General features: G+C 38.4%; 1 protein-coding gene across 3 annotated transcripts; it reads right to left on the bottom strand.

Annotated features, from left to right (window-relative positions):
* Window positions 1-6,286: 6,286 nt before the first annotated feature.
* LOC149302394 (filamin-A-interacting protein 1-like) lies at window positions 6,287-38,298 on the bottom strand. 3 transcript variants are annotated; one of them, XM_089482590.1, is made up of 6 exons: window positions 38,026-38,298; window positions 27,913-28,086; window positions 26,426-26,604; window positions 12,106-14,914; window positions 11,208-11,265; window positions 6,287-6,327 (listed from the first exon to the last, which is right to left on the bottom strand). In XM_089482590.1, exons 1-6 carry the CDS (start codon window positions 38,296-38,298, stop codon window positions 6,287-6,289), a joined length of 3,534 nt encoding a protein of 1,177 aa, XP_089338716.1. The 3 variants fall into 3 exon arrangements, with proteins under 3 accessions (XP_089338716.1, XP_089338715.1, XP_089338714.1); XM_089482589.1 differs by lacking the exon at window positions 6,287-6,327 and having other exon boundaries at window positions 11,059-11,265; window positions 12,121-14,914; XM_089482588.1 differs by lacking the exon at window positions 6,287-6,327 and having other exon boundaries at window positions 11,059-11,265.
* Between the last annotated feature and the right edge of the window lie 33,791 nt (window positions 38,299-72,089).

Consider the following 72,089-nt stretch of genomic DNA (forward strand, 5'->3'; position numbering starts at 1 on the left):
TTGGGGTCAGATAGGTATGAATACATTAGGAAAGGAGGTCGCTGCCCCTTGGAGCATGCAGTCTTAGCAGAAGTAGGGAGTGGGCAGACCTACAACCAGGGGGTTAACGTAAATTCTATTTAACCCCTTGATTACAATAGCACATCATGCAAAAACATACAGTTAACGACAATTGGCATGCCAGGACTGCCCATCTACGTTCTCTTTCTTCACCTGAACAGTGTTGCTGTAAAGCCTCGATGTCAAGATTTGGCAGACCGTACCTCACAAACAGTAGACTGCAAACTCATGTTCCTTCAACAGGGTCGGACTGGGAATGAAAAGCAGCCCTGGAAATATTTGGACACCAGCCCCATGTATTATATCGCATGGTCGAGCTCTTGTACCCACACGTGCCCCTTACACACGCCTATCTGAGCCATGCTATTTACCATCCAAATAGCTACAAATTATTCATTTTAAAACTATATTAAATTGTTCCTTTATGATAACAGAATACCACATTAATATTAAAAAAAAGTCCAAATAAGTACCTGGGAATGGACAGAATCTTAACTCCTCACCATCCATGTGTGCTGGATAAAGATGACATCAGAGCTCAGCAGATGCATGAGATAGAATCGTATGGGATGGGATTGGGAGTAATCAGTACACTAAAAAATGTCATGATACACGGCACGCCTGAAGTCACAATTTACTGCCACTAATCCTTTTCAATAAAATATGCAGATTGAAATAGAGTAAATAACACAAAACCTTGACTTCTCACCGATTTCTGGGCCTAGAACATTTTGTTCTCTTAAGTGACTACAAATCCAGGAGGGCGTTTAATCTCTGGATAAGTAAAAACTAAATAGTTAATAAGTAAAAATTAAATAGTTCAATTTATTCCTTGCCACGAGGAACACCTTCTGTGAGCCAGCCCCCTTGAATGTCACGTGTTCAAAGCGGCCGCAAAGTTCAAAGCAGCCGTCATGCGGCTTTAAAACCGCCTCTGCCGGCCGCCTAATGAAGTTAAAGGTTAAATGTGGTCTGTCAGTCCGGCCCTGTCCTGCAAAGATTTATTTCATTCAGGAGACAGTGGGACAGCATGGCAAGTGCTTTAAGTTTGCATTTCCCGCCACCAGGTGTTTGGCATGCTGCTTCCCTGCTGTCACCTGAACGAAATAAATCCTTTCCAGTGGTTTGAGTGCTATCCTCCTGTGTTGTGGTGGGCAATACTGGGTAGTGGTTACAGAGAGGGAACTCGTTTTATTACATATCTTTAGGACTGGGGTTTACCCAGGCGTGGCTATGGAACTCTGGCCCGGCTACTGCACAGACTATTCCCGGGAACGTTTTCAACGCTGTCACTCACTACAACAGATCACGTCGCTTTTTGGTCCATAACATCCTTGGACCCTGAGCTCTCCATTGGTAACCGGCATTGACACCGATCCCTCAGGATCATCCTGAAATAGTTACTCAGGTGGGCATAGCTGGCCATAGAACTGAATGGCGGCGCCGGGCTGTCTGGTAGTTGATGAGATTGTACCCCTAATCCTATAATGTTTTGTGTATAAATATCTGTGCTGTCCTCAATAAAGGGAGTTCTGTTTTACCCTTACACTAAGTCTCAACTTGTCACGGGCTGGGCTGGCAGGGCTGACGGGTACGGAGGCCCACTGGGTGGGCTGACGGCAGGAAGCCCACTGGCAGGCCTGACTGGTACGGAGGCCCACTGGGTGGGCTGACGGTAGGGAGCCCACTGGCAGGGCTGACTGGTACGGAGGCCCACTGGGTGGGCTGACGGCAGGAAGCCCACTGGCAGGGCTGACTGTTCAGGCAGGTAGCTCCCGATATAGGCAGGTAGCTCACGATATAGGCAGGTAGCTCAGGTACAGGACACGGGTTTAGGTACAAGGCCAAAGCAGAGCGGTCCATGCCCTTCAATGCAAAGGCCCTGACTACAGGGCAGGGCAGGGTAATAAAGGCAGGTACCACCCAGGTGATCAGACCCAGCTGACCTGGTAATCTGATCCTGAGCACTGCAGAGAGAGGGAGAGGGTGGCCACTAGTGGTAACAGCCGGACAGAACGCAAAAATCATCATGCATAGTCCAGGCTAGCAGGGTGGAATCCTGACACAACTAGTGCTTGGGGGGAGAATTATAGAGGATTAACCCTTGAGCAACTGAGCATTCATGGCAAGGAAGATTTCTACAGCGGAGCTACTCAGTCTGAGTACAGTAACATAATTGCAAAGGGGTTTCCTAATGATCAATTAGCCTTTTAAACTTAAACCTGGATTACCTAGCACAACATGCCACTGGAACACAGGAGATAGTTGCTGATAAAGGGCCTCAGTATGACTATGAAAATATTCCATTAAAAATTTGTCATTACCACCTACAATAGTCATTTGCAACATTAACATCTCTACACTGAATTTCTGATCCATATTTTAGTGGACAACATTTGCTCTTCTTTAAAGAAAAATAAACAAATAAACAAGGACATTTCTAAGTGAACCCAGACATTTAAACGGTAGTGTAAATATATATATATATATAAATATATAAACACATGACCAAAAATAAGCTAGACATCCCTCCTAATTACTGAATTTAGGTGTTTCAGCCACACTTATTGTCAACAGGTATATAAAATCAAGCACATTAGGTACAACATCTCCGTCAGTTTGTGAAATTTGGGCCCTGTTAGATCTTCCTGGGTCATTGTAAATGCTAGTATTGTGAAGCATCTAGAACTAACAACAGGTCAGACACAAAGCGATAGATGGCCACGCTCACAGAGTTGATATGTAACAGGTAAAAATAATCTGTCCTCTGTAGAGATGCACCGAAAGGAAAATTCTGGACCGAAACTGGAAATTCAGCATTCACTTGGCTGAAAATGACCCCCCACCTTTAATAACAAAAAACACACTTTCATTAAAAGTAACACACCAAAATTGGACAAAAAAAATCAATAACAATATTAATATATATATTATATACATAATTGTTAAAAGCAATCACACTCATATCATGCCCATGTTCCAGCATTTACTGGTTGGATGTGTAAGTTCTTAAACCTAAGCATGATGGGACTGTGATTTCATTTTTAATTATCCTGAATTTGTAATCACAAAACTTTCTAGGCCCAGAAATCAGTGAGAGGAAAAGTAAAGGTTTTGTGTAATTTACTTTATTTTAATCTGCATATTTTATTAAAGGCCATATTTTCTCACAGTGAAAAATGAGTGCGGCCCTCGCACGTATACAATTCTGAAGAAGTGGCCCACTGCAGAAAAAACTTGGAACCCCTGCTATATAGCAGAGGAAAAGGAAAAGTAGAACTTAGAAATAAAATGACGGGTCACTTGTGTTCGGAATGTTAGAGAATAACCTTGGTTGACCTGATGTGGCTTAATCTTCTTAAAATAGCTTTCCATGTGGGCATGATAGGAGTGCGATTGCTGTTAATCATATATATATATTAATATTGTTATTGAATTTTTCTGGCCAATTTTGGTGTGTTACTTACTTTTAACAACTTTTCTTGTCCCACCCCAGAGGAAGAAGGAACAGAGTCATGTGACGTGCATTCACGTGACTCCACGTTCCTGCTTCCTCTGGCCGGTGCGAGAGACGCTTTGCACACTGTGCGAGCAATGCACAGGTAAGCAGCAGGGCCCCTGCGGAAAATTATTTTCATCCGCTTTTCTTTATATCGGCATTTTGCTGATAATGGCCCTTTTGGATGATATATATCAGCCACTGATATATCAGCGCATTCCTAGTCCGCTGTAGCTTTACTGAGTTCCAAACTGCCTTTGGAAGCCACATCAGCACTAACACTATGTAGTTGTTTCCCTCTTTGCAGCTGTAACAGCTTCCACTGTTCCGGGAAGAGTTTCCACAAGATTTTGGAGTGTTTCTGTTGGATTTTTTGTCCATTCATCCAGTAGAGCATTTGTGAGGCCAGGCACTGATGTCGGACGAGAAGGTCTGGCTCGCAATCTCTGTTCCAGTTCATTCCAAAGGTGTTCAATAAGTTTGAGGTCAGGACTGTATGCGACCCAGTCAAGTTCTAACTAACTGGATCCAAACTAATCCAACCATGTGTTTATGAGTGCACAATCATGCTCGGATAGAAAAGTGCCTTCCCCAAACTGTTCCTAAAAAAAATGGAAGTATACAAGTGTCCAAAATGTTTTGGTATTTCCCATTCAGCATACCAAGACATCTTGGACAGTTTTATGCTTCCAATTTTGTGGATCATTTGTGTGCGTACACTAAACATGATAAAGAGGGGTAAAATTGACAGAAACAATTATACTTTATAGTCCAGTTTCTTAGCTAGATGCAGTCCTATAAAAGATTCAAAATGTTTCTCTGGTTTCAGTGCACAGGGCAGTGACCTCCTCTCCTAATGTATTCATACCTATTGGACCCCAATAAATAACACAGAACATGCTTGCTGGTGGTGATATATCTTGTATTTAAAAAAGGGATACACTGAAATTTATACAGCATTTTTGGATCATTAATCTCTTTTGAGGGCTTACATTGTTTTTATTTTTACAAAACCAAGACAATGTTTTTAGAAAAAAAAAATACTCAATACATGTTTTTAACACCCAATACATAGCAACCAAAAGAATAGTCTAAACCTGCAGGAACATACAGTTTACAAACTTTCCACCGAAAATCACTTTTTATGCATGCCCCGATGAAGTACAAAAATGACAGGTCCTTTCCCTTTTGTAAATTCATGGAAATGTAATGATTTACCGTTATATTTGTAAACTTAAAAGAATGTCTTTAAAACATCCTATAGGTATAGTTTTCCTCAAGGCTTTAAACATGATCCATAATCTGTGGGTATTAGTATTTTGCAAGTTTCAGAAAATGTACAGCTCTGTGGTTTAAGGTCGTTCAAACTTATTTGAGATGTATTTCTTGTATTCTGCTTTTAGACATTTTACCTTTTGGTGAACAAAATAAAAAAAAAATATATATGTTTGTTTTTTAATTAAAGCTGTGATCCAAACGACACCAATCGCTGACATACTCCATGTTCTACTTGTACATGATAAATCAATAAGTATATTACAACCAAACACACCACACACATCTAGAAATGCATTAACCTGAATCAAATGCATCTTACATGCTGCTGTTTCCGTTACACCTCACCTTAGCATATGGAAGCCCAAGATGGCAAAGATTCTGATGAAGGCATATGTCCCAGCTGAATTCGGAAAGCTGGGGCACAAAAACACTGTTAACATTAAATACTTTCCAAATCAAGGATGCCCAACATACAAAACACCCAGGTCCAGCAGTACTCACTTCACCAAGTCACTGCCCGCGCACTTGCAGGCAATTCATGAGAATCATTAAGCACCAGTGGCCAGTTTAAGCACCTATCATGATTAAAAGAGTCAATATTTCCAATACCGACTCGCACCCCAGCATGTTGTCAAATGGTTTTCTCATACCATGGAATAGCCCACTACCTCTCATTGACTTATACTTCTAGTATCAACTATTTTTGGAGCACATCCCTTTGTAATACAAGCATTTCCTTTGACGTTTCATTCTCTTTCTGGCAAACATATTTGATACTTTCCAATACAATTTTTAAAGAAAAATACACTAGTTTTTAACCTCCAAAAAGATCTGTATGGTTAAAATCAGAGAAGCAAATTCCTGCCATGTTATCTTGTCAGCTGCATAGTTTTGTAGTTCTTTAGTGAGGGCAGGTCATACTTGTGAAGACATTGCATGGGTTAGACCTCTCTCCATGTTAGCTCAGAATATTGCAGTGTCTAGGTTAGGGATGCCACAAGAATACGTTATAGTTACTGCGCGGATTCAACTTTAGGAAATCCAGTTCACAATTCAATAGCCTGCCAATTCACTTTAAATTCCCGTAAAAAGCAGTTGACATTTCCAAATCCGATCATCTTTGCCCCATTTACAAGCAAAAACACCATTCGGCGATATCTCATATCTTTAAAAAGAATAACATTCATAGTGTCTCTCAACATTATCATTCTAGATTGGAAGATAATCGCATCACTTTCAGTATAAAAATATAATAGTAGTGAATTTAATCCCACGTTAACCTAAATCTATCCCGTCTGAGAAGATACAAGAATATTTCAAAAAATAGATTTATTTTCTTTGATGTGTCAATAGCACAAAGGTGAGAGAAGGGGCTCCTTCAGTGAGGACATCAGACATTATTCACAGAACGTGGAGGTCAGTGCATCAATACAAGACTCTTTTTCCATGTCATCTGGTGTTCATTCGAAGCTGATGGATAACAATACTCTCTGGAATGAAAACAGAACAATGGTTATTCATTGTTTATTGTACATTACAGGAATATTTAAACTATATCAACTATACTATAAAGTTAATACAACTTGTTTTGGTTTTCTGTCGATCAGTTATTGCACTATACTGTATGTACATTATATTCAGAATAATCAGCCCACTAGGCTTTTTAACTAAATGACTGAGTTGTCTTTTCTTATTACCTATTCAAGGTCTTAGCAAATATTAAAGCAAATTAACCAAGGTTACAAAGTTCAAACAATTGTTTAGTTTTTCAGTTTGTAGATGGGTTTTAGATATGTATGATTTATCTTGGGGTTTTCCCCAGTATCATTGTCCCAAGAGTTTTATTGATCAAAAGTTGGACACAATTTTATCAGCTTGGACCAATGACTAGCTTGGCAAAGTCCCTGTTCCTTTTTTTGTTTTGCGTTCTCTAAATAAAGTAACCTAAGGATTGGAAGCTGTTTGGAGTGCTGGGATTCTTTTCAGTGTTCGTGGACCAATGACTAGGGCTGCATGAACAGGGTGAAGATTTTGGTAGCTCTTTATCATAACATAATGGGGGACGGATAGAGTGATCAGGCTCCCCGTGCTGCTTACTAAATGTGCTGGTTGGGCTTGTAACCAGCCAATTTACACTATGAAGGAATGTGTCTAGCTTGTATAGTCTCCATAACATGCTGTAGCCATGTCAGATACAGTCCTCAAGAGGTGGAACAGCAGTAAGATAAGGTGGCATAGAGATAAGCTAAGGAGATAGCTGGAATGCTGCCTTGTGTCAGGCCTAGGGTAGCCCCAACCCTAAATACATCACTGCATGCTACTCATGATAATGGGATAAACCAACAGTTCTGCAGAAGGTGGCATACAATGACACAAGCAAAATGTCATGAATTTCGACACAAAATGAGACATTATTGATCTTGAAATTTTTTTAAAATGTTTTTGCAGATGTGTAGAAACCTTGAGTTTCTAAACCGTGTATGTGGTAGTATATATGTATTTATACATGTGTTATAGCCCTATATCAAAAATTGCACCTCTAGAAAGCACAACCCACCAAGTTATACAGTAAAAGCTTCTTCAAGTTTAGCCCCTGAGTTGACAAGTACATACAACTCAAATATATTTGGCAAATACAGAATTCATTTAGAAAAAACAACTCCCAGAACTTCTTATAGTTCTATATAATTGGGCTACAAGGACAAGTAAAGAAGCAGGATGATGGGAAAATTTCAAGAGAAAGATGGAGATATCAGATAAGAAGGGCAAACTGGAAGACAAATAGGAGACAGTATGGCAAAGATCAGTACAAATTAATAATAGTAGGATTTATAAATTCTAAATTACAGTTTAGCAAAACTAAATTACAGTGATGGAAGTCAGTATGGGTAGGACGAATAAGATAGGAACGCTAGGATGGACAACAGTTTGAGGAGGGGAAAGGGCAGAGGATCTAAATACGTTTAAAAATTAAAGTATAGTAGAGAAGAGAGAGATAGACATCAATGACATTGCACAGATAAAAGAAGTAAATTAAAATAAGTTAACCCTTTAAGCATTAAACTATATCACATTAAACACAAATGAAATGTGTAGTGGGGCTAGAAGTTACCATTGGGGAAAGCACACAAAAGCTTATTTAGTAAAACTTAAAAAAAATCACTATTCAATGTACATCTTATTTTTATGTGAAATATGTTATTATACTAATACACTATGGACAAAAATATTGGGACAACCGACCATACTCAACTGTTGTCTCTGTAAGTCGTTATGTTATATACTACTTGTTATGTCCTGTCTACCCATTGTACAGCACTACGGAATTTGATGGCACTATATAAAACAATAAATAATAATAATAATTACACCAATAGGGACACATCCCCCTTTTGCAGCTGTAACAGCTTTTACTCTTCTGGGAAGGCCTTCCACAAGATTTGGAAGTGTTTCTGTGGGAATGTTTGCTCATTCATCCAGTAGACCATCTGTGAGGACACGCACTGATGTTGGACGAGAAGGCCAGGCTGGCAATCTCCGTTCCAGTACATCCCAAAGATTGTTATCTCGCAAGAGCAGGGCCCTCTTCTCCTTTGTACCAGTTTGTTATTGTACGTGTTTATAAATTGTTCTACTGACTGTAACAGCGCTGCGGAATCTGACGCCACTTTATAAATAAATGTAATGCAATGTAATCCCAAAGGTGTTAAATGGGGTTAAGATCAGGGCTCTGTGCAGGCCAGTCAAGTTCTTCCACACCAAACTCATCCAACCATATATTTATGGACCTTGCTTTGTGCAGTGGGTGCACAGTCATGCTGGAATAGAGAAGGGCCTTCCCCAAACTGTTCCAACAACATTTGAAGCATAGCATTGTCCAAATGTCTCTTCACTGGAAGTAAGAGGCCCAACACCTGAAAAACAGCCTTATACCATTATCCCTCCTCAAACTAAAATTTACAGTTGGCAAAATGCAGTCAAGCAGGTAATGTTCTCCTGACGTCTGCCAAACACAGACTTGCCCATCAGACTTGCCAGACAGAGAAGCACGATTCATCACTCCACAGAACGTTTCCACTGGTGCAGAGTCCGGTGGTGGCGTGCTTTACAGCACTCTATCCGATTTGTGGCATTGTGCTTGGTGATGCCAGGCTTTCTTGCAGCTGCTCTGCCATGGTAACTTAGCCATGAAGCTCCTACCACACAGTTTTTAGCAAATATTAATGCCAGTGGAAGTTTGGAACTCTGCAGCTATGGCGACTTTTACGCACCCTGCGCCTCAACACTTAATGACCTCACTCTGTGACTTTACGTGGTCTTCAGTTCTTGGTTGATGCTGTTCCTAAATGCTCCCACTTTCCAACAATACCATTTACAGTTGACCGTGGAATATCTAGCAGGGATAGGTGGCATCCTGTCACGGTACCACACGTAAATCCACTGAACTCTTCAGTGATTGATTTTATACACATATGGCAATGGGTCTGCTTGAAACACCTAAATTCAATAACTAAGAGGCGTGTCCCAATACTTTTGTCCATACCATGCATGTGTGCGGGTCCGTGGAAACCCAGCACTTACACACAATATATTCCCATGCATACATGAGGTTGCTTTAGACTGTGGGATAGTATGTTGCAAAGGTATCCATGTGTATCTGAAGAATAATCATATACTTTTGGTAGTAATTGTACAAATAGTATTTGGGCCTATTTTTAACAAACATCCTGCTAATGTATTTGTGTATTATGTATCTGTTCTTAGACAAAAGATCAAAGAGAGAGAATGACACAGAGGAGGAGAGATGCATGACAGAGGAAGAGAGAAAGGCAGGTGCACCGGAAAATGACAGTGATAGAGCAGTGGGGAGACAAGCGTGGGTGGGATTAACGGAGAGACAGACAAGCACTGAACCAGCATACGGGTGATAGGATAAAGGCATTTTATAATTATAACAAAAATAAAATGTTCACACTGTTTCCTACAGCACAGGTTAAACTGATGTTTTTATGCAGATTTTATTTTTTTTAAACAATATTAGCATTAATATGACAAGTGGTAACTCAGCATTTTGTTTTAAAAAATTAAATTTGTATTGTTCTCTCCTTTACTTTAAAACATAAACTAATTTTAACCGAATGCATTACAAAAAGCTACTGGTTTTTGAGGCGTAGTATTGAACCACCATCTATTTACATTCACATACTAATTCCTGATTATCTCAGAAGATGGCAGCATTACCAAAATATTGCTTACATTTTAAGTGCTATGCTGGAGGAAGCTATTGATACAATAGAGCATATTTTACAAATGCAAATATAAAAGACTAAGGAGAATACCAGATCATACACAACTCCGGGTTTTCATGTCCATCCACATGCAATCACCACATGCTGTTTGTATCCCGCAGTAAATTACAAATAGAAACAAATGTTGTTTACTATACTGTAAGACATTGAGCAACAGAGAGCTTTACAATTTAAGGGTAGATATATCATAGACACAAATCCAGGGTAAAAGTTCCAAATATTGACAAATTAATTCCAACTGGATGGCAAACTAGTCCATTTTTATGTAAATTCAACAGAGACAATTGTGTAAGTTCCCTTGATGTATGGCCAGTTTCTCACTCTACATTGCTTAGTGGACTAATCTAGAACTTTAAGCCATAGCTTGCTCACTCTGAATTAGAAGCAGGACTTTACATAACAGTCTTCTGTAGGCCTAACGTTGTCCATCATCTATTCAACCAGATCCCGCTGTTGTCAGTATACAAACTAATATATACTTAGTTGCTATAGTAAAGCTCCTATGAGCATAAGATGTTCCTTATGGTTGCTTTGTCTATAATTCCCATTAATTTATCAAAAGTCGTTTTTCTGTAACAATTCTGTTTAGTGTAGTCTAAATTTAACCACAGACTGGCCAATACAGAACTTAATTAAGTTAATGGGATAAATGGGCATTACCGGTTTAAACAATGGATTACAGTACAGAAACATTGTTCACTGCATAATTTTGAGACACATGTTATTGATGGGTTATTGGAACTTCTAAACTGCCAAAGGCCTCCAGTATCAGCAGTCTGCAGGCCATCAAAGCAGCAGAGAAATTGATAGAATTATCTAGTCATGAATTAGTATAGATCTAAGAGTTCGGAGAAACAGGGGACTGCTTTTCATGGTAGCAGAGACACCTGCACATACCCCTGAGGCATAGCCTCAGCCCTTCCCAGCTCCAAGAGGGGCAGAGCTATTGGCTGGAGATTTCTTCAGTTCTATTTTCATTGACTGACTTTCGCCACGTGGCTCAAATTTTGAAAGATTTCCTGCTCCTGGCACTGCCATTATTGGCTTGACGACTTTCATACCTTTTGACATAGGAATGCGGGTGGGTGTGTGACGTTGGGATGACCCATCTTGTGTTGTCTGAAGGATAACAGAAAACAGTTATTAGAAACATACCAGCAACATGTTATTCCATATCATAAAACTAGTGGAAACATCATTTAAAAGTGTACTCATATCCAAATCTGTTTCAGGGATCATTTTGTTTTCCTGCTGTTGGCACATCAGAAAAAAACCTGTTGGTTGATATACAAAGATGTGTTGCACAATGTGAAAATGTGGTAGTTAAAGCTCAAGAGTAGTATTAGCACCAGATAGGTAAAAGGGTCAGAAAAATAATGCAATGTCTAATGCATTATGGTCAGGCAGGTCAATGTAACTACATTTCCCCTACTCAGAAGTTGTCAAGTACCGGTATCAGGATAGTGTTAGTAACAGGATACATTTTATAAGAAATCATTAGCTGTACTAATAATGTTGATTAATTTAGCTAAAGCTAATTGTTATTCTTTAGCTTTATTTGTTATGTGATGCAATACTTTGTATGTCCTGTTTACCCACTCAAAAGCTTAAAAAAAAAATCAATAAATAGTAAAATATTGGGGGGAAGCAAGCAGCAGTATTGAGTGACTATCTCTGATTGGATGCAATATAGATAAGAAAGAGAAGGCTTCATGTAGCTTTAAAAGTGCAAGCTACTTTCTTACAATTTTAGTTGCCACTTAAATAATATTTGCTTGTCAAGAGAAAATTTATGGCATTTGAATAAAGATTAAATGATGGAGAAGCAGAGGTTTAGACAGCTAAACCATCGCACTAAGAACAGAATGGGTAAGTAGACATAAAATAATATTTTTCTTTAGAAGGAAAACCATTCCCAGCCTTAACTATGAATAGATTGTAGTGGAAAGTTTTACTCACCACTGACTGGGTTACACGAGTAGATGATGTTGTGACAGGAGTTATGGTAATGGAACTGGTTACTTTGTTTGTTGTAGGTCTAGCTGATAGATTAGTCTTGGGAGAGCGAAGTACTGTGCCAGTTGTAACCTCCTTGTTTTCTGTACCAATATTTAAAGGTCTAACAGTTATTACAGGTGTTGATGCTTCAGAGGACGCAGTGTGGTTTCTTTTAAATTGAGAACCCAAATGAATATGAATTTTGTTATCTTCAGTTGTAATGATGTTTGCATTTGAGTTAAATTTCCTTATGGGAGTTGGTACTGTTTGTTTCTCAGGAGTAACTTTAAAAACAGCACGACCCATAGTCATTTCTTGGGCATCAGGCGATACAGATATCTCAGGGGCCGCAGCAGTTGTTGATACTGTGAGAATCTGAATTGGGGATGTTGGCCTTTCATTGAAAGCCAATCGGCCATTTTCAGTAGTCTTTTCTCTTGAGAAAGTAGTTATAGTGACTGGAGACATAGCTCTTTCTGGAGATACTGGGCTTTCAGCCCCTTTCCCTTTGTGCGTCATAACAGCAGGGGAAGGAATAATTGTAATCCTTGGTTTTTGATTCCCTAATGTTGGTATTACTGTGGTGCTTGAAAAAAAGTCCTCAGAAGGTGGACTAGTTATCTCCAAAGTAGCAGTGCTATTTTCATGATCGGGTGTTACTCGTATATGAAGAGGTTGTCCTTGTTTTGGTGAGAGGAAAACTTCACCAGGCCGTCCCTGAGTTGTACTTGGCCGAACAACTCTTTCTGGAGTTACTGGTGTGCCATTTTCTCTTTTTTTCATCCAGGGGATCCAAGATTTCCTCATGCTCAGTTCATTGGCTGCAGGAGGGTATCTTTCTAGAACTGGTGATCTTTCTGTAGACTTTTTAAGACCAACTTGACGTAAATTACTCATTATATGATTCTCTTCTTGGACAGACTTCCTGATAAACACTGCTGGTGTTTCTTCTTCAACCAGTTCATTATTTATTGCATCTGTTTGTACTCCTGTAGAATTCACAGGGACATCAACCATTCTCCTACCATTCATGCTTGGCCTTATAGCACGGCTATATCGCTTTGAAAGCTCCAACTCTTTTGTCAGATTTAGTACGTCTTGACCCATGTTTTTGTTTTTATTTTCTTCTTCAATAAATCTTTTCTGAAGAACTGAATAGTCCACTTGAAGTTGTGAAAGTTGGTCTTCTTTGTTCATCATGTCATGTATTTTTTCCTTAAGAGCTTGTACTTCTGCCCTCAAATCTCTGCTCTTACCCTCCTCTAGGCGGATTCGATGACGAAGCTCTGCCTCCTGGGTTACAGCTTCACCCTTCTCAATAGCTTTATTCTTAGCTATCTGATTTTTCAGTTCTTCTAATTGTATAGAAAGAACGTTAGCTCTGTCTTGTTCAGTTCTAAATTTACGTTCTAATTGATCATATTCGTCTTCTGTCTTCATCAAGTCTCCTTCAACCACTTCTAGTTGCTGAAGACGATTCCTGAGTCTTTCAATCTCTAAAACCAGCTCCTTGGTTTTGTTATCATCATGGTGTGCTGTTTCAAAACTTTTTTTCATTCGGTTTCTTGAGGCTTCTCTTTCTGATACCTCCATGTTTTCCATTCTTTTCATTAACAGATCTACCCTGCAGCTTAATTCACAGTTTTTCTCTTCTTCACTTTTTAGTTTGCTGGTTGACTCATCTCTCTCTTTTGTTAAATTATAGACTTTCTCTTCCATCTCTGATTTAAGTCTTAAAAGATTTTTGCTTTCTTCAATTAGCTTTTCAGTAACTTCCATAACTTTTCCCTGTTCAGCTTTCAGGTTTCTATTTAGGTTCTCGACTTTCCCCTCTTCCTGCTTGATCTTCTCCATCATATTTTTTCTTTCATCAACCAACATCATAGTAAAGGACTTTAGCTTTGTCAGGTCATCTTTTAAGTTGTGTTCTGCTTTCTCTAGCCTTCCTTCAACTGATTCAAGTTCCTTAACTCGAGCTTTTACCACTTCGACTTCCTTTATCAAATCTCTGGTTTGGGCCTTTTCCTTCTCAAGTTTGGTATGTAGCTGAGAACATTCAGATTTACTTTTGGTAAAAGCCTCTTCTAACTTCTCAAGTTCAGACATTCTTTTTTGCAATTTTTCTACCTCCAGTTTCAGCTCCCTACTGTGGTGTTCTTCTTCATTAAGCTTCTTTTGTAACTCTTTACACTGAGATTCAGCCTTTATTATCTCCTCATCTTTGCCTTCCATTTCCAAGACCCGTTTACGTAAGTTTTCCACTTCTGCCATTAAACTGGAACTTCCACATTCTCCTTTAGCTATTTTCTCTCTCAGCTCTTTCAACTCATCTTCTGCCTTTTGTAGGTCCTTGTTTGCGTCTTCCAACTCTTCAATTTTGCGATTGAGGCTTGAAACTTTGAGACGTAGCTGACGATTATTAGACTCCTGAGTATTTAACTTAGTGGTCATTTCCTCATGCTCTAGAGTGTATTTTGAGGTTTTATGTTCAAGGTCTACTTCCAACTTAATAAGTTTTTGGTTGTCCTCGTTGGCTTTAGAACAAATAGCTTTCAGCTTGGATTCTGCTTCTTGCAGTTCTTGGGTAAGATCCTGTATCTTCTGACTTTGCTGCCCAAGTTGTTCAATATGCATTTGTCTTTCATCTACCAGCATCAGTGCAAATGATTTAAGCTTTACTAGTTCATCTCGGACCTTGTTGAGCCGTTTGTTGTATTCTTTATCCTTCCGTGCCTGATAAGCCTTTTCCTGTTCAAGCAGTTTCTTTAACCTGGAAATACACAAACAGTTAATTTTATTTGAATTTATTATTCACAAAGCATCAGGTGCACATCGTTTCATTGCGAATGCTGCATATACTCTAAACAACAAGTTACTGTGTTTTGCATTATGCCAGTCTCTGAAAACATGTTTATCTATCAGAGAGTAAATTTAGGGATTTAAAATGAATTACAAATTAGGTGCCAGGAAGATCATGTTACAGTAACAATCCCTTTGTACACATCTTCAATAATACTTTTGCAGTACACCCCAAATGTACATAGAAGTATATTAGCAATAACATCAAAAAGATCGTATATATATATATATATATATATATATATATATATACATACACACACACACATACTGGACCTTAGTATTATTTAGTAATGTGCTGATTTTGAAACTTGGGATGACTAGCATCTTCAAATAGATTACCGATTACTCTAGTCTGCACTAAATGCTGTTTGTAGATATATATGACCTTAAGGTAAATTAAAGCACCCTGTAAAAATCAGCCAAGGTAACATTATACACAATGTACTGCCCCCAAGAGGTTAATGAACATTCTCAATGTGGTACATTTTCAAAAAACATTCTTCACACTTCTGATAAAAACCAGATATGCATCCTCAGATTCTCTATAGTTCATGAAGTCCTGCAGGGAAATAAAGTGCAAAGAATAAGACCAATGGTGTTCCTTCTTAACAGTTATGCACAGTATTACCGTATTTGCTCGATTATAAGACGAGGTTTTTTTCAGAGCAAATGCTCTGAAAAATACCCCTCGTCTTCTAATCGGGGTCGTCTCCTAATCAGACCTCAAATAGAGGTCTGATTATGAGACTAAGATCCAGATCCCCCGCACCGCTGCAGGGGACCTGGATCCTCCTGTCTCCCCCCCCCACACACACTTACCGGTGCTTCCTGCTGTATTGCCGGGGCAGCGGGTTGACGTCTACGCGATCCGCGTAGACAACGTCCGCTGCAGTCGGAAGGAGGTGTGGCTAGCAGCGGGGTTGTCTGCGTCCGTCGCGGATACCTTCCCGACTACACCGGTGCAGGGAACCCTGATCTCTGACAGCCGGGGAAGGTATGCGCGACGGACGCAGACAAACCCCCGCTGCCAACTCCACCTCCTTCCGGCTGCAGCGGAAGGAGACGTCAACCCGCTGCCCCGGCAATACAGCAGGAAATTGGAAGCACTGGTAAGTGTGTGTGTGCGTGTGCATGTGTGTGTGTGTTAAATGGGGGCATAGGGCATTTCTGGAATGCCTTATACCCCTATATGCCACTCTGGCACTTAGGGGGTTAAAAGGCATATTATGGGGCAGAGTGGCATATAGGGAGGTATAAGGCATTTCAGGAGGCAGAGTGCTCTATTAAATGCCCCCTTAACGCCACTCTGCCTCCTGAAATGCCTTATACCTCCCTATATGCCACTCTGCCCCATAATATGCCTTTTAACCCCCTAAATGCCAGAGTGGCATATAGGGGTATAAGGCATTTCTGGAAGCAGAGTGCTCTATACAATGCCTTTTAACTCCCTTAATGCCACTCTGCCTCCTGGAATGCCTTATACATCCCTATATGCCACTCTGCCCCATAATATGCATTTTAACCCCCTAAATGCCAGAATGGGATATAGGGGTATAAGGCATTTCTGGAGGCAGAGTGGCACATAGGGGGTCAAAAGGCATACCATGGGGCACAGTGGCATATAGAGGGTTAAAAGGCATATCATGGGCCACAGTGCCATATTGGTGTGGCAAGCCTGGGGGCAGATGTGTGTAACTGGGGGACAGGTTGGAAAATACAAGGAAATAAAAACAAAAAAAATATTTTTCTCAATCATAGCTTTTATTTAAAAAAATAGTTTACACGAATTAACATTTACTGGTAAAACTTTTTTCCTTTAGGGTCGTCTTATATTCAGGCTTTTTCTTTTTTTCCTAAGTTAATATTCAGATTTTGGGGGGTCGCCTTATAATCAGGGTCGTCTTATAATCGAGCAAATACGGTAATTTGGTTCTGTATTGCAATACTTAAGCATATCCTATCTTTTAGATGTTATTCCAAGTTTAAGATAACAAAGTTTAATTTCAGAAATCCACTATTGAGCTTATGATCAGCATTCATAACATTTTATTTATGTAGTTCCCTGCAAATATAACCACAAAAAAAAGGTTATTTGTACTTATTGCCTTAAAACGATAGTCCACAGAAAGCATCTTAACGTCATTTGTATGAAGCCATACGGTAAATCACTGCAGGTGTTGCCGAATTACAACTCCCATAATCTTCAATCAGTATAAACACATACTACGAACTCCATAATTTATAGTCTGAGTTTCTGCTCCATGAGCTACATCTAGCAACAACTCTATTGTAAAGGAAAAGATAACCATGAAGAGATGGGCATTATGACAACTGCAGTTCCTCAATTGCTTTGAGCTAGCTGTAGGCTACCTCTGTTCTTAGTGCGTCATTAATTCAAACCAAGCATTTTGAAGTCAATCTGAACTCAGAATACAATAACATTGTCAAGAAAAACACATGTGCTTTTACTATCTCTGCCAAATATTTGTCTTATCAATGCAAGTATCAATAGCATATATAAAAATTCAATAAATTACTTAACTGGAAAAACAGAGCAAAGTTCAATCAAGAAACGGTGAGGCAGGAGATATGCTTCTGAAAGGTCCAACTAGCTCATAAGACACATTGTTGCTTAATGTTCGTACAGCTACATTCAAAAAAAGCCTAAATACCACAAAAACAAATAAATAAAATACCTGTATTTATTTCACAACAAAAGAAACTTAAACCAAAACAACTACGGACACGCTCAGGCCTGCAAACCGAGTGTATAAAATACTCATACAAACCCTTACCTGTAAATCGGGAAAGCTAACCCAGAAACATTACCGGGCCTAGCTCCGGCTTCTGCTCCCGAGTGAATTTGCTATCATGTCGCAAACATGTCATCAAAACAATAAAAGGTGACTGTTGTGCCTCAGAGTAAGGACCACTGACTGGTGATGTCATCCCTGCTTACATGGCTCATTACCATGCAGACTCACTACAATGAATTGTAAGGGATGCAGCAACGACCCCCCCCCCACACAAAAAAGCACTTCTCTGTTCAGAAACAGCTTGTAATCTGTTTGGACACTGCATCTGATGTTGGCAACAAAGACCTATGTTGATGCAGAACCAGGAAAACATTATTTAGTAATTTAGAATTACTTCTGTTTCATCACTTACTGGCTTTATAAGTTAAAAAGGTAAATATTGTTGATTCTCAGAGGTTTTTGCATTCTGATTCTCAAAAGATTAAAAAGAACTCTGTTCAACATTATGATGATTATCACTATGTGTAGAGACTACATATAAAAGAAGAAATTCTCTTAGCGATTGAAACAGCAAGAAGGTTTTTGTAAAAAGATTGAACTTCCTAGTGTTGTCTCCAGCTGAACAATTCCACCCTATCAGAATAGCGTTCCAAAACTTTACAAATAGATACTTATATATATATATATATATATATATATATATAACACTTACAACACAGCTTCTAAGGTACAAAGCTAGAATCAGGATTTGTAATGAAAAATCCCAGTCGGAGGATTATCCCACGCTGAAAAGAAGGGGGAGACAAGTAAAAACCAGAATCAAAGAGAGCAAAAGATGGAATTTGCTTTGTCTCGTTCGGATAAATGATGTGCTTGTGAGCTGTACATTGTTCCCATTTCTTGTAAAACTGAAATATATACATATTTTCTTGGTGTCATCTAACACGTGGCTCTGTGTGCGTAACACAGCAGCTACAAGTCTATTCTTTGTCTCCTTCAGTATTCAAGACATATTAACACATGGCAACTTGAATGGAAGGAAAGGCTACCACATGGCATTGTGGCTCCAGCAGTTAGCTAAGTATCTGTCTCCTTTGTGCGGTCCCCGTTCTATGAACAGCCAATAGGAGATAAGCTCGTAGCCCCGCTTACACAACAGGGGCTGTTTGATCCTGTGCATGTCCCCTGGCAGGACAGCGGTTAACACCAAAATAAACTTACAGGTTCCATTCAGATGATGTAGTGGGAACAGCACTCGTAGGAGATTTTTTGTTAATTCTCAGCACAAGTTTTTGGATGTACTCCAGATATGGATAATTAACTTTTTTTGAAAAGCGATTATTCATCGTAGAACATTTAGTAGAATAAATGCTGCTTCAATTTTGTGTCAGCAGAAAATATTATTTCTAAAAAACAATAACTATTTTCTATAGGACTGGTCCTGTTTTGCATTGGAAAAGATCCCTAGGTCTCATGTATATTTACTAAAGGTATAGTAGATCTGCACCCTAGTCCATGAGGATAGCCAATAAATTATCATTTTTGGCTATTTTGCTTTGAGCACAGGCATCTCAATTAAAATATCATTAAACTGCTTGTTTGTAGGTAAACATTTCCCTTTGGGCTGACTGGGAGCCTTTTTTTCCCATGTTCTGGTACTTACATTAAGATTCCGTTTCTGAATCTTTAGAGAGTTAATTTGTTCTAGAGCACTGGACTTTTCTTGGAAGACTTAAGATGAGATACCACATGACATTATTTATAGCTAATCCCACTAGGGAGTGCAAGAACTGGCAGTCTTGAAACACATCCAGTTCTTCTAAAATAAGCTTTGATCGCACCCTGGATATGGCACACATCACATCAAATAAGAGTTGAGGCTTTTTCTTCAAAGGTTTTGTAAGGTTATTAGAAGTTGTGAAATATTCTTAAGCAAGGCATTGACAAATTTTTTTTTTTTGGAAGGAGACACCCCAGGAAGATATGCCAGAAAACTTTGGATTGGCCAAAGTTCCCAGCAGAAGTCTAGTAAACATAAGTATATTTGGGACTTGACTGAGATAATAAGTCTCACCAGACTTCTCTCACCAGCAACATGCTGTGTTTAGTTTCAGCTCTAATTGTATTTCTTTAAAAGTACAATGAAAAAAATATATAAATATGAAGCATTTTAAATTGCTTCAGATTTTTTATCAAAAAGGTATAAAAATAAATCATTAGCGTCTTTCTGTGAAATATTCTGCAATAACAGACACTTTATTCTTCCTAATCCCGACTTGTATATAAACCATATGGCGTTCTATATACGAGGAACAGTTTATTATTAAACTCAATAGGCCACGCCGAGTTCTAACCTTTCCACACCCGCCAAAATATTCTATGTCGATGGATGATCACGGCAGGTTAAGCGCAGATATGTAAAGAAGAGGTCCGCCTGTTGGACGGACAGTGTATGAGAAAAACACACAACTAAGATTGGTCTGTTTATCAAACATCTGAATATAAGCTTTCAAGTTTGACAGCTAGAACCTGGGACATATCAACCGCAATTTGGGGGCTATCCATCCAAACACAAAAAGCAAGACTTTGAAAGTGTATTAAGCTGACTGAGTTTGGCAGGCAGAGGTGTACACATGATGGCTCTATTTAAGCTCAGCTTTTTTGTTGCATATTCCATTAAAATTGTCAAAAAAGTAAATGGGACCCCTGAGCTGATATATGGGGGCAGAGCTAAAACAATTAGACTAGTTGCTATAGCAATAAGACCACTTTTTCAAATTTTGTTGGACAAGCTTTTTGACTGTAATCATACGGAATTAATTTTATTAAACATAATAAACAAAGCGGCCATGGGGTTGTCCAAGCACCATAGAGGGTTTTTTAGAGCATACGTCCCTTATTTGCAATGCAGCCATCAGGTCAAATTAGAATGTAGTATCCAGGAAAATTTTAGGGCAATTGGTTTCCGAACATGAGGCTTATTTTCCAAATTATGCTTTGCCTCACCGCTATATATTGGAATAACAACAACAATAACAATAGTTCATTTATAATACTCACTTACATTATTTAAAACTATGTAACAATAGGTAAGAGGCATAATACATCAGTATATCAGACTGTGCCATTTTAAAGGAGTCACCAAATAAAACTAAGGGTTCTGCAAGATTCTCTTACCAAAAAAAACTTTTCAGACACATGTCATTGCTGGTGTATGTACTTCTTTATTTATGTACTTCTGTATGTATGTACTTCTTTAAACGAGGTTAATTGGTGTTGGACCCAAGGCCTTGTTGATTTCTCAATAGTATGTGTTTACGGACATGTACACTACTGCAATTATGGAACTGTAGATGTTCATAAAGGAGTGAGGTTGACACCCCTGCTTTATGAAGTATAAATAACATATGCTGCTTTTGATTACCATGGAGAATGAACAATCATCCTACGACCTGTTTCATGTTTCTCACAGGAATAATGCACTTATTGTTCAATCTGAATGATGTCATCACATTTTGGGAAGTAGTGGATCTATTTTCATTGATTTAACTGTGTTTAGCCATTTCAAATATTTTGTTAAAGGTGCTGTTTCACTTGAAACTTCATACTTTTGTAACTAAATGCAGCAATAGAAACATCGGTGCCACACTAGCATGTGATCTACCAGTTTCCACCTGAAGTAGTTAGTTTTACGCTCTGCCACGTGAAGCAGCTTTGATGACACTTTGATGTTGGTAGTTATTACAGCTGAAACGAGTTATTATTGTATAGTGAGTGAACCCTAAAATTATGTTGACCAAAGATTTCTATTGTAACTTGATATTAAACCAAGAGACTGCAGTTACATCTATCACACCATAACATGTAGGAAGAGTTGACAGATAGGGACTAATGCCATCTTTCTGGAGCTAATATGCAGGAAAAAAGATGAAGAAAGGAGGAGAATTCTTTCCCGTTTTACCCTGTTCATTAAAAGGATGCCAAACTACATGCTCAGTAAGAAGTGGTAATGTGTTTTCCCATTACACAGATTTAAATAGAAAACTTCATTGCAACCTCAGTTTCTGTTATATTTTAGAACTTGTTTATTTTTTTGTCATGGAGATGCCAATAAACTTGGTGACTAACCTGAGGGGAAAGCCTTCTGCAACCAAGAGAGACTGGTTTAACATGCGCAGAGAAGTTTGTACGGCTATAGTCTTTGTTGAAGCAAGGGGTGAAGTTGTCTGAAACAAATAACTTCCTACTCCAATAGATGAAACCAGGTTTGCAAGTCAATGGAAATGCAATCATGGAAGAATTTTAAGTTTTGATAAACCCCCTTCTTCAGAAGATGAGGTAATTAACAACAGGAACCACGGGGCTAGAAACAGGGATTAGACTGGCACTGCTTCTATGTAGAACGGCGATCGACGATTGCTCCAATTATTGAAAAGTAGAGTGCAATAGGCTCTGGCATATGGCGGTTTAAAGGCAAGAGGTTTCCATTAATTCACTCTCAATTCCCAGGAAATCTATGTTGACCCAAGGACTGGAACTCACAACCAGTCCATTGAGCGATCTAGTTTGAGACAACAAAAATTTTAAGGAAAATTAGAGGTGTAAGTCAACAACTCACCCACATAGATAATTTGTGCTAGAAAAGTTTGAGAAATAGCCCCAATGAAGATTTCTTTTATTTTTAAATGACCTGAAAATGGTATATTGTTTAAATAACTTACTTGATTAAATAAATAATGTTATAATTTTGGTGTTTTTTTGTTTTTGAAACAAACAGATATGTTGTTTCAATGATACATGCTTTTTTTTTTTAGCCGGCTGGTAGAGCAAATATTGTAGAGCAGACTCTAAAGTGAGAAGCCAGTGGAGCATACACTAGTGGTACTGAACCATCATTCCTATTACTGTTGAATGCCCAACCACCCCCCAGAAACACTTCATTGTCATGTGTTGCTTTTCCAGATGAAATAATAAAGTGAGCTAAGCTCCCAGTGTAGCAGAGCAGTGGAAATTGTAACTGAATTACATTTACATTACTTTACATTTTATTTCTAGAGCACCAGTACATCATTAGCTCCATTACAAGGGAGAGTGGAAATTAAGAATTGCATTAAAAGTGACAATGTACAAATGTGTTAATAGCATCAATATATGTTAAAACATACTGGCACAGAAGAATAAGATGGCTCTTCCCTTTCAAAGCTCGCAATCTGTTAATGTTCTAGCATAACTGTGACTGTCTACCCCTCTTCGTAATGTCAATTGGAGATCAGCTCCTGTTGACATCAACTGGAGTGCTTCTACAGGAAGTGTACTTAAGTATGCCGCCTGCTTACAATTTCTGATAGCTGAAGAAAAATGAGGCAGAAATTTTCAAACTCCAAAAACATACATTGGAACCTATGCAAAATTAACTTTAGAAGAAAAACTATTTTGGGGACCAGATTGTCTGTTTAGCATAATCAGACAACCTGCCTAAAAACCTTCCACTGATTTTATCTGTAATACTAAGAAGGGGATGCAGAACAAACACAAATTATGGAATCTTCATTGGTTAAAATTCCCAGCATTTCAAAGCCATTAGGTGGTGTTTGTGTGGCTCAGGTATAGACTGAGCCAAGTTGCCATATGGCAGGACAATATGTGGTCCTACAACTGAGAACAACCCTAATCAACCATCACATGAGCTGTAGTCTAATTATACCTGGATATCCTCATGTGTTCTATTTCTCCCTTAGTACACTTCTCTATGCATTCTTTCTATTTATTTTACTCAACAATTATCTTTAGCAGGTGGTAGCAGAGGAATGGAACACTGATCTGTTTACATGATGCAAATAAATCTATCTAGAAGACAGTTTTGCTCTGTTTCTTCCTCTGAAAGGAAGCTTGAAAGGCTTAAATAACAAACATGGAACAATCACTAAGCCTGCTTACATCAATTACACAACATTTGCTTTAAAGTAACTCTGTTTTTTATTACTTGCAGACCCTTTTTCCTTTGCAGGTGATGTAGTTTCAACATTACATCATTAGAAGAGCAGCCAGAAGACTGTTGGTGCCAGGATGACTACACAGAAAGGAATGTTTTATCACAGCAAAGCCAATAATGTGCTTCACTGAGAGGAGGTTAGTAGGAGACACCATCCAAGGAAACATGATTAATGAAGGACTCAAGGTCAAAATTATTCTATGATGTTATTCAGGTCTGACCATGTCCTGTAGATAGTGCCTTTAAAGTATTCAGATGTTACAGACAGTGAAGTATAAAAGCTACAATTTCTTAGCTACTGTTCTTGTCCTACAGAGGTCCAATACATTTCAATCATGGATTAATGCTTTACAAACTTTAACCCAACAAGTGCCAAACAGGAGAATAACCAGTTGTATAGAGCACCACTCTTAACTTGCAAGGTTACAACTTTAAAGGGTTAATGCAATGCTAAAGAACTGAATAAGCTGTTCTATTTTGTTTTATTTATATGTAACTTGGGATCTTGGTGCCTGGGGCACAGTCCGATGTCATGTCCAATGCTGAAGTCAAATACAGTCCTGGAAGCAGAAGAATAAGCAGTTGTAGGAGTACTGCCAATGGTGCTAAAACATTTCTTTCACCTAGGTGTGCCTGGGGCAGCCACCCCTATTGCCCCGTGGAAGTTACAGCCCTTATCCTACATGTTGGATGAGAAGGCCTGGCTCACAATCATTGTTCCAATACATCCATTTATTTTTCTATAACGTGTTCAATGAGGTTACGTTTAGGGCTCTGTGCAGGCCACTTGAGTTTCACACCAAACTTGTCAAGTGGAACCCATGCAACTCGACAGGGTCCACGACAGGATCCTTGGAGGTAGTGGGTTCCCGCAAGATACGTTCTACCCCCTTCCCCAGACATCGCCTTGGCAGGTCATGCTCCAGCCCATCTGGCAGCAGGCGCACACATGTGATATCGCTTACCCCTTGATGACCACGTGTATCCTGGTATTCGGCCAACATGGCCTATATTAACTCAGAACCTTCAGTATGTCATTGTCCTTGTTTGGTGTATTGCATTGTTACTGCTTTGTTTTTGATTTTGGCCTTGGCTTCCTTTTTCACTGCAGCCTCCAGTATATATGCGTCACAGACGATCCTCCCCTAAGAGATCCTCATCTACCTTACCACTACAGTTGTATTGCTTTCCAGTAGGTAACATTCTCCTGGCCAAAAGCAGATCAGCCAAAAGCAGATTCACAGTTCTATTAGAGTGGATTGGACATGGGCCTGCAGTTAAGACTATTATTTAAGCACATTTTCATGGATTTATCAGTTTTAAGTTTTAAGTTATTAAAATTACATTTATCAGGATAGGAGTACTGTTTGTGACGTTTACGCACTACACGCTTCAGCACTCAGCAGCCCCTCTATGTGAGTAAGTATGGTCTATCACTTCATGGCTAAGCTGTTAGTCTTAGATGATTCCTCTTCACAATAATAGGTCTTACATGGACTGGGCAGAAATTTCACTCCTTATCATACTGCCTTGTGGTAAACAGAATGGCTCTATGTTAATCACCTGGCCAGGCACTAAGTTTACACAGGAAAGAATTAAGTTGGATTTTGTTAGCACGGCAATAAAGAATCAGCTCAGTGTGGTGTAAGGTCTCCCAGAATATCAAATCACTGCCTACAATGGTAGCCTTCAGATCTGCCGATAAAGGAAGTTTATTAAAACAAAATGAAATAGAAGTGACAGAGGTTTACGTGTATGCTAGGTGACATTACTGTACACAGTACTTTGTTTAAGGCTCAAATACAATGTATTCATTTTTCCATGGGACAGACCATTTCAATATTCACATATAGAACACAGTAGCAATTTCAATGATGTTATCAAAGCTAAAAATAGTTATTTCCAGAAATATATCTCGACAGATTTTATCTGAAATTTGACGCTAGTTTGCCACGTGGCTTACTGATTTTTTCATCTTATAGACTGAAATCACTCACTTATTTTAGAAAAACAGACCACTTAGTATGGCATTTCCATTTAAACATGGGTTACATAAAAAGGTCACCACTATTTTCTTACTGCAAGCCAAAGTTCCAATAACCAGAGTAACAATTATAAGACAAGGCCATGCACCAGATGTGCATTATATCATGGAATTTCCGAACTACAGAAATTACTCGGCTTAAACTATAGTGGTGACAGATATAGAGATATAGAATTATTAGAAATTATTAAGAAATAAGAATCATTAGGACCAACTACAATGCCTGTTTTTTTTCTCCCCATTATCCATCTGGAGGTGGGGTCCAGTAAGTAGCTGAGTGACTAAGAAGCATTGATTGCTGCACCGCTGTAAAAATCTTCATTAGCTAACATAGTTAAAAAAATATATATCAGTGACACTAAAAGTGGGGAAGAGTGAACAACAAAGTATATATCTCCATAAACATATCTTGTCATCTTATTGCAGAAATAATGCTGTGAAAAGGTGATGTGGATCACCATCTTCACAATTTACACTCCTGTAAGGTTTCACTACAAAAGAAGCTCTTCCAGGAGTATCTTTGTTCCCACAGTCTGCAGTATAGTATTTTTTCATAAAATGCAATATGCATGAGAGCATCCATAAAAAGCTTCCGCATGCTCATTTATGATGGTTCCCAGTACCCACCTTTCACGCTCCTGTTCCAGCAAATTTGTAAAGTCATCACTTTTGTTCATATAGTCCGTGTGTTTCCGCTTCTCGTTTTCCAGCTCATATACTGTTCGTCGATGGCACTTTTCTGCCAGAAGGAGCTGCTCTAACATACGACGGTATGTTTCCTTCTGCTTTTCTTCAAGTCTGTCCAGCTGGATCGTAAAAATAAAATAAATGACACTGAAACTATTATATGTGGCCAATTTTCATTTGTTTTCTCTTGTGCTTATAAACTGCGATTCCAGCAATGAGGCAACATTTAACAGAGTTTGATAAATTTAGGAAGTTGTTTTACAATAAAAGCATAACTGTTTTTCCTGTTTTTAGAAGTCAAAATGAAACATGGTCATTCAATATGAGATTGTTTATCCTCATTAGGGAGGAAATGCTCTGCTGTAGCTTTTCAGTTCATAAATATTGTACAAAGTTAAGGTATTTTGTTCCTCCACAATGGATTTTGGTGTACAGCCAAAGATTGGGTATAGTTTATCTTTAACGTAATTATTTTACAGTGATATTATTGAAGACGCTACCGTACATTTAAATTTAGGATTTAGGGCCACATTAATTTGTATACATTTTTTTCTTATATAGAAGTTTTAGCAATCAGAGTTACATGCATGAGTTGTACATGCAGTTATGTTAATAAAAGAAAAACGCCAATATACTACATTTTACGATAATGTCTCTCTATAAGTATAAATTTTAACCGAGACCCATAGCACCAATCATTGTGTGCACATTATGAGTATTAGATTCTAGTTCATTTTCTATATGCATTCTGCATAACTAGGGTGACAAGACATCCCCGGTTTCCAGGAACAGTCCCCAGATTGAGGACACTGTCCCCAAAGTATGTCCCCCGATGCAGGATATATGAATGAGTATTTGTTAAGGAGTATATCAATGAGTGAGTGAATGTTTGTGAATAAGTAAATGAATAAATAGCATGGATGTGTAAGTGGCAGGGCATAGCACAGGGAGGCTGTTTGAGGCTAGGATGGCAAGTCCTATGCTTCCAATCTGAGTGCCATGGTGGACAAGATACTAAAGGGGGGCAATATTCAAGGGTATGGGGGGCATTAACTTTTACATATTGCTGACAAGCCCAGATAAAATGCTGCCTTGCAGTATGGGGGGGGTGTATAGACCCATGGAAGGGAACCAACTAGTCAGCTATACATTCCCCATACTGCAGGGCATTTGTAGTATAATCTATAAAGATTATAGACAAATTCCACCCCTCAATTTATTAGGTAATCCGGGTTAGATGTGAAGTTTACAACCCAGACATATGTAATAATTATATGATATCAACACATTTTTATGACAGATATAGTGTTATTGTAGAAAAAGTATTTACACAATCAGGCTAATGCACCTGTAACTAAAGATCTGTAGATTGCATCACAATATGTTTTACTCTTCTAGGTTAGAATAGGTTAGGTCAGTAAATTTACCTCTGCCATTGGTTTTTCATAGACATCGTCTCCTATGGATTTTTCTTTAGCAAGGATAGCATCTCGGTGTAGTATTCGGAGTACATCCTCGGGAGCTGAAAACCCATAGTGAGCTTCTAAAACTTCAGGTTTAGTTTTCTCTGTCTTTAGCATATGGATGACATCCTCCCTAGCCTGTGGGAATGTAACATGATATGATCAGAGAAGCTGGGGATTATATAACACATGCTTACATCATTATGATAAATTGACATTTAGTTCAGAAGCAAAAGCAATTGGCTATTCCAAGGAGAATGTCTTCTGCAATACACTTTGGTTTGCCAAAAACAGATTGCTAATCTGATATTGTATGTCATGTTGCTAGGGAGCACTGCCGTGTGTTATCCACACAGACATTTCCAATATGATAGCACATAATCAATGTACACATTCATTTCCAGATTTTCATAAAAGGTTGCTTTAAAACATGTCATAATAAAAAAATAAAGTATTTTAAGTTGTACTTTTATTAGTGTGTTGAATAGAAATATGTAGAGAAAACAGAAACAAAGGATACATAGAAATAAAAGTAATGGAACGCTTTTTATTTTAATGGCCTAAACATCATATTTTTTACATTCAATAAAATGCAATTTATATGGCAAGGAGGAAAAAATGATACAAATTGTAAAAGGTTTTATATTAGTTATTTTAACCAACCCAATTCATCTAGAGCTTTTCAACTGCAGTTTAGATGAGAGATGCTATTAAATTATTTGTAATAGATATATCTCTAGCATTTAAATCCAGCCCAATGTCACTTATTATACTTCCATAATTCATGCTTCAATAAAAGAGCATTGAAGTGATTTTATGTAAGAATTTTATGCCAAAAAAAGAATATTGCCTCTAGGGGTTTATTCACAAAAGCGGGAGTAGGGAGGATAGATTTTAGGAGAGTTGTGTCTTGAACTCATCAACTTCACTGTACTGAGGAGCCAACCCAATGAGCTGCTACTCCAAGAAGACCTTGGTTGGCCCTGTATAATATAGAGTTAGGCGAGTTACCTTAAAGACTAAACTATGCATTATGCAGGGCCAACTCATCCTTTCGTCAACAAGCAACTTTCCAGAAAACCGTCCACAAAGTACTTTTTAGGGGGGAAGCTTCTTGGTTCTACTGCCTTGTGGAATGTACAGTGATGGTGTTTCATAGGTCAATAAATAATAACAATGCTTTTATGGGTACATTAAGAACCATTGATTATTATTGATATAGTACTAGTTTTGTAACGTTGCAGAATATTTTTAACTCAATGTTCTCATTTGAAACAATATTAAAAAAAAAACAACCCAAAACTATGCTGGATTACTTTGACCCTTTTAGAAAGACCTTTAGAAGATAAAAAGTTTTACAGGTTAATGGCTGTTGGGTTGTTGCTTTTGATATGAAGACAACAAGTTCACAGCCTTGAAAGTGAATACTTAAAATCAATTGTTAGAACAAAAATGGGAATGACTAATTCATATCACAAATTAAGCTGATGGACAAACAGTGTTTGTTGTATTGTGAGAATTGATAAAAATACACAGTGGCTCAAATAGAAGCAAAGTCAAACAAAGGACATTTCAAGAAGACCTTTGTAATTTAGACCAACCTGTTACAAAATATTCAAATAGTAGCTTTGACCATATAAACAGCAAACACTATGTTCGGCAGCACCTGTGTGAAGAAACATTCATAATATGAAGTATCTCCTTGGATTGGAGTTTAAATTACACATGTCCAAGTTTCCAAGTTAACCCTTAAGCAACAAAATATAATTCTTGTCCTTTTTTCCTCAATTAGGTTCAGGTGTGTGCAGTTCTCCATCGGGCTTATACAACTTAACCCGTTCAATCCCAGGGGTTTTTGGTACCTCAAAGCCCAGAGCAATTTTGCCATTTTTGGGGTATGTCGGTTTAGCGATGATTCTCTTTTCCTGTGAATAGTGTACCCATGTAAACTATATTTTGTTTTTTCAAGGAGAGATAGAGCTTTCTTTTGATACCATAGTTGGATGATTAGCTGTAAATTTAGAATGAGAAATTTTGTAAAAACTAGCGAAGATTAGAAAAATAAACTAATTTTTTTTACATTTTCCCTCTGAATCCTCACAAAATCAGGTAAAGTGATGGAAAATCCCCTCCAAGTTTATCAATTCAGGTGTCCTGATTTCAGAAATACCTAATTTATATAGATTTTCCAGACTTTCCCAGCACCAGGGAGCATACTATAAGGTGTACAATTTTGTATAATTTTTAAGCCTATGGCTTAACGGGTTTGGGGGTTGTGAACGGGGGCAGGAGGGTTATACTGGCTAGATGTTATGCTAGGGCAATGGGAAGTAAGGTATTTTAATAATTTTTTTATTATCTTTTTTTATATATTTTTCTTTTTAATTTTTATTTTTTTACATTTTTTTATTTTTTATATATTATTTTTACACAGAAATGGTTAGAGGTCCTCCTAGGGACCTCCTGAACATGCCAGTGATGTCACAATGACATCACAGCTCACATTAAAAAACATTTTGTATTATTTATATTATTATTTTAATGATTTATTTAATATTATTTTTTAAATGGACTAACGTTTTTTTTCTGCTTTTCTCTTTCAGGACGGGAGGGGGAGTTAGAGAGATGGTTTCTCACTCCCCTCCCCGCAACCCCCCTGCACACTGTGATCTCTATGTCAAACGACAGCCTGGTCTCCTGTGCAGCGGGATGTCCATAGGGGTTTCTTAGTGGGCGTTTTTTTGATGTCCCGGTACGTCTATAGGGGAATGAAGGGGTTAAAAAGATGTCTCATTGCAAGGCAAACAATTAAGACTTTATTCCAGAGGTAGCGAGTGAAAGGTCAGTGACAAAGAAGCCAGGTGACTCCTACATTCTGTAGCTTCTCACCTGCTTTTTTGTGTATGGAAAAATTACACAGACTCACTTATCATTTGTCTTGCGTTCACTCATGAAAAAAGGTTTTGTTCTAGTAAAAACGACGCAGAAGCAAAAGAAAGAACTCTAAGTTTTACTAAAGGATGGTTTGACATTTATCTTATTTTACTTATTTAAATTCATCAAAACTGATAATATATTTGGTTCTAAGACACTAAAAAATTAAGTTGAATAATTTAAGCTATGATAGGATAAAATGAGAAAAATGGTACACATTCTATAATCAGTATTTATGGAATAAACGATTTGTTGCAGGCATAATGACCTAAAATTATTCTTCCTTTGCATTATTCCTTAACTATTTAAATTGCTGCAACGGATAACTCTCAAAGCATTTGAATTTTGAAATTAAGAAATAACATTTTTTTTAATGAAACTATACAAATGTGTTCTTTTTAGTTGCATTTCAAATAAACTAGATTTAGTTAAAATGGTAATGAAATATAATTTATGTTCTTGCAGTGACAATGGGTTAACCTTCCATGGTAGAAGAAGATAATGAAAATACAATAAAAATGATAAAGTAAGATGTAATTCCATCAAGATTCCAACAAGAGATCTCTAAGGGCAATAAAAAGGTATCACCTTAAGCTAAACATATAAACATGTTAAATGTAATAATTCATTTTCTCTGTCCTGATTTCATTAGTCAGTGAATTGTGTTGCTTAGAATAATGCATAGGTTATTTGTATACCAGAAAATAATTAGACTTGCCAATTAATCTAAATAAAACATAATACATTTACATGTATTAAAGGCCCATACAAGCTTAAAGCTCCCTATAGCCACAATAACTCAACTGACTTTCTGCATGATAATGATTCTTTGTGATAGAAGTTTAATTAAACATTGCTACATCTTCCCAGATGTCGTAGGTGACCAAAAAAGTAACTGATTTGCGATACAAAATGTCATCCGTCTGAGCATAAGTGTTAGTGTTTGATGTTATCGAGAGTTTTTGTGTCAGCGTATGGTGTTGGAGTGTCAACGGTTAGCGATGCCTAGGAGGTGAGAGAAGGCGCAGGAGAAAGTATGTGTGTGTGTGTATGCAAGTGTGCCATGAGTGGGTGTTAAAGCAAGTTTTTTGTGTTAGAGGGGCCTTGAAGAAATACTGAACCCAGGCACCACTAACCCTAGGCTTGTCCCTGTTCTTATAAGGTGTGCTTATGGGAGGATGTAAATGCATCCCATACGTAAATAGGTGGAGGAGTGGGATGGGCCCAGGTGTTAAGCATGTACCGGGCCCCAAGATTTATGACGGCAGCCTTGGCCATTGTTAAAATATGGTCCTACACCAGGTTTGTGTTATATATACTCATATCCGTCCATGTATTCGAATAGAATCGACTAATTGAATCAGCTTGAAAAAGTTCTAACAGGACTGTCCTAAACAACCAGTGCCATACAAGGAGTCTTGGAGATCACTGTAACTGAATCCAGCTAGAAATTCCATTGATTTTACAGCCTCTGAGTCAGTTAGCTGAGATCCGAGGGTCTCTCCAACCAACCCTTGATCTTCACTGCCAGCAAACGTAGAACAGTAGGGAAGCTACATGGGACAGCGAGCCAGTGCTCTAAAATCAGGACTGTCAGAGAGAGAACCTTTGCCTTCTGTGCCAGAGATATTTTGTAACTTCATACTGGGTGATAGAGGAAAACTCTCTTCAAGGTAGTCAAAATTGCCACAAACTGTAGATATTAACCTTTATTAAGCAAAATCTTTGCATTGCAAATATCTTCAATTACATGTAGCCATATAAGACTGTGGCGGTCATAGTTTGCTTCCAAAACATTTAAGAAATTACTTTGAGGTCTTGAGAAGAGTGTTAAATTATTCTTTTGTTGTATAAAAGGAGAGGGAGTATGATAAAGTAGTATTTGGGCAGGGGTTGGAGGTGGACATTTTGCATTTTATTAGCACTGTTCAGCTTGAATCTCTAAGTATTAGGAAACTTGAAATATGGCTCCACAAGGGTTAAAATAGGGTCAAAATGTTACGGCCAACAAACACAGTGCCACAAGGTAGGGACTGATAAGATATTTTCAGTACACTGAAAGTCAGGACCGTAGGTAGACCCTTAAGTCTTCCATGGCACAATATCATTGTTTTGGCTTAAGGGTTACACTGCATTGCTATCTGTGGTTATTGACTTTTCCTACTAGCAGGAAAGAATAGCTCCAACCAATCACTAAATGCATATATTTTCTATTACACTACCAACCACAGCCATGCTGTATCTCTACAAACCTATCATCTAACAATACACTGAATGAAGTGGCCTGGTGTGTCCATACAGTTTTAATGTGGAGTAGGTAATTGCTTCTTCCCATTAAAATATAACTATTGCAGTTAATGTTTTATATAAGCTTTTCACTTACTAAATATTATTTTTCTCAGCATCATCCAAAATGTTAGACGCTCCTAATACAATTAATTAACCCCCTCCTTTTTTAGATAAATCAGCTTTTTGTAGCCAGGAGTTCTGGCTGCCCGAAGCATTGAACATCAATGTGCTGCTGATTTCGTAAACCTTCAGTCTTCTCATTAATCGTGAAGGTAATTGTTTTGGGTTTTTTTGTAAAATATGGATACTGGCTTGGGTTGGCTATAGGACACAGGGCAAATGACAAGTGAACCACTGAGCTGGCACCTGTTTCTCTAGAGCATGTAATCATTAGCTGGGGTACTTCAATTTTCATAGGACAATTTTAGTCTCCAGACTAGCCTTGGTATGACGGCACCCCACAAATACTTCCAGTGCGTATTGAAGAAAAGGATCAGATGTAAACATATTCTCTTTCAATAAACTACGTACGTGTTGATTGCTGGCCACTTTGGCTTTGTCTTCTGGTTGAGGATTCCCTCCAGAGTTTTACATTATATCTGTAAAGTGTCATCCTGCTCAAGTAATGTTAAACTCTTATAACGTGTATCTTAATTTATTTTTTTCAGGGATGTGACAGAAAGCTCCAAGACCGATGGATCAGTATAGCTCCTGAGCATATTACAAACTCCATGTCACAGATAAAATCAATACAAAAGAAAGAGAATGTCTTGCTAGAAAGCACATGAATTTTAGTGAATATGGATTGCATAAGTGGTGATAGTTTAGGGTGAATATACTCCTTATAATTGCTATGGATTCAAGTTTCGCAAATCCTATGGTTATTTTCTCGCTTATGAGGCATTGTCTACTATATGAAGAAGAAATGAGTGGGGACATATGTGCAGAAGTATTTTTAAAAGTTTTAGATATGTCACCACTAGGTGGAGCCAGAAAGCAAAAATCTTACTTTTGTTCATGGATTTGTTATAAACTGTTCAAAATGTATTCAGAAACTTCCAACCCCATAAGAAAGTAAGAAACTAATGTTTTAAAATAGCACTTAAAAAGAACAGGTGTGATATACCGCATACCTTTGTTATCTTTATGTGACTGGCAGCAGGTCATACAGCAGATTTTGCAACATTAGTTCAAAGCAACACTTCAACGAAATACCCAAGATAAGAAGAGCCATAAATGGGGATTTTTCACAGTGAAAGTGAGCTGGTAGATTTTTTGTAGTTGTCTATATATTACAAAATACCTTTTCTAAACTTGTGTTTGGAGGGCTCAGCTGAAGACCCTGAGGTCAATAATAAGTTGGTGGTAGTAGTTAAATCTTAAATTATGTGAAATGTAAAAGTAAAATCTTCGGCCATCTTCTTGCCTGTAATATTAATATAGTGTCTGATTTAAGTAATCTATTAATAATAACAATTTAGAAGAGTCTCTTGAAAACAGATCTTAAATATCAGTTTGTGTGTCTCAATAACCTTGGATTATTAGATAAGTAACAAATAAACAGTTAATGACATATAAAACCCACATGGAAAGCTATTTTAAGAAGATTAAGCCACATCAGGTCAACCAAGGTTATTCTCTAACATTCCGAACACAAGTGACCCGTCATTTTATTTCTAGAACTTATATTAAGTTCTACTTTTCCTTTTCCTCTGTTTCAAGTAAAACCTTTGTTTGCTATATAGCAGGGGTGTCCAAGTTTTTTTCTGCAGTGGGCCACTTCATCAGAATTGTATACGTGCGAGGGCCGCACTCATTTTTCACTGTGAGAAAATATGGCCTTTAATAAAATATGCAGATTAAAATAAAGTAAATGACACAAAACCTTTACTTTTCCTCTCACTGATTTCTGGGCCTAGAAAGTTTTGTGACTACAAATTCAGGATAATTAAAAATGAAATCACAGTCCCATAATGCTTAGGTTTCAGCACTTACACATTCAACCAGTAAATGCTGGAACCTAGGCATGATGGGACTGTGATTGCTGTTAGCAATCACACTCCTATCATGCCAAGTCAGCCAGTACATGCTGGTACAGGGTGGCTGTAAGTGATGTGCAGACCCCATACTGCTGGCAGCATCAATACACAAGGGGGGCAGCTAGCCAGGTTTCAGCATGTACTGGCTGACTTGGCATACTAGGAGTGTGATTGCTAACAGCAATCACAGACCCATCATGCCTAGGTTCCAGCACTTACACATCCATCCAGTAAATGCTGGAACCTAGGCATGATGGGACTGTGATTGCTGTTAGCAATCACACTCCTATCATGCCAAGTCAGCCAGTACATGCTGGTACAGGGTGGCTGTAAGTGATGTGCAGACCCTATACTGCTGGCAGCATCAATACACAAGGGGGGCAGCTAGCCAGGTTTCAGCATGTACTGGCTGACTTGGCATGATAGGAGTGTGATTGCTAACAGCAATCACAGTCCCATCATGCCTAGGTTCCAGCACTTACACATCCATGCTATTACGCACACACTCATTCATTCATATACTCATTCATTCATTCACAGATTCGTTCCCGCAATCACGCATTCTGATTCAAACACCCTCCCCACCCCCTTACCTGCACTGCAGCTCCTCGATGCCACTCAGCAGGGGGCGCGGCCTCCCTCTGCGTTCTCTGGTACTGCACAGAGGAAGCAGGACTGGAGCAGAGTCATGTGATGTCACGTGAACTCTGCTGGGTTCCGCTTCCTCTATGCAGTACAAAAGACCCTCCCACAGGTAAGTAGCAGGGCTCTTGTTGTAGCAGGGCTCGAGGTGCGGCCCGCGTAAGATCGGTTGCCCTGGCTGCGCGGGCGCATGTTGGACGCCCCTGCTATATAGAAACATTTTTTGGGATTTAAATTACCGTATTTTTCGCTCTATAAGACGCACCTGCTGATAAGACGCACCTAGATTTTAGAGGAGAAAAAAAAGGAAAAAATATTTTGAGCTAAAAAATGGGCTATAAAAAAAGGACATCATCCTCCCGTCATGCCTGCACAGAAAAAAGCTGGTCAGACATGATGGGAAGTGTAGTTGGACTACAAGCGCCGTACTGCGCATGCGCCGGCGCCATACGTGACACGGCGCTTGCGTCAAATCCCCCCGTCCTTTCCATCCAGTCCGCCCTTAGCCGTCGCAACGGACCAGAGAAGAGGAGAGGCGGCGACAGAGGCGGCGGTCTCCAGATGAAGACCTCCCCTGGACGGCGAAGCGAGACAGAGACTGTCCGGGACACTTTTGGTGAGTACCGTATTGGCTCGGATATAGGCCGCCCCCGTATATAGGCCGCACCCTAAAAGTTTGGTGCTTTTTTAAAGAAAAAGTTTTTTTCTTTAAAAAAGCACCAAAAAACATACTGCCACTCTGCCCCCCCCCCGCCCCCCGAGATATGCTACCACTGTCCTCCCTCCCCGAGATACGCTGCCACTGTCCTCCCTCCCCGAGATACGCTGCCACTGTCCTCCCTCCCCGAGATACGCTGCCACTGTCCTCCCTCCCCGAGATATGCTACCACTGTCCTCCCTCCCCGAGATACGCTGCCACTGTCCCCCTCTGCCCCCCCCTCCCCAACTTACCGGAGCAGACTCCCGGGTGTCTTGCGGGGCCGGCGGGGGACATCTACGCAATACAACTTCCGGTGCGGCACATCCGGCACCGGAAGTTGTATTGCGTAGACGTCCCCCGCCGACCCCGCAAGACACCCGGGAGTCTGCTCCGGTAAGTCCGCGGGGGGTGCAGAGGTAAAACGCATCCGCACGATGCGCTTAGACAACCTCCCGTGCCGGCACCCCCCCCCCCGTGGGAAGTGCTGGCAGGGGAGGCTGTCTGAGCGTATCGGGGAGTAGGATGCAGGTCCCCTGCACCACTGCGGGGGATCTGTATCCTAACCCCGCTGCCTGCCCGGCGCCCGGGACTGCATGTCCCGGGCGTCGGGCGCTAGACCCCGAATATAGGCCGCACCCCCACTTTAAAGTCTTAAAGTGGGGGAAAAAAGTGCGGCCTATATTCGAGCCAATACGGTATATGGTTGCCCCCCCCCACCCCTGCCTGCATCTTCGCTCCATAAGACGCGGCTGATTTTTCATCCTACTTTGGGAGGAAAAAAACTGCGTCTTATGGAGCGAAAAATACGGTACAATTATAGTCTAAAAAATGTCCAAAAACTTATTTTGAAAATAACCTATAATTTGTTTATAGGGCAGTTACTCTATTATCTTACTACATAACATAAGTGCAATTTAGGTTGGAGATTCTATTGTCTCTAGGAAAACATATATTCCCACTATTAAACTTTATCTGGCTTTGCATTGATACTCATCATCACTGTCTCAGGAGGTCACCTCAGTTGATGCTCTCTACAATTGTAACGCGAGTGTTACACACCAGGCCTTGAGAGCCCCAGACCATGGCTTTGGTAATTCCTTGTTTTGAACAAGGTTTCCCAAAGCTGTTATTTGACCAGCCTGACAGGTTGCTGGTCGGATACCCTGACAGACTCTATAGAGAGCAGTTTTTTTGCATGGAGTAGGCAATTTTCTAATAGCTGCATGAAGTCACTTTTAGTTTCAATATGTAATTATGAAAAGGATAGTTTTTTTAAGTTATTGAAGTAACTTGTGAGTTAAATCTTTAAAATTAACAGGAAATGTTAAATAGATTGCTCTTCAATAACTCAATTAATCTCTAAGGTCAAGATAAGCCAATTCCCATCCCTACTTTCATTGAAGAAAAAGTCTAAAATTTGATGTTGAGCTTGCGATCAGGATAAAACAATAAAATGTAATCAGCTTACTGCACCTGTAGCTCTCCTTCCATAACACTGAGTAACTTGATTAGATCATCTCTGGATGGTTCATGTGGTTTCTTGTTTTTTCTGTCAGAAATCCCCGAAGATTTTATGTGTCTCTTAACAGTTCCAGAAGCTGGCACATCCCCTTCCTTATTTCGATGAAGTTTATTCTTATTTTTGGCATCTGTGTTGATGTTTTGATCTTGTAATGTATTCATGTTGTCGCAGTTGGAAAGACGCCCAACAGTTGAGTTTTCTCCACCTTGGTTTCGAGATCTCATCCCTACCTACAGCAAAAGAGGGTAAAGCCAAGTTTAGAATGGTTTATAATTGAGAATTTATATAAAACAGATTTATCTTCAATACCCTATCTCAATGAAGATCCAATATGTATATAACTCTCTATAACAGAAATATTAATTGTATGTTTATATTTCTTAGATGACTCCATTGTTCCTAAGTACTTACTATTAAGCCTAAGTACCGTATTTGCTCGATTATAAGACGAGGTGGGATCTACACGCTGCCCCAGCTACATGACAGGGAAGTCAGAAGCACCGGTAAGTTGGGGGGGGGTAGAGTGTTAAATGGGGGGCATAAGGCATTTAGGGCACAGTGCTCTGTGAAATGCCTTTTAACCCCCTTAATGCCACTCTGCCTCCAGAAATGCCTTTTTAACCCTCTATACGCCACTCTGCCTCCTGAATGCCTTAAACCTCCCTATATGCCACTCTTCCCCATAATATGCCTTTTAACCCTCTAAATGCCAGAGTGGCACATAGGGGGTTAAAAGGCATATCATGGGGCACAGTGGCATATAGGGGGTATAAGGCATTTTTGGGGCAGATGTGCATAACTGGGGGGCAGGTTGGAAAATAGAAGGAAATAATACCAAAATATTTTTCTCAATTACAGCTTTTATTTAAAAAAAATTGTTTAGATGAATTAACATTTACTGGTAAAACTTTTTTCCTATAGGGTCGTCTTATATTCAGGCTTTTTCTTTTTTTCCTAAATTAATATTCAGATTTGGGGGGTCGTCTTATAATCGAGCAAATACGGTAATAAGAAAATAAATGTACTCCCTTGCTACTGCTGATAGGGCTTAAAATATCCTCAAATAAATATATAAAGCAACAAAATATATATACATTTATATGTTATCACCACACTCAGAAGCCAAGAAAAACACTCTTTCCCCCAAGTCATATAATGGAAACACAAACACAATTCCAACATTTTTCCTGATGGGGAAGTAATTTTTTTTTGCTTAGTTACATTGTCAACAGGATTTCAGGGGTTGAAAACCAGTTGTTTCTTTTAGCTAAATGACAAGAAGAGAATGACCTACACACATTACATCATATCGTATTTCCATTTTAGGATCTGAGAGTTCCACTTTGTTAAACAATAAGATTAGATCATTGTGCATCTCGCTTTTGATAATCCTTAGAGTTTATATAAGAACACTGCACGGCTAATTGCGTATTTATTTTTTGTAATTTTTTTTTGAATAACAAGAAAATAGAAGAGCACAGCCATAACCATGTTAATCAGTTTATCAGAACACCACAAAAGAAGAGTTTGATTGTATAATTTGCATAAATGGTGGTAAGAAAACATTTTATCAAGTAGTATGTAGTAAATTAAGTGGCATTTACTTCTTTTCTTTAAGGTTTCTTCCAAGATGTCAAAAACAAGTTAACATCAACCACAATTTTTATCACCCTGAAGGCCTGTCAGCTTATAACAAAATCCCTAAGGTTTACATGTCATCCATAACAATCCATATAATGCACTTGGAAATGTTAATTATTTACAGTTCTATTTATCCTTTTCAATAATCACTACTTTTTTGTGACTATTGTGCTAGAAATACTTGAATAAGACTTGCAGACAATGAATTACTGATGTTACCCACCACCAATGTCTTTTCCCAATGGGATGTTGACTATGGGGAAAGTTAGAGCTGCCCAACTCAAACTTTCTGTACCGGTACAATTTGGATATAATGGAGCGGTAGTTATCAGCGAAGCGAGCACAGAGCAAATACACTAATCACTGAGCAAATCACAGCACTTTTGAATTGTGTACGCATGCCCTTCAGCAGGGAGTCAACTATGGAGATGAACGCAAAGGGCACTCAGATCAACCAAATTAGTAGTAATTTTTCTTGGATTCAATTTGATTGGGGGACCTCTTAAGCGGTTAAATGTAAGGAGTTAGGTAAATGGGGATTACAGATAACTCAAAATCTGGATTATTTATTAATAATAAGAACAACAGAATGTTATGATAAAGCCAGCTTTTTTTCTGCCACTGGTAAGATGGGAAACCTTATGCAGCCCCTGACCTTGTTCTATGGTTGGATATCTTAATTCAGATCCTGTCCATGATCTGAGAATACTTCATGGCTAATTCCCCAGATCTCTTAGTCCTGGTATCTTTGGGCAGCAAAAGGGACAGGGCCAGATCAGGAAAGCATGGTTAGCTGCATGTATGGTTGGACCAGAAGTCTTGGATTGACCAAGCGCAGTTACTTTCTTTTTAATGGCATGTGTAGAGGGAATAAAATTAGTGCTATCATTGTATAAAACAGTATATAAGCATGCATCTCTATACAATTTTCAATATGTTTACTTCATATGGTATGTCCAGATTACTTTATATGACTACTGCAATAACATTTATGTTAAAATCTACACATAGGCATAAACATCGGCAAAGGGTTCTGAAATATACTCTTTGCTGGCAGAAAAACTAGAATGAAGTAATTACTGGATTTTATACCTAACTACTCAGTTTGCTCCTAAAGGAATATTTGAAATGTTTGGAGTTTCACATGGAGAATATGCTTAGAATCCTAAATAGCCAAAAATATCTGTTTGTTTGGCAAGTTTTATTTCCTGTTGAGTCACTAGTAATGCTTCTGATTACATTTTGATGCTCTCAAAGAGAATTTATAGCCAGACAATAAGGTCTTTCTATTGTCTGTGATTGCATTTTCTATTTACGGATACAAGTTAATCAAGTAGATTCTAAAACCCTGAAAGGTTGATGGGTCTTGAAGACAAAGACTGGATTCTGTAGTATTATTTTAATAAAATTACTTCCACAATAATACAGGAACGAACAATGCTATTTATAATTCATCATTTATAATGATGTTTCAAATAAATTGTATAAGCAAGTAAGTCTCATTAAAAACAATATTTGAAAGAATTCCCTTATTTTACTAAATGTAAAACTAGCTTCTATAAGAATATTTATAAAAGCAGCAGCTACCAGTCTAATTTTATTCATTTTACTAATACTTTATGGAGCTAGTACAGGAAGCACTTAGGGCTGCAACTAACGATTATTTTCATAATCGATTAGTTAGCCGAATATTTTTTCGATTAATCGGATGAAAATAATAAATATGCTAATTTTTCGTTTCTTTAAAATAAAAACTTATAATTTACATTAAGATGTGTCATTAACACTTATCTCTGTATCACAATGGCATTTCTCTATCCGCCTTCTTATTTTACTGACATAATAATTAAAGCTAAATTTAAGGACTATAGTCTCTGAGTGTTAAATAACTAGATCTGTTATGTAGCTAATAATATGTACCGACAGAAAAAAAAATAAAAAAAAATAACAGCAAGCAAAATATGATGAAGGAAAAAACATATCATTAGAAAAAATAAGCATCACTATGGGAGTCACTGTGAATATGATGGGGTAATAAATAAATCTATGTGACTATTACAGTAATTTAGTCACATACAGCTTAGGTGCGTAGGAGTAGCTTTGTGTCTTGTTTTTCTCCTACAGTCCATTGAAACGGTTTAATTGTCACTCACATAGTATGTTTTTTTCTTCTGGAATTGTCAACCATTCTTAATACCAATTAAGGTTTAGACAGGGCATTAATAGGACTTATAGGAGTCATGGTCTTATTATGATTAAGTGGTGTTTTATTATAACTATTCAGAATTGGGAAGGGTCATGGATAAGCTTATAACTTCTTAACATACTCTCCTGGAGGCAACATACTGTAATACTGCCACCAACTTGGATCCAGATGTTCTCACTAAGCTTTTCTAGTACAATGTAATACAATTAAGATGAAGTTCCCAGCAACACAGGCACTGGTCATCATTCCAATCAATACCTTTATTATATATTTGCATTAAAAGCTTATATTTAGTTTTTCTTTCACCAGAAACGCTTGTGCAAATAATAATTTAATAATATTTATGATAAACTTTCGCTTTCATAACCAATAAGACTATGCTGACACAGGGCATGATAACGTAACTTCTAGTAACACTGAAGCCCAGTCATTTTTGGCAGGGATTACGTTTTCCTTCTTGTTTTGAAGCATCTGGTTTTTAAAAATTGCAATATTTCATCTGTTCTTAAAAATGTCTTTGGGGATCTGGCTCAATTTTAAATGAAATATCCAGGAAGCGGTCATACACCTTATTTTCCTATTACAAAGTGTTCTTTGTTTTGAAGCTGTAATGTTCTCAGTACGTGTAGTTGGACCACGCCTGTAGATTTATGATTGTTGGTTAGCCAACAGGGAGAAAATAATGCATAAGATATGTCATTTTATTTCAGTGAAGAGATGATTGTAGCGAGGGAATAATAGTCAACGTAAAACAAATGGAAATCTCATCAGCATGCTGCTGCACATAATACAAATGTCAGTCACCTGATTGCCCTTTTAGCCATGAAAGAGAGTGAAAACCGAGACAGGGTTGGAGAACCCGGCACAAGCCGACTTCACATCCGCCTACGAAAGTAGATGGATCAGCCAGGACATTGCATTGAGGTGGCCTGTGGTAGCGGTGCGTCTCGCCCCATGGTTACAGTCCTGCCTTTGAATTATGGATAGCTGTGATTCCTTTACCCCCACCAAGAAAGAAAAAAGAGAGACCTTAAGGAAAAGGACTGTCCCTCCTAGTCTTCTACACTTGAAAGTATACATTTTTAATATTGGTTCTACTTTATAAACTGCCCCAATCAAGACACTAGTGCAAGACAGAAACCTAGAATCTGATCGCAGATAAGAACCATTCGTTTCTTAAAAACATAACAATATTGGATAGTGGAGAAAAATAAAATTCTCTCCACATACTGCTTTTATTTGGAATGGTTTGCATGATATCACAAATGTTACATGCTGCTGACAAGAAAAAAATAATCTTTCCCTAGTGCATTGTGGATGACTTCATGAGCTATAATTGCTTACAGAGACACAATCCATTCTCAGATGGCTTTTTTTCATCTAAAGTATAAAACTAAATAATTTATAGTATTTCTCTAAATCCCTTTGAAAAATAAGTTGAAGTTAGCAAAATAATGTTTTTACTTTTTTTCCCCATAATAACATAAATGCCTGTTACTTTATCTCAACATTTGACTTGTTCTGCATCCAAGTTGTTTGTGAACGCTCAATAATACAAGTTTTTATTATAACGTAGTTCCTGGTTTTCCTTGTTAAAGATATGGAGAGGTTAGACTAGGAGTTAGTGATGAATTGATTCCCAGGAGGTGCCATTTTTTTTTGCATCTGTTCTAGGAATGTTCTGCAACAAATATTATCATTATTTAAACAGAGAGATCATTAATATTGTCCAGTTGCAATATATAAATCACAAACCCATCCATGTGCTCCTTTTTTTTTAATATTATTTTTCTTAACAGAATGGAACAAAAAAATAATTCGTAGTGGCATTGAAAATAACCAAAATTATGACCAGGTCCAAGGTAAGCCCAGGTTCCATGAGGCTATTCTGGCCATACTACCAAGTCCCACTTTAAGGAAATAAACTGGAAGAAAAAGCACAGCTTAGGGGCCGGATTGGTGATGACTAAGTTGCCCTAGCACTTTAAGGCCAGTGGCCATCAAATGATGTATAAGCTGCCATACGTATCTATAGCATGTGCATCCAGCCACTGAAAGACCCGATCTACCAGTTGGGTGGCCATTCCAGGCCTTAAAGAGCTATTTCATTTTTCACAATACTTTTTTTTTTCAAATATGCACATACTTTGGCTTTCCAAATCTTCATATTGTACTATCATGCAAAAATATTTGAATATTTCACTCCTGGTCAACAACATTCAAAGCCAAGGCTGATACTGGGCATATACAGTAGTACAGCTGTTTTATGGGATATCAGCAGGAACATTTTACCCCCAGTGAGCCCCTGTCGTCATCACAGACCACTTTGTAGATTACTTTATCTTGGGAACTCTCTCCCACTTAGTATCTGTCAAGTATGTTGTGTTGCTTCAGTTATCCAAAAAAGAAAGCTCACCTCCTTCAAGAAGCTTATCCCCAAATTGTCCATGCCTACACAAAGCTCAAACGCTGGTACTTGTTAATCTCAAAACATGCTACTGCTCCTACTGAGTTTTTGTATCGCCAATTATATGTCTGCAGTGTTAATCATGTTGCACACTGGATGACCGTTGTCCGATGACTGCAATGAATACAATGCATGCTGTCATTTAGAAAGAGGACATATTAGCTATGGTGTATAAATATGATTCATGTAGAAAAATATTTTAGAGAACATATTTCTGACTTAGATATTAAGTAATAAATTCCCTTCTCTGACTTAATACATTCCAGATAATACACGGCAGCGATTTGCATGGAGCCTTGGAGAACAGTCTTTTTTCACTTGTTTAAACTAGAAGTACAGTAAACACTTCAAAGTTAGAAGATACTAGTGCTAGGACTTCTTTGTGACCCTACGTTTCATTACCACGATTAAATACACAGCCTAACTGCTTTCAGCACAAGCTGCATGTCCAATGACAATATACTGTTCAACAACCTAATTAGTTTTAATTCACAAAAACTAAACATAGCATGTACATTACATTATTATATCAATATTAATGTAGAAAGACTATGTCAGGCATAATTTCATGGTAGTTTTGCAGTAACGGATGAGAAGGAGAGCTCTAATTGAAGTAAGCAGCAAAAATAAATCTATCACTCTATACGAAGATAAGACATGCCTGATCAAAGATGATACATTCATGCATACTAGCCCGAAAGTTGAAAGTTTTTTTTGGCATGTGTACAGGAATTTTACACAATGTAGAAGAAGGCTGGGTCACACACACTCAAGTGTATGTTAATTGGGGATGACATCTTGTGCTGGTGGTTGTAAAGATCTGCCCTCTGACGCCACTTATGCTGTTGTGACACGAGGAAATAGTTTGATATTTTTTGATTATATCATCTACTTTCCTATAAAAAAAATAAAATATGGTGAAAAATTGAAAAAAGGACTCTCACTTTTTTCACTCATCTACAAAAGCTAACTAATCTGCTAAATAGATACTACTATTTGTCATGAGTTTAAAAATACTCAATCTTGTCATGTTTTTTGCATATTTTGCACGTCTCCTGAGTACAAATGATACCACCCATGCATGGGTTTGTCAAGGTTGTTTGGGGGCTGAAAGGCCACATTTGGGAGGTGTGTTTTTTCTTCTTCTCATTTTGATATCTGGTCAGTCTGCGACTATGCCCTTTTTGGGACATATTTGAACCTGGCCAATTCAATTTACCCCATTAAACCATAATTTAAAAAAAAATATTTTTGGGAAGATTTTAACACTTTTTTATTTTATTTTTATATGTTTGGACTTTTTTGCTTTAATTGGATGGTTCTCCTGATGGGGGCATCAGTGGGGGATTATTTTTACATGTTACCACATATTTATTTATTTATTTACAATTTTTCTTTTCTTTTTTTCTTATTTTGTATTTATTTTACTAATCACATTGTGATAAGCTGGGCTCCATTGATTGCATGGTTGAGACCCTGTTGAGAACTTTTTTATTGGGCACTGCCATCTAGTTAGAGACAAAGTCTCTTGGTATGACGCTTGTGACCACTATAAGGAGCAGTCACAGTGTGCCCTGGGGTGGGTTTTCGCTGTCAAAGAATACCTTGAAATCAATGCATTCCAGCAACCCACTTTAAGCTTATTATTTTAGGGACTCTTGTTAAAGCTCTACGGAATCTGCTGGCGCTATATGAATAAATGTCATTTAATTGGGTATAACGACGTATGATTTAGAACATTTTAATACATATTGGTAAATATGGAGTAGTGTTTTATGACTACAAGATCATGCAATGTAAAAAAGATCATGTTCTGTGTTGTAGACAAACACGGCTACATGTGAGATTTGTGTGAATTTAGAGTGTATTAAACTCTTAGGCTAGGTTTCCACTTGGGTATTTTTCCTGCGTTATTTTCTCGATGAAAAACGCCAGGAAAACTGCCACTGCATTTTCCTGCGTTTTGGCGTTTTTTCTGTGGAAATTGCTTTTTTGACCTTAGGCAGTTTTGCCAGCCTTTACAAGTTAGAATTTTCACCCAGCTAAAAGGGATTAGGCTAAATGGCAAGTATCGGCCCCCTCCTGATGTAATTTCCTTGGTAGAGTTCTACTTAAACACGCCCCGGCGGACCCTTTTTACTCTTTTCTGTGGTTTGTAAGGCATGCTTTATTCCGAATGTCTGCTCCTCTAGGAAGATTGGCCCCAAATGATGGTGCAAATTGCAAGGGATACTCACTAGTTTAATAAGCTTGGACACATCAAAGACAATTCTGGGTGTCATACTGCTAATAAATTACACAGAGACAGCACACAGTGTACAAGCAGATAAAAGTTTTACCACAGTACTGGAAAAATGGCAGCTCTTCCTCTTCCTGGGTCCTGCCCCTTTTGTGTAACTGTGGAAAAAAACGCCATAAAAAACGCCAAGGCAAAACCCACATGGCTTTTTCATGGCGTTTTTTCTCTCCCATAGACTTCTATTGGAGAAAAACGCCAAGATTTCCTTGCAAAAAAGGAGTGTCAACATGCTGCGATTTTGAAAAACTGCCACAGAGCCCCAAAAAGCAGTAAAACGCCAAAGAGGACTGAAAAAACGCCAAACAGAAAAACGCCAAGTGGATATGGCATTGTGCGATTTCCTATTGAAGAACAGCTAACATCTGGCCGCAGCGTTTTTTCACTAATAAAACTGGCTGAAAATACCCAAGTGGAAACCTAGCCTTAGGAAGATGCTTAAAACGCTTTTACAATGCTTAAGACATGAAACTGAAATATTTATCTGATAGTTTTATTAATATCCGCAGCAGTCTACATAGCTTAACATTGATTCCCCTTAGAATCATTTCTGTTAATCAAATACCATTTTGTTCATAGACATCAGCAAACTTTTTTTTTAGATAAACAAAACTGGGTGATACAATTTAGTTCAGGCAAATTAAGCAAAATGCTGTCCTCTGAAACTCTAAGGGTTAAACAGAATTTTACAATTTACGCAAAGAGTATGGAATGAAAAAACAAAAATCCCCTTATCGGCCTTTGTCCAATCAAGTCTAGGTGCATTTAAGTATGTTTAAAACATATACGGTTTTCAATTGCCTTCAGGGCTACTTTGATACAAGTAAAAGGCTATACCAAGTGTTACTGGAGCCAGCAGACTTCATTGTTTGCAACACAATTTCTCCAAAATATTTGAATACGCTCCAATTTTCTGCAGATTTTTTTAAAGTAATGTAAATAAATCTAGATGTAATCAGGCTTTTTACACGAGAAATGCTACACTACAAGCCATTTTCCTCCTTCAGGAAATACTTATTCATTTTAATTGCTGTGTCACAGAAAAATATACTGCGTACATAAAGCATGCAGATATCCTGTGTGCCAAAACAACAGTAAAAGAGTCATTTATGGGGTTAATAATTGCTGGCATTTCTGTCTGCTTACCTTTTTTCAGGTCTCTGTATACTTCCCTCCCTCTGACACCTTCACTGAACCTTACTGGTATGGTTTCTCTTTACATTCACTTTTGCCAAGAGCTTTTTAGACACTCCTACCCCTTTAAAGCCCTCCTAAAAATGTCCATTCTACTGCCGATCTTGTCTTAGTAATATGGAGATTGATTGTTTCAATGAATGGAGTGAAGCAGTCAACCTCTTCATACCAGCAGAAATAAATATTTCCATAATGGACAGCTTGATATATAGAATGGCAATATATTTTATCTCTTGTATAACTTGCGGGGGGGGGGGGGACGGGACATAAATTTTTGCCGGATTTGATGGTTCTACTTTAATGTTAATTCTACTACCCCCAAAAATGCATTGACTCTCTAGCCGAATAATCATCATGAGTCACTGATTTACAAAGCTGTCAAAGTTTAATAGGTTACAAGTTAACCAACAAGAGAGCACTAGCTTCACTAACCACACAATTCTTCCTTTGTCTTCACAAGCGAAGTGATGCGTCGGATTTAGTTCTGCTGCTGATCAGTGGTTACTTATTTTAATAATATTTATATATATATATATATATACAGATTGTGTTGATTGTTTTATTATATTTTTGTTGATGATGTACCATTAATGTAAAAGCCAGTGATTGATAGGTGAAACTGGGTTGTTTTGGTGTTTAATGAAAAAAGCAATGGAATTCTTTTGTTATCAAGCTGGCACTCAAAGGGTTCACAACTACATGCATAAAGGAAACTACTGCTAGACTGGCAACTCTTTATTGGCTATGTAAGCTTACCTTGGCCAATAGGAGAATTATTTTAATTAACATAGCACCAACATATTTCATGGTGTTGTACAATGGCTAAACAGGACATAACAAGTGGTTCATAACATACAATATAATGATAATCAAATGGGTATGTAGAGAAACAGATTGGGCTAATAAGGCATTTAATTAAATTCAAATATTTAGCTGATACTTTTATTGATATTTTTTGGGTTAAGGGTCAAAGAACAAACATCTGCCGCAGTGTGGATGGTTAATGATGAGTATCTAATAACTTGGTTAACACTTTGTATGAACGTTGTTGGCTACATTAATCCAATTTCGATTAATTTCCATTAATCAAATGCCAATTCTTTTGTAGACATATACAAACAATTTGGAGATACATTAAAAAAATGGGTTATAGAATTTATTTCATGAAATCAATTCTGCTTTAAATTAGCAGTCAATTGAGTGTGCATGTCTACCGGCTCAAAGTATGTTCCGCAAGAATTAAATCCACACCACATCCTAAGCCTACATGCGTATTCCAGAGATGCAGTATGATAATGGTCTACACTAAGGTTTTCCTAATGAGGGTGATTCTTGTATAGGCTAATGATATTAACTGTTGTTATGCAAATGAGATTTGCTCTTCTCCCCCACGCAATGAAAAGTGATTGACAGCAGCTGAAAAGAACATTGGTCACTTCAAAAGCCTTCATGCTTTGTTCACAGGTGCTATGACATTGTGATGGCCAAAAAAAATCAAGGTTGTCTATATTCGTTTCTTTCTGACAGGGGTAGTCAAGAGGGGGTAAATGGCCCCTGTGGTTCTTCAATTTGAAGCACATTTTTTATTGTTTAGCTGCAGTTCCACATTTGGCCACAGGGGCATTTAACACAGAACCATTGCATTAGTTTTTTCTTAAAGTTATTTAGGGGGGTGCTGAATGTTATTACTATATTAACATTAGATTGTTGATAAAGCACCAGCATATACCTCAGTAATGTGCATCAGACAAACACAATTTGGCTAGCTCAAATGTAGCCAAAACCTGAACTTGCATGAATTGTATCATTGCTCACAGCAAATCATATTTAATTTTTATGTGATGCCTCACATTATATCACATATCAAACACAGCTATCAAATACAAAAACAGTTTTATTGCTTTATTGGAACATTAAAACCAAACACCTGCCCTGTAGCCAGCTCATTACATTGTCCATAGGCACATATTTCATATCTGTTTTACATTTCTAGTAGTGAGCTGAGGAGGAATGTTTATTTTTATCTCTATTTACTTGCACGGTGTTGACCCTTTACTCATACGTGTTTTGTTTTGTTAGTGTCTTTTAATAGCCATTCCGTGCATGCAGCAGTAAGTGTACATTACGGCTGTCAGCTGCAGCACATTATGCTGGCAGTCACATAACTCTAATCTGTATGCAGGTTACGTTACACGTCACTGATCTGGTAAATGGAAATACATTCAGTATAGGTTAATATTAAACTTACTGTTTAGAACAGATGTAAACTGAATGACAGTTTAGGAATTACAAAGTATGTATGTAGTGCACTGTCAACTCTGTCACCTAAACCCAGCTACTACAAAGCTCAGAAAACCTGTGCATTTAACACCAAGCCATCCCTCTTGCCTGTCCCTTCAGGATTAGAATGTTGCAAGGCCAGACTGCAAAGAGATGTCCCCAATGGACCCTTCTCCATGTGGTCACCATGGCAGTTCCTAAAACTCTCTCTGCCTCTGCCTAAAACTATAGACAACTGCATAGTTCGCTCATATAATGGAGCCAGATTAGGTCCAAAGACACAGGTGCCAATGGCCACATGCATTAAATTGCCCTGCTGATGCGACATGATCCCCTCATAGGCATGTGCAGTTTCCCCGGGAAGTTCATTTAACTCAAGTAAATAAAGTTAAGCATTTATTCACTAAAAATTGTGGGGAAGTGTTTAGAATTCTACACTATATATTTTTTTCTTATTTGCCTTGTAAGCTCCTTGCACCCTTAAGTTAAATATCTAAGTTAAAATAAAAACTTGTAAAACAAAATTTACCCCATTATTTAAGTACAATGAACAATGTTTAATTAACAGCCATTCATCGAGCCAGTTCCTTTGAGATTTGTTCTTTTATGCTCTGAATAACACATTCATAATTATGTGTGATATTAAAATAATTCAAGGATGTTGTTCAATAATTGTGCGGTCTTGAAGAGCCAGTGCTTTTCCCACTGCTATAGCTCTGGAATTTCTTTAATGTATAATGTGTATATATACAGTACATATACATATATATATCCTAGATAATAAAAGTATGTGAGACTTTAAATCTGTTGTTTTAAAGTAATGTTTAAAAATTAAAAAGTTAAGTTTTTAAGTTATAAGATATATTTTCAGCACCATTCTTATCTCCGCTTTGTCAGTTTTCGTAAAATTTGCTAAAACATTGTAGCTATCAATCACTGGAGAGCTAACAGAAGTGCTGCAACTATTACTGAGAATTCATTACTGTGTATACATTCTTAAGAAATCGAATGTGTACTCTTAAGAATTAATGTGTATGCATTCTTTAGAAATGTAAAGTCACCTTCATATAAAGCTGGATGTATGTGATTAAATTTTAAAGTTCAATATTGTAGAACACATTTCACTCTTAATATTTGCACATATTTTAAAAAGCAAAACATATATAAAGCATTACGTTTTAAATTAACTAATAGGACCAATACTTAACCAGCATTGGGTGCTAAGACTCCTATACATTGCGGATAATTTTTTTTTATTTTACAACTATTAGTATTCTGTGAACTGTTGCTATAGAACATTGACTTCAAAGCTACAATTTCTTTTCCCCTTCCAATAGATTAGACTTTGTGCACTTTGCCCTGCTCTATGTGTGGGTTTGATCCATACATTTTTTTGTGTTATACGAGACCTTTCTTATAACTGCTAGGAAGTGGTATGACACATAATCAATTCACTATGGCTCTGAGTTGCAGCTGACAAGGTTATTGACAGAGGTTACATGTCTTTAGATTTGGAGAGTCATCCTATAACACTCTCACATAATACAAAGTGAACTCCTACACGACCAGCTGTCTGGCAGTACAATTCCTTGCATTATTGGCAATTTTTCATGTTTGTTCTTCAACAGAGTAAGGCAAGTTAGGCAAGAGATAAAACATTTTTATTCTTTTAGACATGCAGTAACAGTCAAAGAGATTGTTATTTCAGAGCTTTAATAACCAGTCTATTTAACTTGTTACTTCTATTTGCTTTGCATGGTATGTTATTTTAACACATACAGTCATATATAGCAAGATAGTGTCTGGTGAATACTGTTACTGAATTGGCACGCGGGGTGGGACTATATTATATACTTTACATCGCATTTCCATCTGGTTACAATATTTCCTTAATGTCAGGGGTGTAATCACTAAACCAGGAACTTCATCTTTCATCTTGCCAAGTTTACTATGCATTATGATGAACCAACATTGGGGAACTTCTCCTCTAAGAAGGGCTGAGCAGGACTAAAATGTATAGTTAATGTGAACACTCTTTTAAAGTCTACAAGCAGTGGTAGAGGATAATACGGTGAGGGAAATTATCATGCATGAGATGGGCATATGACCAAGGACTGATTAAGGATTCAATATTTACATTAGGAAAAACTGGCAGACTAAATGGCCCAAATGGTTCTTATTTTCTGTCAGATTATATGACATCTCACAAATCTTGGCCCTATTTTCAAAAAATTCTATTGGCCAGTCAAGTTCAAGTCAATATAACAAAGCAGACTCAACTTGCCAAGCAGCATGTATATTCACTAGCATTTGACTTGCAGCCATCACAGGGGAGGCACACATCCTTTTGCGAGTTGCAGGGAAGGACATATGAGTTGAATGGCACCAATGGATAAGTGAGGTGGAGTCCTTCTGCTTGTCTATATATAATTAACTTTTAACATTCAAAGATATGTTTTCAAGAGAAACTAAAAAATCATAAATACATAATATAAACTTGAGAAGCACAGTCAACTGTTTGCGTTCCCAAACTCTATAGAACAATCAACACGAAGTAACACCTTGCGTAGCCCAAAACGTACAAGCCTAAACAGGTAAAGTGCCATGAATATTTTTCTATTCTGTGTGAAATAATAAGAGTTCTGATAAGGTGATCACACAGATTAGGACAATATTTACTTGGTAACTAAGGTTGCATTGTATGGGCATACACAATACCAATATATCCGGGTACATGATATCACCTTACATCTGGGAATTCTGTTTTGATTTCACTGTGAATGTGGAAATTCACTTCCTGGAATACAATGGTTCTGTTTTCCTTTTTAAGTTTTTTTTAATGGTCACGTGTTTTTTAGGCTAAATTAGGAATCTCTTATGCATTATAGCATTATAATATTTGTGCCCTATTAAGTTGTGCACCGTGGAAGCTACTCTTTGAGCCTAAAATAGAAGCCAAGCTGTAGATGAAACGGAAGCCACGGACACCTCGTTATGTTTTGTACTGGAATAGAGTTTCATTTACCAGGAAATGTACTTACATCTGAAACTGCAATGATCTCAAAGAAGGGATACAAGGTGTGACTTTTTAATCAATATAAGATATGTCATTTTCATTTTTAAAAGTATTCTTAGGTATTCATACTATATTGAGAGTAAAAGGCCATTTTAAGTAACATACCAGAAAACAACAACAAAAAAAGATTTGGAGTAGTACATAACACCTGCACTGGATACATGTGGCTACACACCTGGGGCAGACTGGGATAAGGAGACAGCCCTGGCACTTTTAGGTTGAAGTGAGGTTTTGGTTAGATATCAATATTACAGCTTGCCAGGCCATCAATATGTAGTATCAGTGGTTTTGGTTAGACATCAATATTACAGCTTGCTAGGTCAGTCAGGGGAGATCGGAGGATTTCACCAACAACTCCTGATCCTGCTGTCCCCAAAACTAAGACAGTGGGTGTGTTTGGCAAAATAGGGACTGTAATGCAAAAGAAAACAGGAAGGTTGGGCCAGACTTGATTGTGGTTGGAAGGGGTTTTCGGGCACTGTTCCACCGGACAGTAATCTGGTGTGCCCAATGGCTGACTACGGGTTTAAAGCTGTATCTGTGCATTTTATACTGATTTTTTTAATCTGATTCATATTTTAAATATCTATTTCACATATGAAATGTCTTGTTAATCTAAGAAGATTGCTTGCTATACTACAGATTCAATTTCAGGGAACAGAGAAAAATAACTGTTTTTACAAAAGCAGATTTTTATATTTTCTCATCTTTATTGGCAAATGAAATTAAAGATGAGGAGAGGCCGCATTCCGAATTGGGACTCTCTTATCCGACTTACTACTAATGTACTGTTCTCCTGTGTGGTTATTGAAGCTGTACATGAGAAGTGCTAAAAGTATGAAGAGGTGCTAAATGAAGATCAAAAGTCTTCACTACAAGCACAGTAATTCAAATAAATCATTAAACATGAACAGGAAATGCCTATGAGATCTAAATACAAGCAGAAACACCTTCCTACATAGAGATATGTGAATGTGTAATTGAGGATAATATAAGTTTACATATATTATATTATTATATAATAATTATATATTGAGAAATTATATATTAATAATTAATATATATAATATATATGTATATACAATCTACTTTATTCCAAACACCTTGAAGATTTCAATAAACAGTGATTCTAATGCTAATGAAAAGAAACCCCCAAACCCCATTTGTATTGTATCCGTTTAAAGGTTGTGGTTCAACGCCTGAAGATTATTTAAGAAAATGTGTGACCACTATATATAGAAAACATACACCTTTTCTCACCATCTGCAGTTCTTTGCATTCTTCAGGTTTAAACTTGGACACCAATTGTTGAAGCAAGAATGCCCCTCTATTTATGGAAGCAGAGAGCCTCTCATTCCAGAGATGTCAGAAGCGCATGGAATGCATCATACACAGGGGACAGAAAGTCTCCCACAGCACAGCATGTTGCTTTACAAATAGATGTTGTCATTTGTCTTGATTATATATACATTATAAGAATGTCGCAATGTGTATTTATATACATGCAGATATACATTATGTGCATACACATACCATATGACTTTTTTTCTTTCTATTTTACATTATAAAGCAAAGTCCTACAGGATAGCTTTTCTGTATATAAACTGCAGTATGCAACCCATTAGATCATTATGTCTACCGTATGGTGGTAATCCTGTCCACTGGGGTTCTAGAACAAGAAGCAATTAGAAACATCTGAACCAGGCTTACCCTGCTTTCCGAAAGTGCAGTGTTCCTATGAAATGATTCTTAAGCCAAAATGTCATAAAGCGAATGAGCAAAAAACCCAGGCAGAGACTAAACGAATAACGAGCAGGATACGGGCAAAGGGGAACAGTGGGTGACAAGACACTACCACAGGTATAACCAAGCAATGATGGAATTGCTTAGTGCACTTTCATAGGGTCATCCTTTAGCGCTAATTGATAGCTTTTGTGTGGTCTTGTGCCTTGTTTTTGATTCACTGTAACGGGAATATACGCTTGTGATCCATTCTGTACTTATAGGTGGTGACACATGCACAATGTGTACACTTGCCAGGCTGCAGGGACCTTTGAAGCAGCCTCACGGATAGTCCGCGTACGCAAGACAGGGCGGCGGTCACGGCAAAGTGAAGTAGCGTAAAGCAAACTTTTGAAAATCAGGGGTTACCTGTACCCATGTTAGTGCAATGATGCCTAAAATACCTGATGCTTAAAAACTCAACATGTAAGAAATAAAATGAATCCAATCCAGGCCTGATGCTAGTGGATTGTAAAATGACAATTGGTTGAGTTGAAGCATGTACCTATACCCTGTCCACTTCCAGCCCCAAATGTTTAGAGAAAACACTGCACCCTTAATAGTGTTCAATGAGCTCCATAGACTTAAATGGAGTCCATAGTCTTGCATGCTGCTCATTGAAGTCTATGGAGGATATGAATATAAAACAAGACCAAGGACCGAAGGTGACTTATGGTCTCTACAGCAGAAGAAAATGGGGGTATTATATGGCCCAATTGTTCTCATCTGCTGTCAGATTCAAGATCTGTTGTAGAATGTGATGATGTAAACCTGGGAATTCTCTGGGTTTGACCCGGAGCCTCTGGATACCGACCTACTTCTCCTGGGTTTCTAGTTCACTTCCTCTCTCTGGGTAGGGAACTAGTGTTTGGTTATGCCCAATCCCGACACACTTCTCACATACTCCCTGCCTACTTCCCAACCATAAATACTCTGGGGGTGGGAGGTTCCAAAGAATGCTTATTACTCGATTTTCATGTTTAAGGGCCGATACGTGCTTGTGTATGTATAATCAATGAGTCAACTGACTGATGTATAATACTAGAGCAGTATCTAATGACATCACTGCCCTGCTTACATCTGTTTTTTGGCAAATGAATACTGGATGGGCAATGAAAACACATAGCTTAGACCTTCTTCAGATAACAGCCTTGTGCAATATCTGGTACATGTGCATTCTTTAACTGGAGTGTAAAATTCAAAGCATGACATCATTGTGTATTTATGGTTTGGGCAGAAGATAATGCATGTATTGAATATTACCACCACGTAACAACATAAACGTTTCTACAGCAAAGATCTCAGTAGCTGGGTCACATCATAATTCACTATCCCCTGTAAAATTCTGAGTAACTGTGCAATGTTCGATGATTAAATAATGATTTCTGGAAAAAGAAATCCATTAAACACAATATCCTTTCAGGTACACCTATGCATATATTCAGTTCAGTTTAATAAAACTCTTGGCGTTCTTGGCGTTGGCTTCCTCTTGTAATGTGGTTTCTTAAGCAAAAAGCGGTTGCCTTTTTGAGCTAGTGAATTTAGTGTTAGGAGTGATTAACTATTATCAGTTATTGAAAAAATCCAGTAGTTCATTAGTCCATGACTTGTAAAAAATAAGAATAGCTCAGCGACGTACCACTTCCAACTATGCACACTTGTAAACCTCTTCCCCCGTGACCAGTTAACTCATACCCCTGACATCAGTGCCTTTTCAAGCAATGATCTTTGTTATTGAAAGGGGATTTTTTTTAATTTCTAATATTACATTAAACGTAGTTTTGAACAAAACATTTTGCTGATTTTCTTTTTTTTGAAAACAGTTCCAGTGTTTGCCTAATATAACGTTTTCAGACAGAAGCATATTAGCCATTTGTAGAAGTTGTAGGTCTGTTATCTCAGACAGACACCTTGCCTCCTTTTCACACTGCCTTGTGGTAAACAATAGAGCATCTCAGTCTTTATCACCCATCCTCACAGTCTGACTAATGAAAATCTATGGATGAAAGGATTTCATTGTATAAGCACGATGTTTTCTTGGGTGCTAATTTAAATGACTCTAATGCTTAAAGAAAAATATAAATTTTCATACTTGCTAACTCTCTCAAGCACACACACACGTTAAATGCAATATTTTATTTTTATGCTGGGTCTGTCCTAACAAATTCGTGACTGTTGGCAGTTATGAATATTTTAAATTCTCCTTCAAAATGAGCAAACCTTAAATTGTGACAGTGTGCCAAGCCTCAGCTAAAGTTACATAATACTGCCAGTTACTTACCAAATATGCTGTGGAAGATAAAGTGAGTTTATGTGTTGTTATGATTTATGCCACCCAAATATGAGTGCAGCCAAGGGACAAGGTGGGCAAATGTAGTTATATAAATATTGTAAAAAAAAAGATCAGAACATCATCGTTATAAGTAGAAAACGTACATGATCATATCTAGAAAATATCTAGGTTTAACCCATACCATCCAACATTTTAAATGGCCAAAATCCCAGGAAAATCAGGACAGTTGACAACTATGTCATCCAGGCTAACAAATAGAATCTATAAATCACTCTGATTGTTTGGAGGCAGAATAGGTGCTCCCACTGTGAGCAATATGGATCATGGGCTTGTTTTAGTTGATATCTGTCACTAAGCATATCTTGTGATATGGTGATCTCTGGCCAATCTCCTCAGCCACCTCACAATCTGCATATACAAAAAGTTACATTCTCACAAAATTGAAACCATTTACTACAATTTTTCAATCTAACAAGCAATGCATTTTTCTGACCGCCATTCACTGGATTGTAATGAAAGGAAAGCTTGTAATGTCCCATCTGAAGTATTCTCAAAATACCGTATTGGCTTGAATATAGGCCGCACTTTTTCCCCCCACTTTAAGTCTTTAAAGTGGGGGTGCGGCCTATATTCGGGGTCTAGCGCCCGACGCCCGGGACATGCAGGTCCGGGCGCCGGGCAGGCAGCAGGGTTCGGATACAGATCCCCCGCAGCGGTGCAGGGGACCCGTATCCTACTCTCTGATACGCTCTGACAGCCTCCCCTGCCAGCACTTCCCACGGGGGGGGGGGGGGTGCCGGCACGGGAGATTGTCTAAGCGCATCGTGTAGACGTTCACCGGCAGCGGTGAACGTCAGCACGATGCGTTTTACCTCTATCCGGCGGGGGACACCTACGCAATACGCGTATAAAACTTCCGGTGCCGGCACATCCGCTGAGTCCCGGCACCGGAAGTTGTATATGCGTATTGCGTAGATGACCCCCACCGGCCCCGCAAGACACCCGGGAGTCTGCTCTGGTAAGTCGGGACAGTGGCAGCATATCTCGGGGGGGGACAGTGGCAGCATATCTCGGGGGGGGGACAGTGGCAGCATATCTCGGGGGGGACAGTGGCAGCATATCTCGGGGGGGCACAGAGTGGCAGCATATCTCGGGTGGGGGAGAGTGGCAGCATATCTCGGAGGGGGGAGACAGAGTGGCAGCATGTCTATTAAAAAAAAATTTTCTTTAAAAAAGCACCAAACTTTTAGGATGCGGCCTATACACAGGGGCGGCCTATATCCGAGCCAATACGGTATATGTTTTATTTCATAGTTTAAGAAGCATCTTCCTAGATAGGTCTGTGAGGGTCATCCATGTTTCTTTTAACTAAGCAGAAAAACCCTTAAGGGCCCATCAGAACAAAACATAGCCTGACTTGAAAAGCTATTTTAGACTTGGCTTGCTGCACTCTCATGTTAATGGTATGATGCAGCTGCTGTTTGTTTTATCCTTATTGCTGACAGTTACAGCTGAGAGATAAAATTTGATTTCTCACCTCTAACCTATCAAACTGCTGACAACAAACAGCCCTGGGGTGCCTGCCAAAGCACCGTTGATTAAATCAGAGGAGCAGTGTTAGCTCAAGGGGTCAATACTTCTTTTCTGTCTTTAAAACAATACTTGAAATGTAAGGCATGCACTGTTTGGCTTTCATCAGATGACGGTTGCAAGAACACAGAAAACATACTTTTTGTGTGTGCTGAATTTTGGGCAATTTTGGATCCTATAGATTATTGTAAGCAAGCCTGGTACTTTCCTTAAGCTTTCTATAATGGGGTCTTCAAAACCTTCTATTCCTGATTACAATTACTTTGTATTTCCTAGCATCCTCTGGGTTTAGGACTTTGCAGGCAGGACCTTCACCACGTTTCAGGTACAGTCATACACCTCAGGCTATGTGCTGTGTAACGCACTACATACATTGCTGATGCTATAGATATAAATTATAATAATTAGTAAAGTTTTTGTAACTATCACAAGTGGTGGTTTAGAGAAATTGTTTAGTTTTCTACAAAAAAGTAAATCTCCCCAAATAAAATACCTTTATACATAAAAGGTCCTACATTCACATTACTGTTTGCGATGATGTCAACCACACTGCTGAAACTTCAGCTGCTAAGTGTTCTCCAAGATATCTCCTACCTCTGAATGCTGTTAGAGAAGGATTTTGTAACCCAAGGACATTTTCTTGTAAGATAGCCATATCTAATAGCTATGAATATGTCAGCTTTATTACATTGAATGGAGGCTGTGGGAGCTGTAAAGCTCTATGTCAAAAACAGATCACGCTGGACCACTTCTAACCACACATTTAATTACGTCCATAAGATTAAGTCCCCTACTTTGTCCAGTTGAAATTTTAGGAGTATGCCTTTCTAGGGTACCAGGGAAAATGAAAGAATATTTGGCTTCACTTTAATAACGTCCAAAATAAGTCTATAAAAGTTTATAAAATTAAGGAGGTATGTGTGTCTTTATTACATGACATTACTCATGCATGTCTGGGAAATAGAGTTATTTTCTCAGCAATCTCTTGGACAAGTAAAATATACTGGCAGAAGATTGAAAGCACTGATGATGTCAGAAGGCAGCTATTCTCAATCACACACTGATTTAATTTAAATGTTGCAAGATAGTATTATAGAAGAGTAATTTCATTTTCAGTTGATTATTTTCTGTGTCATTAAACATACTTAAAAAAACGTTAATCGATTTCTATAAACCATGTTCATATATATATATTTATATATATATATATATATATATATATATATATATATATATATATATATAGTTGTACAGTTTTTCTCTATATTAATCAATAAATAATAACAATATTAAGTTTAAAAGTTCACTTGATGTAATCCGAGATCTGTGTCTTTGAGTTGCAGAGCCAGCATTATATAATCTGTGTTCTTGAAGTTCTCTTCCTTCTCCTTACCCTGTCCTTGCAAAGGCTGACTGAACCAACCAACATTTAGCAATTTAACAATAGAAGTAGGATAATGTGGGGAATAATCTTGTAGTTCTTGAGAGGAAGGAGCACTCCAGTCATCATATTTACTGTAATCCATACGATAGCTTAGTGTTCCCTTTAAATTATTTTTACTCTGCAGAATCTCCCTATATATTTGTACTTTTAGTCCTCTCAGCTTCTATACTGGGTTGGCCAGAGTCTCCAGATGAAACGCTACTATTCTGAGTCTCCTGGTCACCCTTCTCTTTCCTTGGGGCAAGGGAGCAGTGTTTAGCCATATGCACTACCCCCCAACAACCAATTAAATACTTTCTGGCTAGCTCCTAGCCTCACCCATCACCACCATGTCCTCGCGTGGCTAGACACGATGGAAGGAGAACCTGCCCAGGAATGTGTACTTCTGTGTGTGTATGAGCATGGAACTGTACTTGTGTGTGATAATACATGTGTATTTGTATGTGTGTGTGATCATGCATGTGTACTTGTATGTGTGTGTGATCATACATGTGTACTTGTATGTGAGCATGCATGTGTACTTGTGTGTGTGAGCATGCATGTCTACTTGTGTGTGTGAGCAGGGATGTGTAAGTGGGGTAAGATGGAGTGTGTGTTAGTATGATTAAGTGTGTGTAATTTGTGTAAGTTTGTTTACATTTGTTGTATGTTGGAAGGGGGGAGCAAAGGTCAAAGAAGGCACAGACAAGTTGTTTGGGGCTATGATGGCACAGACTAGCTGTTGAAGTTGGGAGGCCCGGGGCAATTTTCTCACCAGGGCCCCATGGTTTGTAGTTACTCTGCTAGAGAGGGGAGATGTGATAGAAACAGTTAAACATTTAAAGGTATTTAACAAAGTACAGGATAAAAGTGTATTTCAAAGGAAGAGAAATGTTAGAACAAGCGGTCATAATCTATAACTAGAGGGTCTATGTTACTATTTGTTGCTCTGCATCCACTCCCAAACTGATAGGACAATTTGCATTTCATGTTTTTGCTGTTTTCAGCAGCAGAGCTCTTGATCTCCATGTTGATAATTAAAAGTATTTGGAAGTTCAGGTAAAGTGAAGTTGACTTTAACTAGAACCCCAGAATGTTACATATTACAGAGTTTAGCAAAAAAAGTATAGCAGTGTAGGTTGCGGAGATTCCAGCCTGTCTCCCCTGTCATCATTGCTCTTTAACAAACACAAGGAACTATTACATTAGAACAGACACCAACTTCTTCTCCTGATGTAATTTTGTTAATTGCAACTGTTGCTATTAGGGACCTGTGAGTGCCATACTTTTACGCATGATTCTATACAAGGAGTGTCAGAAAAAGACAAAGTGGTCTAGGTAGTTTGTCTGTTAATTAAATGGGAGATTGTTACTTTGTACTTTTTGCTTTGTAATTAGTAATTATTTTGCAGATATTTAGTTAAAAAATCAAGGGACTATTTTACCTTGTGGAGACAGATCTGTGACAAAATCAGTTTATCAGTTACTTTCAGTAGGGAGACATAACTCAATAGGGAGGAATAATAATGCAACTCTTAGCAGCAACTTAAGATGACTACTCCTATTGATTCTATAGGTAAAGGGTGGATTTCAGCTTAACCCTTGGTGTACCGACATAGGCCATATACATACCTAGTTACCATTAAAGTACAGTAAAGAGAAAGCCGCTGATCAGTCTGTGGCCCACCACCAGCTATGAGTAAAAAGAGTGAAAACGATGGTGTCTATGTTAACGCCACCTGCATGGGAACTAGCTGAGGGGCAAATGCATATGGAGGCAGGGCCGGCCTTAGGGGTGTGCGACCTGCTGGCGCCATGCTTCATGTTAAATAAAGTAAAAAACAAAAAAACAAAAACCCAATGCTTTAATTTAAGTCCCGGGCAGGGGTGCCAAGCAGTTGCTCGTGAAGTTTTCAGCAACCACTCGGCGCCCCTCACTCTCCGTGACTCCGTCGCGGTGCCGGCTTTTTATGTTGAGTGCCGGAATATGACATCATATTCCGCGCACAGGGCGCCAGAACACTTAAGGCCGGCTCTGTATGGAGGTATTCTGCAGAAATGAAAGGGCAAGCTGCCTAAGCGGCGCGCTAATTGTCCATTGCTAGACATTAGTTATATAATAGGGGTCACTTAAAGGTCAGGAAAGTTAAGGCATAAAGTTTTGGCGGGCTAGGTTAGCTATATCTAATTCTAGGTTGCTGGGCAGGCAGTTTATTTAGGGCAGCTGATTGGTTAATCAGCTGTGCTGCAGCACGAGGTTTGAGTGGGCATTCTGTGCGGCGGGAAAAATAAGCACAGCTGATTGGTGCAGTCAGCTGTGTTCACAGCGTGAGGCAACTCTAAAATAAATAAATAGCTGCGTGCAGGGAGATTAAATTCACCTCAAGAGAAATCTGCAAGGAGCTGTTGCTGAGCAAGCGTCCCACCCCCCCCTCCCTTTTGTGTTTAAATGTAATGTATGTAATATGTTATATTGTCGTAGTTTTATAAGGGGTAAAGGTCGCCTCTGTGTTGAGGTGGATAGAGGCTTGGTGTTACACAATCTGGCTGAGAAAGGGGCAGATTGTATTTGGTGTATTATATATAAGAAGTTATTTGGTTATTACGTTAAATGGTTTGTGTTGTTAATGCCTCTTATACCCTTTTAAATAAAGCTACGGCCAATTTTATCCAATTTACAATTCTGTGTCTGTGGTTATTTTATTGATTTGTTAGGGGTTAATATGTACATGCAATGGACATCTACCCCACATGCATGAGGGGAAACCAAGAAAATTTAAAGGGACTACCCAGCTATCTTAGGCCTTAAAGACCATATGATGACTGGAATGTCTCTCTAAATTAAGTTGAGAGACCCTAAAGCACTTGTGAAGAGTCCCTATAATGTCCCTGAGAGCCGTATCTAAATATCTAAACCTAAAAATGGCACATACAGTAAAATATGTTGTTAAAATCACTACTTGACAGAAACTACTTTACAGGACTATACTCAGGCACCTGTTTTATTATGTTTGCCGTTTGTTCTTCTTGCGGTAGAAGGATAAGGATTTCTCTGAGGTAATCCGTGCAATGTGAAACCACACAACAGGCAGCTGTACAATAGGAGCCGAGGTAACAACTGAATAATACTTCCTGGCCTTTCACTTCTCGCACTGATGATGATAAACAGCATAATGGTACAATTACAACTTACACAATACAATGCATTACTGAATTATTTTTGTTGGGTATCGCAGTGAAAACGGTCATTCTCAGAAGCCCAAAGGAAGTGTGTCATCGAATTTATATGAAACAAGGAAACACCCTGACAATAGTGTTTGGATGTCTCTTTGAAATAAAATGATGTACTGTTTTTAAATACACTTAAGACATCCAGTTAATGAGTAATATCTAAATGACTGCCTGTTAAGAATAATACTGTAGGATTCATTCATTTATTCCAGAAAACAGAGCCAGGTTAGGATGAACAACACACTGATACACAAATTACAATTACTGGAATTGACAGCCAGACTATGGAACACATGATGCTGGAGGTATTCTACCGGCAGTCCCCTGCCTTTAGTTATAGGAAGTATAGTAGGCAGATTAGTAAATGGTCACGATAAATCATAAACATGTAAGCAAAAATGATGCAAAGAAATACGCATAAAACAAGCTGCTTTTTGTGAGGGTATTACCGTATTTGCTCGATTATAAGACGAGGTTTTTTTCAGAGCAAATGCTCTGAAAAATACCCCTCGTCTTCTAATCGGGGTCGTCTTCTAATCAGACCTCAAATAGAGTCTGATTAGGAGACTAAGATCCAGATCCCCCGCACCGCTGCAGGGGACCTGGATCCTCCTGTCTCACCCCCCCCCCCATCATACACACTTACCGGTGCTTCCTGCTGTATTGCCGGGGCAGCGGGTTGACGTCTACGCGATCCGCGTAGACAACGTCCGCTGCAGCCGGAAGGAGGTGTGGCTAGCAGCGGGGGTTGTCTGCGTCCGTCGCGTAGACCTTCCCCGACTGTCAGAGATCTCTGATCTCTGACAGCCGGGGAAAGTATACGCGACGGACGCATACAAACCCCCGCTGCCAACTCCACCTCCTTCCGGCTGCAGCAGAAGGCGACGTCAACCCGCTGCCCCGGCTGGAAGCACCGGTAAGAGGGGGCTGAGAGGGGAGAGAGGGGAGAGAGGAGAGAGGAGAGGAGAGGGGAGGGGAGGGGGGGGAGAGAGTGTGTGTGTTAGTTAAATGGGGGCATAGGGCATTTCTGGAGTGGCGTTAAGGGGGCATTTAATAGAGCACTCTGCCTCCTGAAATGCCTTATACCTCCCTATATGCCACTCTGCCCCATAATATGCCTTTTAACCCCCTAAATGCCAGAGTGGCATATAGGGGTATAAGGCATTTCTGGAGGCAGAGTGCTCTATACAATGCCTTTTAACTCCCTTAATGCCACTCTGCCTCCTGAAATGCCTTATACCTCCCTATATGCCACTCTGCCCCATAATATGCATTTTAACCCCCTAAATGCCAGAATGGGATATAGGGGTATAAGGCATTTCTGGAGGCAGAGTGGCATATAGGGGGTCAAAAGGCATACCATGGGGCACAGTGGCATATAGAGGGTTAAAAGGCATATCATGGGCCACAGTGCCATATTGGTGTGGCAAGCCTGGGGGCAGATGTGCGTAACTGGGGGACAGGCTGGAAAATACAAGAAATAAAAACAAAAAAAATATTTTTCTCAATCATAGCTTTTATTAAAAAAAATAGTTTACATGAATTAACATTTACTGGTAAAACTTTTTTCCTTTAGGGTCGTCTTATATTCAGGCTTTTTCTTTTTTCCTAAGTTAATATTCAGATTTTGGGGGGTCGTCTTATAATCAGGGTCGTCTTATAATCGAGCAAATACGGTACATTTAAAAGTTGTGTTTTACACCTTACTAGAAATTAAATCTTAAACAGCAATACACAATACACTATATGACCAAAGGTATGTGGACACCTGACCAGCACGCCTATATGAGCTTGTTGGACGTTCCATTTCCGAAACATGAACATTAATACGGAGTTGTCGTCCCCCTTGTGGCTATAACAGTCCCCACTCTTCTGAGAAGGCTTTCCATAAGATTTTGGACTGTCTGTAAGAGAATTTGTGCCCATTTAGCCAAAAGGGGCATTTGTTAGGTCAGGCACTGATTTTAGATGAGAAAGCCTGGCTCGTAATTGGCGTTACAAGTTCCTCCACACCATGAAGCGGTCTACTGCTTTGTGGCTGAGCTGTTACTCCTAGATGCTTCCACTTCACAATAATAGCACTTACAGTGGACTTGAAGCACATCTAGTAGGGCAGAAATTTCCCAAACTGACTTGTGGCAAAGGTGGCATCTGATGATGTGCAATGTTTAAAGTCACTGAGCTCTTCAGTACAACCCATTCTACTGCCAAAGTTTGTCTATGGAGATGGCTGCCTATGTGCTTCAGTTTATATCCCTGTCAGCAATGGCTGTGGCTGAAAGTCCACATACTTTTGGTCATATAGTGTAAAAAATAAACTTTGCTCAACCAATTACTATTCCGTTATCAGCCAACCACAAATACACTTCGGTTTCTACAGCTTACCCATACAAGTATTTGTGTTTCAAATGTTTAACATTTACGATTATAGCAATTGATATTCCAGCAGCTGTGAAATCAGCCTTTTAAACAAATGTGGGTTTTATTATCTGTCAGAGCTGTATCACTGCATTTTAACTACATATTTTCTATGTTTGGGTCTATATAAGTGCTTTTAGACATAGGGCACCATTAATCCAACTTTACACCATATCATTGAGGATCTGAGCTTATCCTTGTCTGGAAATAAAGGACTTAATTCAGTGACCTGTTTATACTTTAATTGGAACTAATGGTGGTTTAAAATGCATGGTTTGGGATTCTGCTACTCAACTAAACCCAAAATTGCAACTTTTACTAATTGATTCAATAAAGCACACAGAGAATTAACACAACTTAAATGGATTCACCTTTACACAATACATCCCACAGCAAAAAAAACATTCAACGCCAACACATGGGCAAAAGCATACAACGGACCCACTATGCGCTTTCTTATATAAAACTGAATTAGGAGTAACATGAATGTAACGGTTATTATTTAGAAATTAACTATTTCAAGTGATACATATTATTAGCTGCCAAACAAACAATTTAATATTTAACCCACGAGTCAACAGACATCAAAGGAAATATCAGCAAAGGAGTAAGAGGCTTGGCTACTATAGCCAAGTGTTCATATGAACAGGGCCCATCTTCTTATGGGTTTAATTGTACCTGGTACAGCACAGAGATTCAGACATTACCATCACAACTGGTCCTTAATGAAAACCTGTCCTGGCACTTACCAGACTTTAGTCTATCATATACCGTATTATTCAACTCAACAATTAAACATGTGTTGAGGTGCCCCAAGGTCACTTCGCATTTTTTGGTACTTGTGCCACAGGTGGAGAAATTGGTCTGGTGGCTAAAGGCAGAACTAAACATTTTGCTTTAAACAAACCCGCATCCAACATAACACTAAACTGGCTAAACAGTTGATTATAAGGAGGAATCTTGTGGAGCAAATGGCAGACATTTCACTGGTCTCTGTGCTAACTGGCCCACATATCCAACTTAGCCCCAGAACTGAGCTTGATATATAATCACTGATGTAAAAGAGACTCATTTTATCTCTTCCAGCCAAATAAGGTACTTGAATGCTCCATAATAAGCATGGAGTTAGAACGTACACAAGTGTGTCTGTGTGATGTCTCTGCTCTGTCACTGGTTGCTCTGGGAAGTATCTCCTTGCTGTCATGGTGTATAGTGCTGATTCCGTAACATCACACCATTTTATCAACAATAAGATATTTTTTTTTCCGATTTGAAGTATTATTTAGAATAAGTAGAATTATCACAATATTTGTTAGATTAGATAACACATATTCAACATTTTTTTAAATATTGTTTTTTAAAATAACAATATCTCCCTATGTTCAGGAATAATAGTGGTAAGTATATGGAATTGCAGTAACCATGGTCCATATTAATTATTGTTCTAATTATGATGTGTTCCATTGGTTGGCATAGCTAACTGCTCCATAGAACTGCTCTTTACAAATATGGACCGTGTACCTACTTGTTTGTGAATTCATTAGTACTTAGAGGACATTGTTTGGTTCTCCTCAAATACATTATTGATATTGTGGTCTCGCTCACATTTTTTTTAATACTGTCACAATTGTACCTCTCTTGTCAGAAAACCAATGTCTCTACATCATTATTTTGTAGGCTTTCTATATAAGGCTCCTCTATTTCTTGTTAAAATTGATTTATATTTGATTGTTTATCTATTGCATACTCTAGACTGTAAATGGGCATTCTTTAAAAAAATATACTGTATAAATAACAATTGATATATAATAATAATAATAATAATAATAATAAATAACCCAATAACTTGGAAAACATATATAAACATTTTGAATCTGAACTGGATCTACTATCCACTTTTCAAATAAAAACACAGTTCTTAACTGGCATCTATAAACATTTAGATAAAATCATGTTTTAACCCTATGTGCCACTTTTGAAATAATTTCTCCACATACTGTTGTTGTTTCACATGAACATTAGAATTTCTATCTGATCACAGAAGGTTCTAAGATCGTGCAAGTATTTATCTTATTTGTCACACTGCATTATAGTGTTATCATTTACAGAAAACCAAAGGTGATGGTGGTCCTGCTCAGAGGAGCTTACAATCTAGAAATCTATTGTATTGTATATGTATTTATATAAATACTTATTCGTTTATTACAAAGTTACCCACTGTACAGTATACTAGTACAGATAAAGTATCATGTGTGATTGTGTATCATTGAAGAGAGAAGGAAGGGGAAATAAGCAGAGACTGATATAGACTTGTAAAGAAACTCTACATGGAGAAAATAAGTGACTGCCCTACCTGATCGCTGCGGACACAGTCAGTGAGTAGATCACAAGATCCCTAGTAAAGTGGATCCCCTGTGGCTTGGCTTGAAAAGCAGAGATCGCCTGCTAAGTACACCAGTAAACTTCAGCAGGACCACAGAGACACGAACAAAGCATCCAGCGCATAGCACTGAGCACACCGACAGCACTCACAAATGCTAAGAATGCAGTCCTGCTCGCAGGCAAGTGGGAGGTCACATGGGCTCCCACCCAGACTTTGCTTTTCCCGTTAAACCGCTGTCTAGGTGCTGTTGGGCTCTGGCAGAATAGCTGGGAGATAATGTTTCCTCTTTTTTTGGACTGGCCGGGCTCGCGTTCAGGCAGGGACTTTGTGCCGGGCTATATTTACCCCGTGTTCTCAGGCTGGCGAGCTCGTCAACAGCTGACAAGTTCGGGGCATTCTTATCCCTGCTGTAAAGCCGAATGATACAGCTACTCCAAGGAAAAGGGAGGCTATATACATACATATTGTTATATGTATATATGTGTATATATATATATATGTATGTGTATATACAATATATATATATATATATATATATATATATATATATATATATATATATATATATATATATATATATATACCGTATATGTGTGTGTGTGTACCCTCCCTTGTACCCATTCATACTAGGCTGTTACTAAGCATGTTAAAGTTATCTGTTTATAGCTGTCTGTGTAATTGGGAAACTCATTCTGAACAACAACAACTATAAGTGTTTTATTTACCCAAGCTAATGTGTACTCAAACATGTTATCTGTATGTTAACCCCTACAGGACCAGGGCTATGTCTATGTTCAATGTGATTTTCCCCTTTTTTTATTTAGTGTACCCACACAAATTATAAATTGTAAGGCTTTCTTTCGAAATCACAATCACATATTCAAGTCATTATTTTATAGGTACAGACACATTAGTTCACTGTTTAGATATAAATCGATAGTACATAGCTTGTGCAAATGGAAAACAAATACCAAAACTAACTTTTGGGTGAAATTGTCTCCCCGAAGTTAGATGTCAGATCTTATTAAGTTCATCTGAGTTTGAAGCCAGCATTTTAAAACTTACATATGGCTTAGTGAATTCCATCATAAAGTAGATTGGCCCTACTAATGGTAACACAGGTGCAGGTGGACCCTCAGGTTTTATAAACCCCCAAGGGTTCTTGGAGCAGCAATGGCTTCTTTCAACAAGCTCTAATCTGCAGTTATTGATGAGAGTATTACATACCACTGACTTATGTTTTGAGTAAACGTGCACATAAGAGAGCAATATATATAAACACACGCTCAATAGACTGGACAGGATACATACATGGGAAGAGTTCCCTCAACACAGCTTGTAGGGGGCTTTCAGATTTTGTGTTACGCCACTGCTTTGGCGAGACAGAATATCAGGCTTTTTGGGGGGGTCGCACTGGGTATATGCCTAGGGCACGGTTGCCTGATATAATCTCTACTCATCTTTGCTGGATACATGTGGCTGTACATATAACCCCTTCTTTACGAGCCTTTTTAGTTTTTTTTCTGAGCACAGATAGGGCTGTCTTTTGATACCACTTTTAGATATGAAGTCCAACATATGAAGTAAATAATAAACATAATATAGTGTACTACTTTTATAGTGTGTGGTTCATTAATAATGATTGCTCATGCACTCACATTAGAAAATATTATTCAGTCACTATATCACTTTATTAGTCGGCATACATTGCTGTTTCAGAGTCTTGCATTATTTTGACAAATAGTATACAGATTTGTAACTGTAATGATGAACAAATAAAACAATAGATAACCCACAATGTACATATTTCTGGAAAGTAGACAACCTGCAGTATTTCACTTGAAGCTTTTAGCAGGGCAGGCCCAAGACATTGCGCTGCCTGGGTCCAAGGATGAAATGCTGCCCCTCCACCAAAACAATGCCCATATCCATTATGTTTGATTAATCCACTCACAGTCATTCTCTCTCACGCTCTCTCGTGCTGTCAATGTCTCCCTACCTTATCTGACAACCACTTCTGTGTCCTTGTCTTCTTTACCGCAGATCCGCTTCTTCTCTTCTTGTTCTTCTGTCTTCTTTCCTTTGTCTTCTTTTTTTGCTTCTTTATGTCTTCTTTCTTCTTCTTCTGTTTAAAAAACAAGCACTGACTTCCATTCAGTGCTCGGTTATTGTACTGGCTGGGCTGCTACTCTTGTAGTAGTTGTTTCTACACTACTTGTTGCTGAATTGTGTTTGTTCCTGACTACTCTGAATTCTCCATTCCTGACCTGGCTTGCCCGACCTTTCTTTATTCTCCTTTGCTGATATTTGCCTGTTCCTGACGATGCTGATCTCTCCATTCCTGACCTGGCTTGTTTGACCATTCTACTTGGGACTGTGTTCGTTTCTGTGCCTATCATTACAATCACTGCACACTTCACTTGTTCTTCACTTGAACTCCACGTTACTTTCGTTACAGTTAGAGTGAGAAAAACATCAAAATGCAAATAAAAATTCAGAGCTGTCTGAGTTATTTGTTTCACTGGGGTCCCTTCTTGTTTTAGGGACATTCACATGATTTGTCTAAATTGGCAAATTTAGTTAACATTAAAACTTGTCTGAATCTGAATTGTGCTAGTCTAGTAAGCACACAGAAAACCAAGGGTTAAACGGCATAATATAGTATATAAACACAGTTTAGATAAAAAGATGTATTTTAACAAGCCTTTTGCTCTTCTGGTGTGCTCACTTTTGTAGACTACAACTACCATAAAGCTCATTAGCCTTGCTGGTGATGGGAGTTGTCATCCATGGATGATAATCAGGCTATTCCTTAAAAAAATGTTTATAAAATATAGGGTAAAATAAGTAGGGTATTTTTTATGCGTGATTGATTTTGTTAAGGGGGGGGGTTCGCTGGCTGCGGCATAATGTACAGTGACAATGTTTCCAGTGTGCCAGCCAATGATGACATGGTAGCAGGCAACAATAGTAGCTGAACACATTCACATTGTTCATTAAACAGAGACAATGTTTAGTAGCGTCCAGAGGAGTAAAGGTTATTATAGGCCAGCAAGGCACAGGTTACGTGAACATAGATTGCTTATCACCCTTTCCTAAAATGCATTTGTGACGGATGAAGCCAAGGCATGGGGTTGCGCAATGTGAAAACAGGCCGAAAAGGTCATCTCAATCCAGTGATCTCATGCTGGGATAAATTGAGCAGGAACACACAAGTGATAGCATCACCACGAGAACATCTATAAATGGTTTAACTACATTAAAGTTATAAGCAGCGGATAACCCAGTGATTTGTTTAGTATGCATTACACCTCTAAAGCAGAATTTGTTGCCCAAAATTGAGAACTTTTATATAATCTTATGTATAGCTACAGGGTGTTTTGGGTGGTCCTTTCTTGTTGGTGTTCATGTTTAACACTTCAGAGTTTATTTTCCCTTTACATGGTAATAGGTTTGCCTATGACCTGAAATAAACGTATAAAGCACATTTCAGCTACTTTTATGAAATCTAGCAGGTATTGCACGTGCCTATGGTGTGTTCTGACCCTTGCTCCTTGGATATGAGGAGATGAAACAACCACGTTAATACAGCCCCTGCTGCATGTGTTATACACTGGCTAGTGGAGCAGCACTTAGAAGGGTTCGGTTGCAGGCAAGGAAGCCAAAGTTAGTCCAGTGGTCACTAAGGCAGGCAGCAGACAAAAGGTTAATCCATAGACAATCCAGGGTCAATAT

This window comes from Sceloporus occidentalis, unplaced genomic scaffold (assembly GCF_023333645.1).
Source record: "Sceloporus occidentalis isolate IW3139 unplaced genomic scaffold, rSceOcc1.0.p SCAF_19, whole genome shotgun sequence".
In the NCBI taxonomy this organism is placed as follows: domain Eukaryota; kingdom Metazoa; phylum Chordata; class Lepidosauria; order Squamata; family Phrynosomatidae; genus Sceloporus; species Sceloporus occidentalis.

What these genes read in the sequence shown, in the direction of transcription:
- LOC149302394 (XM_089482588.1), bottom strand. Translation starts at nt 38,298, where the DNA reads ATGAGATCTCGAAACCAAGGTGGAGAAAACTCAACTGTTGGGCGTCTT. An exon ending in TTATGGAAGGAGAGCTACAG is followed by an intron (nt 28,087 to 38,025) that starts GTGCAGTAAGCT and finishes ACATTCCCACAG; the next exon opens with GCTAGGGAGGATGTCATCCA. An exon ending in CTGGAACAGGAGCGTGAAAG is followed by an intron (nt 14,915 to 26,425) that starts GTGGGTACTGGG and finishes GTGTATTTCCAG; the next exon opens with GTTAAAGAAACTGCTTGAAC.